General features: G+C 35.6%; 2 protein-coding genes across 11 annotated transcripts; one reads left to right on the forward strand and one right to left on the reverse strand.

Moving 5' to 3' along the window:
• The first annotated feature begins 6,856 nt into the window (after window positions 1-6,856).
• On the forward strand, window positions 6,857-40,912 carry LOC127842887 (histone-lysine N-methyltransferase PRDM16-like). 2 transcript variants are annotated; one of them, XM_052372661.1, is made up of 7 exons: window positions 6,857-7,000; window positions 20,912-21,007; window positions 27,617-27,728; window positions 31,858-31,996; window positions 35,077-35,295; window positions 36,162-36,282; window positions 36,990-40,912. In XM_052372661.1, the coding sequence occupies exons 1-7, from the start codon at window positions 6,875-6,877 to the stop codon at window positions 38,901-38,903; spliced, it is 2,727 nt and encodes a 908-aa protein (XP_052228621.1). In that variant the 5' UTR covers window positions 6,857-6,874; the 3' UTR covers window positions 38,904-40,912. The 2 variants fall into 2 exon arrangements, with proteins under 2 accessions (XP_052228621.1, XP_052228622.1); XM_052372662.1 differs by lacking the exon at window positions 6,857-7,000 and adding an exon at window positions 20,109-20,209.
• A 10,146-nt stretch (window positions 40,913-51,058) lies between these two features.
• LOC127841912 (G-protein coupled receptor 157-like) lies at window positions 51,059-64,008 on the reverse strand. Of its 9 annotated transcripts, none has more exons than XR_008031415.1 (11): window positions 61,602-62,028; window positions 61,335-61,490; window positions 60,736-60,953; window positions 60,292-60,463; window positions 58,546-60,147; window positions 55,215-55,626; window positions 55,020-55,101; window positions 54,355-54,566; window positions 53,815-53,987; window positions 52,030-53,273; window positions 51,059-51,966 (listed from the first exon to the last, which is right to left on the reverse strand). XR_008031415.1 is itself a non-coding variant. In XM_052371032.1 (11 exons), the coding sequence occupies exons 1-5, from the start codon at window positions 63,436-63,438 to the stop codon at window positions 59,927-59,929; spliced, it is 1,014 nt and encodes a 337-aa protein (XP_052226992.1). In that variant the 5' UTR covers window positions 63,439-64,008; the 3' UTR covers window positions 53,011-53,273; window positions 53,815-53,987; window positions 54,355-54,566; window positions 55,020-55,101; window positions 55,215-55,626; window positions 58,546-58,667; window positions 59,385-59,926. The 9 variants fall into 9 exon arrangements, 8 of the variants coding, with proteins under 8 accessions (XP_052226992.1, XP_052226991.1, XP_052226999.1 ...); XM_052371032.1 differs by lacking the exons at window positions 51,059-51,966; window positions 61,602-62,028 and adding an exon at window positions 63,118-64,008 and having other exon boundaries at window positions 53,011-53,273; window positions 58,546-58,667; window positions 59,385-60,147; window positions 61,335-61,416; XM_052371031.1 differs by lacking the exons at window positions 51,059-51,966; window positions 61,602-62,028 and adding an exon at window positions 63,118-64,008 and having other exon boundaries at window positions 53,011-53,273; window positions 61,335-61,416.
• Window positions 64,009-72,089: the final 8,081 nt, after the last annotated feature.

The raw sequence follows: 72,089 nt of genomic DNA on the forward strand, positions 1-72,089 counted from the left end.
TCTGGTTTTATGCTGTTTGCATATAGCCATTTCCACTTTGCCTCCAAGTGGGAAAGGGTCAAAACACAGCAAACTGTGGTAGCAGCTAAATAATTGTATTAATATGTAACACACCTATATTTCTATATACCTGCTTATTTTTTATCTAATAAAGTCAAAGCAGTAGGTTTAGTAAATGTCCCTAATCAATTAGATGTTGAGTGTACATTATAAATATGTATGCCACGCAATTGTCTGTCAGTTGATCTATTTGTACAATGACTCAAACAACTTGAATGCATATTTTTGGTGGATCTACTCTCAAAGATGAGTATGTTTTTCTTGCAAACCTTTCACAACTGGCCACCATTATTTGTACTTTGACACCTGTGCTAACTGCCTTATTATCTCATTAAATGACCACGGAGGCTTGGAGCGCTTTTATTCAGCTGTTTACTCAGTATCACACGGCACTTTGCAAATACTGTCTTGACCGATGCCTCGAGAGGATCTGCTGGTCATCCATTCAGTCTTGTTTGCGCAGGACTCGTACAATTATTTCTTTATAGTAGCCGAAGTATCAATGTTGGTAGAATATCTTTATCTTCCATTGAAAAAACAGTCTTTTGATGATTTGTAATTCCACGAGGATTGCTAATGCTCAGTAGATGTTTGGATATTGTCTGACCACTCAAAAGTGATCCATCAGCTTTTGGTGTGGTGTTCGCCAAAGGTCATCCAGTTTAGGGTAGCCTGACAAAAGGCCCTTTCTAATCCTTCAACTATTTCATGGTGTAACTTTTATTAAGCTGTACTGCTACCGCTAATTGCCAAGTTTTCGTGTAAATGAAAGACCTACAACAAGAATAGAGGGGTTAAGGGAGCTGTATTAATAAAACAAACTATAACTCTAAACCTAAAGAAAGCATGTATTAAAAAAGCATGTGAAATCAAAGTAAATGGGCACTGAAGGTAATGAAATAATTAACAATTAATTTTTATTTATATATACATGTAACTTAATTGGTATTTAAACATTTTCAATCAATGTTGCACATTCAAAGATATACATACCGGTACATACAAAAACAAACAGTCTAAATAACGTAATCCCACAAAACAAAGTAGGGGTGCTGAGTTTACATTTATGATGAATGACAAGGTCGCGATGATGCACTTTTGCCATGTGTGTACTTGTGCGTACAACCCTGTGAACGCCGTTGATCCTGCAACCTGTGCATTGGGAAAGCCCTTAAAGTCCTTATTGGTGGCAAGAGAGTTTTTGGCCATGAATGCTAGTCATTACTCTTGTTTATAAAATCTTAAGGTCATAAAACATCTCCAACTTTTATTGGAATTTGTCTTAAGGAGTATTCTCTTACCTTAAATCCAATTCTGGCAGATCGTGTTGTCCCTGATTAGAATATCATGGACTGCACAGACTAATCTGGGACGACACTTTACGCACATGCTTTAACCCTAGATTTCCCAGAATTGCGCTCAAATTGTATAACCCTTTGCATGCTGGGAAATTTGTTGTCTGCTAAAATGTTGTCTGCTGAATTTCTAAAATTAGCATTTTTCTTCGATTTTTTTTCAAAGAATACTATCAGAATAGCAAGCAGTTTGGATCCATATGAGACGCCACGTTCTGTGGCGTCTCATCTGGATCCAAACTGTTTGCAAAGGCCTTCAAAATTCGGTTCCCGCACTGAAAGAGTTAATTTAATTTTAAATTATTATACTTATAAACATTGATCAGTAATACTTTTTTATTGGAAACTGCGTGCAATTGCTATTTGAATACCAGTGAACATTTTAAGCGTTTGCAGCTAGTAAAAACCTCGTTCCTCTGTGAGAGAGGTGGACGCGCTCACGGCGCTGCTTAAGTTATGCATAATTTGAAATGCGTGTAATCCAGAAATTAAACTGATTGGTTAAGTCAGTTTTTCCCACGTCGTAACAAGGAGTTATAAAAATCTAGAAAGGATTTTTAAATGCTTTTGAAATCAAAAATAAAAGAATGCATAAGTATTGTTAAACCAGGGGACTTTGGAACTTTGGTAATGTGTGGACAAAATTATTTCAGGTAGTATGGTTATAAATATACAAGAAATATCTTTAAAAAAGATATAAGGCGTTAATTGTGGTCGATGTTAATGGACGATCAAAAGTTATATCTATGAGATAAAAAGTAGCGGATGCCTTTTTTCTGCGCAGTTTTTAGCTACATCACAAGCAAATCAATTACAGGGTGTTGCGCCAGATTTCGTGGCTTTTTTTGCTTTATTAGATATAATTACTCAGATATCTATATGTACAGAATAGCAAAACACAAGAACTATGAATATATATGAGTGCATATATGTCAGCCAGCAATACTCGAATCTTATTTAATTACATTATTAATAGTATCGTGAATTATTGTGCTCATGCTTAATAAATTGGTTTAAATGGATAAATATTTCTAATTAATTTTATCAAAATCGGTCCTTATCGCGCAAATGTTGAAAGGATATAAAACATTTATGATTAACAATAATAATATTGCCGAATATTTTTATTTAGTATCTTTCTGATCAAAACAGACTTCAAGTGCACAAAGTTTACGCGACAGCGTTTATATAAAGATTTCTGCAACTGACTGCAAACTGACCTTGATACCTTGCAGATTGGAATGCAATGCTTTAAAGTGAGGTAACAAATCCACTGCTGAAACGACAGCTTGTTTAAAGCTTTAAACATTTACGTGTTAAACGGTCAATTTCGAAAACAAATTTTAATGTTTTCGTCAAAGCGTATATCAGGTTACTTAACAACATTTCTTATATGATCTAAATAATTTGAGTGCACAGAATGCGATATCGTAGTAATTACCAAATATGAGAACACAGCCATTAAGCTCTGGCGCTGACATTCTTCTACATATAAAGGGGCTCACACTCAGTATGGATGTCGAAAATTGAGTGTGAAACTGCTCTATCTCTCAAACCTAATTATTAGAGATAGAGCTACAATTGTTGCATGCTGAATACGCAATTAACATCGTTGCTAAACGAACTGTAGTATCCCTTACCCTACACTTCCCAAAAATAGAAAGTCATTGGAATAACATATTAATGTTAATGTAAAAACTGTTTGTAGATTGACCGTTTTCAACTGCGAAAAGTTTCAAGCCTTTCGGCGGAAAATTTTATATTCAAATTGATTGGTTGTTTACAAAGGTCAGGCTAAGGTGAAAAGCTGGCGTATACAGCTTACGCCGAAAAATGATACAGTTTCTCAGTGAGAGTTTTTCAGAAATTATTGCTAAATCCAGATTAAGGTAACACTTTATGACTCAGAAGTAAAGTGAAAATGGCCATATGCAACCAGCAAGTAACTCGCAGTCTGTTCATGTTATAAGCTTTTTGGTGGTCATCAGTATCTACGGGTTGGAAACCAAGCCTTTAAAACTTGAATCTAGTAAGAAAGGTCTTTAAAGGGATCTTTTCACGGTTTGGTAAATTGACAAAATTGAAAAAAGTTGTTTCAGATTCGCAAATTTTCGTTTTAGTTATGATATTTGTGAGGAAACAGTATTACTGAACATTTACCATAGTCCAATATAGCCATATATGTATCTTTTGACGATTTGAAAACCTAAAATTTATAAAGCGTTGCAACGCGAAACGATTGAATAATTTGGAGAGTTCTGTTGTTGTCGTTTAAATTTTCGAAACTACGAAGATTGCTTATATAAGGTATAAAATACTTCAAATATGTATACCCGGCGGAATAGCCAAGAGGGCTAATGCGTTTTTACTTCAGACTAACTCCAGGACTCCGGGGTCACTGGTTCGAGCCCTGGTACCGGCCACTTTTTTTTTCCTTTTTTAAATTTTATTCTTGATTTTTTACTGGAGCTTTTAAGATCCAATGTTTACATTTATCAATATAAAGCATTTAATGATAAACTTCAAAATATGCCAAAATCTGTGAAAAGGCCACTTTTAAACTTGAATCTAGTAAGAAAGGTCTTGAATTTAATTTGATTTTGTAAAGATTGCAAACAGGTCAACATGGGCATCTGAGCTGAAAAGTGTTAAGCTTGTCCTCTTGCCATCTTAGCGATTATTGGGTGAAATCCATTTTGTCCTTGAATAATGTTCCTGTTTATGTCTAACCAAAGTATGTCAAAGTATGTCTCTTGAATCTTCCTATTTTGTTTATTCAGATCAAATATCAATTTGATACAATGAAAAGGTCTTCCTTTGAAAGGTAAGGATTAATTTCGGTGTATTCCTTATGGCTTAAGCAATGGGATGACCAGTAAAATAAATTTCTATAGCACAATATTTTAGAATGGACGTGTCAAAAGCATAAAATGTGATTGCATTGATGGAAGATAATCTGTTGAACATCTTAAGTATTTGTTAATACAAATGCTGTCCATTAAATCTCGTGATTTCCATTTTTATGACACGGTATTGTCATATGATTCAATACAACACAATCAAGGTATGAAAATAACATTTTAATTTGATCCCCTTCACCTTAATGTAGAATGTTACGAGGATTTGTCTAGAGTATAAATTCATGTTAAATGTTACGAAGATTTGTCTTGAGTATAAATGAATGTCCACCGTTTGTAGTCAGGATTTATTGAAGCATATTTACAGAGTGTTGGAAAAAAGGAAATCACTTCAGCTTCAATATTGCCAGAGTTATATTAAACATATTTTTATGCCCCCAGATCGAATGATTGAGGGTATATTGTATTTGGCCTGTCTGTCTGTCATTCAGTCTGTCTGTCATTCTGTCCCAAAACTTTAATCTAGAACTTTAACCTTGGTTAAAGTTTTGCGATAACTTTTGCAATATTGAAGATAGCAACTTGATACTTGGCATGCATGTGTATCTCATGGAGCTGCACATTTTGAGTGGTGACAGGTCAAGGTCATCCTTCAAGGTCAAAGGTTAAATATATGGCTTCAAAGCAGCGCAATAGGGGGCATTGTGTTTCTGACAAACACATCTCTTGTTTTAGAATGGAATTTTTATACCCCCACAAACGAAGTTTAGGGGAGTATATAGGAGTGAACTTGTCTGTCGGTCTGTCTGTCTGTCGGTTGGTCTGTATTAAGCTTCCACTCTCTAATTCAATTTGTTTTCATCCGATCTTCACCAAACTTGGTCAGAAGTTGTATCTGGATGATGCCTAGGTCAAGTTTGACTATGGAATATGCCAGGTCAAAAACTAGGTCACGGGGGCACTTAGTGCAGTTTAAAATTCAGCATGTTGTCCGCTCTCTAATTCAAGTAGTTTTCATCCAATCTTCACCAAACTTGGTCAGAAGTTTTATCTAGATGATCTTAAGGACAAGTTCGAACATGGGCCTTGCCGGGTCAAAAACTAGGTCACGGGGTCACTTAGTGCGTTTTACACCTTCAGTATGGTGTCCGCTCTCTATTTCAAGTACTTATCATCCGCTCTTCACCAAACTTGGTCAGAAGTTTTATCTAGAAGATCTCTAGGCCATGTTTGAACATAGGCCATGCCGGGCCAAAAACTAGGTCATGGGTTCACTTTAATAGTGTGTTTTACACATTCAGCATGGTGTTCCCTATTTCAAGTACTGTTCATCCGCTCTTCATGTTGGGGTATTCGTCACGTCTGTGACAAATCTCTAGTTTGTATAGACAATTTGAGTTTTATACTGATTTTTGTTAAATGAGTCAGTAACCTCATTAATCTGTTTAAACAAAATTCTATCTATGCAAAATCAGTGAATATTCTAAACAGAAAAATGACATTAACATTTTATACTTTCAGGAAGAGAAGATTCCTCCATCTTTGACCACATTACCTCCAACGACCAATCGGATGATTGCGATGATTCGGTTGCAGACGATGTAAATGATGGTAACCAAGCAACAGCGCAGATGCTGTTGCCAGTGGCAGCACCTATGGGTCTCCATAGCTACCAGGAGGCAAATACAAATGACAGTTTGGAGGTCACAAAACAGAACTCTTTGGATTCCTATCCATTACTAAGTGAAGAAATTGTAGCAGCAAAACCAGGTAAATACATTATCAATAAATATACATGTCCACTTAATGACTGGCGTATAAGACTACCTTATAATCTGTGTCAATGAAAGCACTTTCTTTTCAAATTTATTCCTTTAATATATATATCTAGTAAATGTCAAAATATATTCTAAAACATTATTAGTGGAATTTACCTTGTCATTTAATAACAAACTGAACTTGAAACAATAATTTAAAGGGGCCTTTTAACATTTTGGTAAATTGACAAAATAAAAAAATGTTGTTTCAGATTAGCAAATTTTCATTTTAGTTATGATATTTGTGAGGAAACAGTAAGTACTGAACATTTACCATGCTCTAAAATAGCTATTTTATGCATATTTTGACGATTTAAAAACCTGAAAATTCATTATTGTAAAGCGTTGTAACGCGAAACGAATAATTTGGAAGCGTTCGGTTGTTGTTGTTATATTTTGTGAAACTACAAGGAGTGCTTATATAAAGTATAAAATACATTCGTCATTGTATTAGCACGGATGGCCGAGTGGTCTAAATGGTAGACTTTTACTCCAGGACTCCTGTTCAGGGTTACTTTTTTTTTCTTTTTTAAAATCTTATTCTTGATTTTTTACTGGAACATTTTAGATCCAATGTTTACATTTTTCAATATAAAGCATAATGACAAACTTCAAAAACTGCCAAAATCTGTGAAAAGGCCCCTTAAGAGAATATATTTTTGAAATGCTTGAATTATATAACATTTTGTATTTAAGTTTGTTTTTTTCAGGTGGTAACCAAATACAGCCAGAAAGCACAGTTGACAGCACAGTTGACAAAGTACATTCTTCAACCAGCTCTATAATGCTCAATGAGCAGTTCAACAACGTTAGCATCTTTATGCGCCAAGTACAAGATCGGTCAGGGGTGATAACTCCTGTTGACATTCAAGCTGGCCAGCTCGTTGGACCCATACAAGAGGATTTCCAGGTAGGTTTTAGACAAGGTGTCTCCCCCAAGTTTTGACCTTTCTATAAGAAGAATAAAATGTTCCAAACGTTTTCTGCTAGTAAGCCCACATAAATACTGTAAAATATTAATTATTTGTGGGATATTAATTTTTCTTAATTATGTAGATTGACCGATCCACAAATTGAGCACAAACACATAAAAATAGACCGATAAAGATTACTCTTTTTTTCCCCAAATCAGACATCCATGTGGAGAACAAGTAATTTTTTGAAAAAACTCAAAATTTCATGCATAAATGAGTTAACAAAAGTTCTCAATCTCGGGGTTGTTTAAAAATTCAATTGATGCAGCTTTCAGTTTTGCAGTGATGTAAATCTTGAGTTTAGTGGGAAACTATTGTATTGAATTTAGAAATTATAAGCAGAAAGAAGGATTTCACACTTCTCTTTTAAAGAATACAACTTGTGTGTACCCCGATATATTGGTACAATATTTCTTGCCGCACATTGTTCTTTTGCATAGTCAACACGAGAGGATTTATACAAACATGTTGTTTTCACATTATTATTTGAACTATTATATAATTAAAGCTTTCTATCGAACAAATATTAACGATTTGGTAATAATTGATTGTTTAGTTTCTATAAACAAGATGGTATATATGACGCCTCTGGAGTTAATGAAATTAACTACATTCGCAAGAAGCGTATTGTAAAGTATATATCGAATTTTGGTTACCGGGTAAGTGCTTTGTAACATAAACACAAATTTAATACATTATTTTCTTACAAACGCAATAGTTATTTTTTTCATTATTTTTCATTAGAACCAATGTCATTTCAGCATACATTGAATTGTTTGTATTTGGACTGGGTCTTTAAAACTTAAATGTTTTAATCATGATACATTTGATAGCTATAGAAACAGCTCAATGAACATTAACCCTTTCAGTGCGGGAACTGAATTTTAAAGGCCTTTGCAAACAGTTTGGATCCTGATGCGACGCCACAGAACGTGGCGTCTCATCAGGATCCAAACTGTTTGCTATTCTGATAGTATTCTTTGAAAAAAATAGAAGAAAATGCTAATTTTAGAAATTCTGCAGACGACATTTAAGCAGGCGAAAAATTTCCCAGCATGCAAAGGGTTAATAACAAACTTTATGGCTATAAATCTGCAGCCTTCACATTTCTGCTCATTTTCATCTATTTCACATTAACATTAGGGAAAATGTCTTGCGATGTATCCAAGACATATTAATGTGTCCATATGTGACAAGATTGAATGTTTAAATCGTGGCGACATCTTGATAGGAATCTGTCTTGTGCTTTATTATCAACACTATGACACATCAGAGGAAAATCTGTTATCATATCTCAGAGAGGAATATCTGTTAATCCATTCTGATGATCCTGCTCCATGACTTCAATCGATCCTACAGTCCCATCTGCTACAGATTTCAGTGAAAATCTATATGAACGATTATGTTAATACTTCTCTCTTCGACAATTGAGACCTTTGACCAATGTGTAAGTCTTTTTATATTAATTTGAGAGAGAAAAATAAGCAACATTTTATTTGTTAGTCATTACACTCACCATAAATTTCTGCTGTTATAAGAAGTTACAATTCTTTGATTCCTGAAAACTCTTACTCAATACAAGAGTCATGTTGTGTAACACATTGTATATATTTACTTTTTTCTGAAAATGTGTCTGCATTAAATTAAAGTTCATATTCTGCAATACTTACCTTTAAACCCTGAAGAGATACAACAATTAACTGTCAGTAAGCGTAACAAGATCACTTAGAAATAAACACAAATTAGCTTATTATGGGCAGAGAATTGAGCACAGATCATCATGACTTGTATCAATCAAGCAGTGCCTGGCATTTGTGGCTCTACCGGTTTCACTCGGATGACACCTTGCAAGTTGTCAGAGCCTGGGAAAGTGGTTGTTCCAATGTATCCCAGAGATATTTCACAGCAGGGATTCCCATTTGCAGGAAATGGTTGTTGTCTTTTGATCTACAGGACTGTAAGTCATCCAAGAGCCACGCCTAAACTGCATAACAGCAGTACCAATATTACAAAAAACATTTGTAGTGTCAGTGGATGATATTTCAAAATATAAAGCGTTTTGTTTATGATAGTGTCACCCCTTTATGATCAAGGGCCTGCACATTTTGACTAATAGGACACCTTTACTGCTGTACATCTCTTTTCATGCTCCTTATGCTTTATGCTTGGAACTTGGCAGTTAACCCTTTCAGTGCGGGAACCGAATTTTGAAGGCCTTTGCAAACAGTTTGGATCCAGATGAGACGCCACAGAACGTGGCGTCTCATCAGGGTCTAAACTGTTTGCTATTCTGATAATATTCTTTGAAAAAAAATCGAAGAAAATTTTAGAAATTAAGCAGACGACATTTTAGAAGACGACAAATTCCCCAGCATGCAAAGGGTTAAGCCTCAGTTGCCAAGAACTGAAAATGAGACTTGCTCTGAAAAAACGGGGTTTCATGCATGTGCATACAGTATTGTCCCAGATAAGTTTGTGCAGCCTGCATGGTCTAGTCAGGAACAAAGCTTTATGCTTTGAAGGATTTTTCTGTTTAAAGGAAATCTGTTTTTTTAACAAAAAATCCAGTCTAGGCACAAAGTGTCTTCCCAGATTAGCCTGTGCGGACTGCACAGGCTAATCTGGGATGGCACTTAACTCACACGCATAACACCCAGTTTTCTCAGAACACGACTCAATTGTAACTAGTTCCAGCTGCCTTAGCTTCCTACTCTGGAATCTGACTGTATTTCCTGAGCAATATAATTACAGAGATAAGCAAAAAGGCGGGTAGAATTGCGGGGAAGAGCTGTCAACCAAAGATATATCTGTAGAAATGTTTATATTACGAGACATCCCATTAGGCCAAACAAGGGGCCATTGTTAGGTATAGTGGCAAAGGGGTCATGTTGCGTGGGATGCCAAGTTAGTTTATGAGACATAATTTTTCCGTTTATGACTAGTTAACTTTGTATGTGTCATGCGTGCATAATAATTTTCACTCTGCTGGGAATCATTAATAATCGTATTTCTTGGTTTTCTTGGTTTTGCGTCTATATGCTTCTCTTAAAATTGGTGTTGTTTTAAAATATTGTTTTCAAGTCTAGTAATATTTTTCATAGTTAATTATAATAAAATCTATTGTAACTTGCGTTACTTTCTTTTCTGAATATTGTTTAGATATGAGCATTGTGCAAAGGATTTGTTTAAATCACTTACTATATTTAAAATTATTATATAAAACTGGTACAAGTTGTAAAAAAAAAACATGTTTATTTTTTTGTTATTCCACACTGAACGGCTTAAGTCATGGGAAGAACCAATACTAGCTAAAGACTGCAAACCTTGAACTTAAAATGCTCTTGTAAATTAGATTTAATGATCTCATTTCATAAATGGTATGTTTGATTGGTACCCTATTCATTTGGTACAGCAAACGTCAAGATATCTTCTATCAAGACATAAAACAACATTAACGTGGCCTTCAAATTTGAAACCCATGGGGTTAAAAGTAGTGAAGATGATTTTTTGTATCACAAAACACATGTGTTTTTACTTATATCAATGAAACCTGTTTGTTTCTCACAGAGGTTGTCTACAGAAGTCCCGGAGATATGATATTACCGATATTCTGGTCCATGGGAAAGTTGGTTTAAGTTGGGTAGACCTCGAGACAGATGGGAGGCATAACAGATATGTTTTTTGTTAGAAATGTCATGTTCTGAGTTTATTTTTATCTTCTTTCTTAGAGAGCTTGCTTGCGTGCTTCTTTTCCCTTTTCACTCGTTGTCTGTGGCGGGCAAGAAGTGGCATCCTTGTTATGACTAAGAAAGAGTTGTCATGTCATTGTAGGGAGGGAACACGCGTGTAACGCTTGGAAATGAAAACTGTTGAAATTCATGAAAGCAGCCATAAAGAGTTCATTGGTGACTGATTCTGTTGACGCTTTTGACACTTTGAGGAAATAAAGTTAATTAAATTTCTGCAAGGTCAAAAATAGAATATGAATAATTTTTATTCATTTATTAAGTTATGGACAAGTTTTATTATTCTGATTCTTGGAATAAAAGATTACTATTTTATGGATGTTCTCCTTAAAATCAATACATGATAAAAAAAACTACATAAGACATGTTTAGCACTCTTATTCTAATCTTTTATTCAATTGACTTATTATTTCTTATAATTATTGTTTAGGAGTAAAGGTATATTCATTATCTTCTTACATTGGAGGCCAATAAATCTTTTTTTAAGAGGAAATTTATTAGAGCGGAAACAATGACAGAATTGATTTAAAATATTTAAAAAAATAAAGTACACAAATGTATAATTTTAATCCATCTAAATGCTAGTATATATTATAGTCATATCATAATAGTTTAGTGTGGACCTGATCAATGTTGTGCCTGCTTACATTTTTTTTACAGGAGATACAATAAATAATTTTACTTTTTCATCCCTCTATAATGTATTAATTATTTATTGTGTTTGACTGCAACTTGATGCATATTACTATAAACTATCTCAACACTCCTTTCTAGTTTTGTTTAAATGCATTATAGCAAATTCACTTCCAATCTAGTCAGACTTGCTCACAAACTAAGTCATCTTCAGATTCAATTTAAAACAAATTTACATCCATTATGCTCAGACAAGATGATATTTCACAGGCAATTTACGTTAATTTTCTGATAGAGGCACTGTTTAATTTACAACCATCGACCCTTGGTATCAATCCCCCATAATGTCAAGTGTCTGTGCCTCCCAAAGTCTATTGGCCGTTAAACTTATGGTATGCATTTTCATTAGGCTTTATCTGAAACAATAGGTAAATAAATTTCCTTGAGCCCAATTTGATGTCCATGAAAATGGCTGTGAAAGCTGTAGATAACAATGCAACACCATTTTTGTTTGATTTGATATCTTTGAGATGATATTCAAACAAAGATTATCAGGTGACAATTGATCAGGTGACAATTGATTATCAATCATGAGACAATACATAAAAAACTTAATTGTTTATACGTTAATATGCATTTCTTTCTTTCGTTTTTTTTTCTAAAAGATTTGTTCGGTGTAAACAAAGTGTTATATTTATTTCTTTAAATTGTCTTTTACAGATAAAAACAATAAAGACCTGCAATTTATACAAAATGGAGATTTAAATCAATAACAGATAGTTTTTTGAAGGTTTACACAAAACATATGCTTGAACTTGTTCAGACAAATTACTGGTATGTAACCATCCTAAATGGCTTTACTTTGCATGATTCAAACAAAAAAGACAACAACAAAAACACTCCAAAGTATATCATAGAGTCGGTAATGGTAATAATAGTTAATTACTAAGTTACCTGCCAAAATGAAGACCATATGTATTTTAATGTGAATATACATGATCACGAACATAAAAAGCAGTACAATAATATGAGAAATAGATAACTTGATTTTAATCATTAGCACTACACGTAATCTGTATTTTATGAACCTGTTGAATGTATTATTAATTGGACATATATATGTGAAGGTTTTATTACATATAAGGATTATATGGTATAATTAAACGCATATTTAACAAGATAACTCCAGGCAAAAGCTTAACATTCAATTATCATTGTAAACGAAGACCATATTAAACATGTGAGACAACTTATTGGCGCGAAACTTCCTTGGTTGCAAGAATTTCTCATTCACACGAAAAATGCTAAAGATTAAATACCTTGTTATAAAAAGTGATGCTTATATACTGAACAGGTGAGGGAGGGTTATAACCAAATTACTGCACTAAATTATCTAATAGTTAGGCAGCTACCATACGCTTTGTAAGCCCATTTCATCATTTTCTGACACATGCAAGGATGTTGGGATGCTTGCTAATGAGATTTACACTTACATTTGTATTCATAAGTATTTTTTACTACATAATAAAAGCCATTTTTAAGAGCTTTTTTTAATCAGGCTCACAGCACAATTTTTATAACATTGTTCAGGATATTATGTGTAATACCAAAACTTCTGATAGCAATTTTGTAGTGGATATTGTGCCTGCCAATAAATGGAACTTGGGTTTGATACCCGGGGGGAGAGCATTCTTAATTAACCAATTTTTGCCTAGCATCTAGAAAAAAAGGCCTTGGCAAACAGCGAAGACCCAGATGAGACGCTGCATATGTGGCGTCTCATCAGGGTCTGCATTGTTTGCTTAAGGAAATTTCTGTAAGAAATATTCTAAATATAAAAATAAATATTTACTCAAACCCGGTTTACTCGCGGGTCTGGTTGACTCGCGGTATTTTATTAGCGCCCTCTAGATTTGGTTTATAAACAAACCTGCGTGACTTACTTGTCAAATCTGACAGAAAACATCTCTTGCTTAAGGTTGGAATCGATTTTTGGTAATAAAATGTCGTAGATTTTACCAATATTTGAATTTTTATAGTCCAGTTAATTGTGGTTACGAAAAAATACGACAGTGCTTGAAAATAAATGTGCTATTTATTTTATTTGATGTCTTAAATTCCATATACAGTCCACTCTCGTTATCTCGAAGTCAGCGGGAATAAGAAAATATATCGAGATAACGAGAGTTCGAGATATCCGATTTGGCGTTTTTAAAGAAAAAATAAGACGAATATTTACCTTGTTTTTAACATAAATATATCTGCTAAGTGGTCTAACTAAAGCCGTCACCGTGTGGCAGAATACTCTCTACCTGATATACATGTATACGCGTTTTTACGAGGCATGATTAAATTTAAATGCTTAAAATGACGTTTTAAGTATTACATAATTGCATGAACACATGCGGTTATAATTTTTCTAAACTGTCGAGTAAACATCCGGTAATGTTGCTATTTATAGTTATGATGCAATTGACGTCCAATCAAGACGAGGGTTTTCCATCTGAACATGCGTAAATCACGTTCCAGAATACTGAACATTTTGTAGTTTGAAATGCAAAGTTCAATCGGTTATAAAATAAAAAATTAGTCTTTCGGCCTTTCGGCAGGCAGTGCATTAATTGCAGTTAATTGATGTTAAAGTGACAGTTAAATCGACAGGCCTTACTCAAGTTTTAATTGCTAACGACATTACACACGTGTGATCATTGATGCAATCAACGGATCGATTTCCTACCGCGCAGTATCGGGAGCAGCCGGGCGAAGCGGGGCGGTGAAGTATCAAAGAAAATTTTTCTCACCTTATGCCGACACTGGGACAGTTATTCGCACTTCGAGATAAACCACAGTAAATACATGTAAAATCGGGACTCGGGACAACATTTTATATCGACATATCGAATTATTCGACATAACGAAAATCGAGATATGCGATGTTTATTTATATAGATAAAGAAGGAAAAAAGTTGGGACATTGAGCTTACTTCGACATATCGAGAATATCGAGATATCCAATGTCGACATAACGAGAGTGGACTGTATTTAAATTGTTAAATACGTTATTGATTGTTACTTTGAATGATATGTCAGAGCTTTGATTATTCATGTTAAATTTAATATTGGTGCTGTTTAACATATTTACCGCGAATCTGCCAGGTGAAAAAATAAACAACACTGACGGACAGTGGTGTTGGATTTGGTTCTATGGCAGTTAATTTTGAAGGATTTTCGTCATAACAAAGCAATTTTCCAATAAAGTTAAGTTAAATATGATTGTCCTTTTAATCATTTATCTGATATATGAAGATGGTTATTAGAGGCAAGTGAATATTCCCCAAGTACCGCGAGTCAACCCTGTTGCAGTATACAAGACATCCCTAATTTTGGAAATAAATTGATCCAATTTAGAAGGATGGGAGAGTCCACTAGGCATAAATGGGTTAAAATACTGGTTCTACCCAGGAAACAGACTCAGGATATTCTTATAGGCCTACAGATCTTGATACATTAGGACCTGAAACTTACAGGCTGAAAAAAATAAACTTAAGTAACATCACAAGATGTTGTATTCTAAATTGTTGTCTAACTTAAAGAGGTCATCTTGATTCATTTGAATTCATAAAAAAGTACCCAGGTTTGTCTTCTAATTGTGTTTCAATTTCACCTTATGACAGTGAATGTCAAAATATGTACTGTATATTCCAGATGTCATGTTGAAAACACTGCTGCTTTCTCTCGAAGGCCTCTGTGACCCTGCTATTGCTGCTGCTTTCTCTCGAAGGCCTCTGTGACCCTGCTATTGCTGCTGCTTTCTCTCGAAGGCCTCTGTGACCCTGCTATTGCTGCTGCTTTCTCTCGAAGGCCTCTGTGACCCTGGTCTTGCTGCTGCTTTTTCTCGAAGGCCTCTGTGACCCTGCTATTGCTGCTGCTTTCTCTCGAAGGCCTCTGTGACCCTGCTATTGCTGCTGCTTTCTCTCGAAGGCCTCTGTGACCCTGGTCTTGCTGCTGCTTTTTCTCGAAGGCCTCTGTGACCCTGCTATTGCTGCTGCTTTCTCTCGAAGGCCTCTGTGACCCTGCTATTGCTGCTGCTTTCTCTCGAAGGCCTCTGTGACCCTGCTATTGCTGCTGCTTTCTCTCGAAGGCCTCTGTGACCCTGCTATTGCTGCTGCTTTCTCTCGAAGGCCTCTGTGACCCTGCTATTGCTGCTGCTTTCTCTCGAAGGCCTCTGTGACCCTGCTATTGCTGCTGCTTTCTCTCGAAGGCCTCTGTGACCCTGCTATTGCTGCTGCTTTCTCTCGAAGGCCTCTGTGACCCTGCTATTGCTGCTGCTTTCTCTCGAAGGCCTCTGTGACCCTGCTATTGCTGCTGCTTTCTCTCGAAGGCCTCTGTGACCCTGCTATTGCTGCTGCTTTCTCTCAAAGGCCTCTGTGACCCTGCTATTGCTGCTGCTTTCTCTCGAAGGCCTCTGTGACCCTGCTATCGCTGCTGCTTTCTCTCGAAGGCCTCTGTGACCCTGCTATTGCTGCTGCTTTCTCTCGAAGGCCTCTGTGACCCTGCTATCGCTGCTGCTTTCTCTCGAAGGCCTCTGTGACCCTGCTATTGCTGCTGCTTTCTCTCGAAGGCCTCTGTGACCCTGCTATTGCTGCTGCTTTCTCTCGAAGGCCTCTGTGACCCTGCTATTGCTGCTGCTTTCTCTCGAAGGCCTCTGTGACCCTGCTATTGCTGCTGCTTTCTCTCGAAGGCCTCTGTGACCCTGCTATTGCTGCTGCTTTCTCTCGAAGGCCTCTGTGACCCTGCTATTGCTGCTGCTTTCTCTTGAAGGCCTCTGTGACCCTGCTATTGCTGCTGCTTTCTCTCGAAGGCCTCTGTGACCCTGCTATTGCTGCTGCTTTCTCTCGAAGGCCTCTGTGACCCTGCTATTGCTGCTGCTTTCTCTCGAAGGCCTCTGTGACCCTGCTATTGCTGCTGCTTTCTCTCGAAGGCCTCTGTGACCCTGCTATTGCTGCTGCTTTCTCTCGAAGGCCTCTGTGACCCTGCTATTGCTGCTGCTTTCTCTCGAAGGCCTCTGTGACCCTGCTATTGCTGCTGCTTTCTCTCGAAGGCCTGTGTGACCCTGCTATTGCTGCTGCTTTCTCTCGAAGGCCTCTGTGACCCTGCTATTGCTGCTGCTTTCTCTCGAAGGCCTCTGTGACCCTGCTATTGCTGCTGCTTTCTCTCGAAGGCCTCTGTGACCCTGTTATTGCTGCTGCTTTCTCTCGAAGGCCTCTGTGACCCTGCTATTGCTGCTGCTTTCTCTCGAAGGCCTCTGTGACCCTGCTATTGCTGCTGCTTTCTCTCGAAGGCCTCTGTGACCCTGCTATTGCTGCTGCTTTCTCTTGAAGGCCTCTGTGACCCTGCTATTGCTGCTGCTTTCTCTCGAAGGCCTCTGTGACCCTGCTATCGCTGCTTCTTTCTCTCGAAGGCCTCTGTGACCCTGCTATTGCTGCTGCTTTCTCTCGAAGGCCTCTGTGACCCTGCTATTGCTGCTGCTTTCTTTCGAAGGCCTCTGTGACCCTGCTATTGCTGCTGCTTTCTCTCGAAGGCCTCTGTGATCCTGCTATTGCTGCTGCTTTCTCCCGAAGGCCTCTGTGACCCTGCTATTGCTGCTGCTTTCTCTCAAAGGCCTCTGTGACTCTGCTATTGCTTGAACATGATACGAGTCTCACTCTGGGATAATGGGGTCTAATGAATTAGCTTAAAGTATTGCCCCAGATAATCATATGGAGTCCGCACACTCCACCTAGACTGTTTTTTTTGTTAAGAAGAGATTACTTTAAACACAAAATTACATTCACGCTAAAATTATTGTCCCTGATTAGCCTGTGTATATTGCACAGGCTATTCTGGAATGACACTTAACGCAAGTTCATTAAGCCTGGTTTTCTCAGAACAAGGCTCTTTTAAGAACATAGTTCAGGGATTCTTATGAAAAGGGGGTTAAATAAATGTGCGTAAAATGTCGTCCCAGATGAGCCTGGTTAATCAGGGACAACACTTTCCAATTAAACTTGATTTATGCAAAGAAGATACTTTCTGTAAACAAAAAATATCATAAAAGTGGAAGATGTAGTCCCTGATTAGCCTGTGCAGACTGCACAGGCTAATCTGGGATGACACTGTAGGCACATTCATTTAACCCCCTTTTCGCAGAACACAAACATATTACATGGATTCTTATAATGAAACCCCCATATGCTGTTTTTATGGTATTTAATTGATTATTGATTCAAGAGCAACATGTTTTGGAATAGATCTTTTAATAACTGACTACTTTCTCTTAGTGAAAGAAAAATGTGATGTTTTGATTTGTGGAATATTTAGTAGTAATAACAAAGGTCATTGAATTTAAATAAAAGCAATGAAGCAATGGAATAAAATTTAGTGTAATACTTAAAAATTTTAATTATTTCTTATTTAATTCCTGGCATTTCCGGTACAAAAATCTGTATGATAGCCCCCTAATTAAACGATGTGTACCCAAATGTCTGATACCTTAAATAAACACTTAGTATGCAAAACAAAAACAGCGTTAATTTTGACCAAGCTGAGAAGTTGACGAAAATTTGCCAATTGTCTCAACCCTGAGTGGAAGAATTTGTTTCTTTTCATTAATCAAGTGACATCCTAATAAAAAGTCTGCAATCATCAAGTAATTAGGATACATAATCCATTCTAAAGCAAACATGCAGGAGGTGCCAACCATATTATCACCCTTAAGGATGCACACAGGGGGACATAATTGATTAATGCAATTAGGAGATGATGGGATTATTGTCACCTAATCAGCTGCATGGAGATATTGAAAAGGTGACATATTGGGGGTGTCGGGCATGATAGGCAGCCATACTTCATATATAATGGGATTATACTTTTAGGCATGTACTCAAATCAAAAGATAATTTTCTGAGAAATAGTTGTCTCTAGAGTACAAATGACAAGATAATTCTTTTGACTTGAAGTGTATTTCTTTACATTTGTTCATAATTTTGTGACATTGAACTACACAGTGTAATCTGGATTTGCAAATTTAGGTAAGCAAAGGTAATTATTCTTTTAATTTTTGTTAATAATATGCTGAATGTAAAAAAAATATAAAAATATACCAATGAGATAATAGCCTATGGTTATTTTCAGAATCTGTTTTTTATTAATATAAATCAATTGTAATTATAAATTGAACCGCAAAATCACATAAATATAAACATTTTCTGCTATCCATATTTAATAATAATTTTAAACATTCTTTTTAGTTTCGAAGTTACTTGAGCAGTGACATGTTAGGTTCACAGTATTATTTAAAAGATTTTTTTTTCTTTTGTCTAGCATAAAAATTATAATAATTAATACAAATCTAATATATTATGAATTTTCCTCTCTTCTCATTTCTAACACACATGATTAATAAAAGTAGCAATATTTGGATCATAATGCCACAGACTTCCTGCATAAAACCCTACATGTTTTTCTGATTATCACTGGCATTTAAGGAAGCGGCAATTAGCCCACGAAATGAACAAGGATCCAGTGCATGCAGCGATTATTTGTCCCAGAACCACTAAATACTCGTAATTTTGGTTCCTAATTGGTGTTTTATGTAAGTTAATTACTGTTTTTAAACTGATATGATTAATCTAGCTGAAATGTCATCAGTCAGATCAGCGTTTCCACCAAAGCTTTGGCATTTTACCATAATAATCTGGTTATTTCTAAAACTTCTCATTTTGGGCTCCAAGCTTTGATGCTGTTCTGGGTTAGATGTTTGCAAATTAGACTGTCCCTGCTTTTTTTAGTGGCAAAGTCACGTGTGTGATTAGGCTGTAAACAGGTGCATGGGCGGGTGACATTGGTCGCAAATGAATATTATTAGGCAATTCTAAGTTTTGTTAATTGCACATTTTTTCTGCTACATCGGGTAGTTTTGTGTATAATTCTACCATAATGGCCGTTTCAAAGAAACAGGCGTTCCAATGCAAGCTTTTTCATATTTTTGATAAAAACAAATTATCATCCTTTCATGAATATTTAATTTTGATAAACATGTTTTCTCACTCTTGGTTTGAGTTTTTAATTATGATTTTTTAAAATAAATTTGTCTGATTATGGACATTTTATAAGAGTTCACTTTGGACCCTTATTGTATTAGTTATATGAGAATATAAATATAATAAAACATATTGTCTGTGTGATGATTTTTATAAGTTTAAATCCCTACAAAGTTTATTCTTAAATGTTTACAAATAAATAATGATGCACATTTGTGTGGTTTGGTTTATTTATAATTAATGAATGATATTATTTTTCTCATTTGAAATAGCGAATATTCAGTTCACGTCTTCAATCTGTGTATGGAGACTTTCTCTGCTCACTTCCCTATGACACAAGTCAACTGTCATTCCCAACTGCTCATTTTCCACTCAGATAATCCACTGCACCATTGATTTCACACAATCTGGCTCTCAGCCATTCACAATTGATTTAACACTGCAGGCAGTAAGTAAGCCAGTTTCTGATTGGATGTTGGCTTTCTGCTCAGCTGTCACTCATTCAGTGATGCTATCAGACAGATAAGAGGGCGGGGTTATCAGATAATGATGGGAGTGGCTTAAATTTTAATATACTACACTGAAAACAAGTGGTCGCAGTGTTGATAAAGTTTACTGTTACAAGATTTTTGTTCAAATGCACTCATGTGTTACATCTGAATCTATTGGATAGTGTTTCATCTTTGTAAGTATGTTTTGTTTCTTTAATGTGATTTAAACCACGATTGGCCCTCTAATTATTTAGAGATGAAATTTGATCAATAATGGTTAAGGCTGACTTTTTAAATGGAGATTAAAATATAGTAAATTTGCGAGGTTGTAAAATGAGGACATGCAATGAATAATAAAACAAAATGTTAAATGCACAAGATCACTTATAATTTAACACATAAGTATTTTGCTTTTTGTTTGTTTATATTTCAACATCTTTACTTCTTTTTTATAAATAATATAAGAATTTTTCAGTCAGCTTTTTCTAATGTATTTTGGAAAATGCATTTTTGTACATTATATATCTTTAATGCAGTAAATTTGGTTTAACAATTGAATCATATGAACTATTTTGATAATTTATATAATGTTATTTCAAATAGTTTAATTGGTATGCTATTGACTTTAATTTTTGAAAATAATTAAACAACTAAATATTGGCTGCTGCTGATGCTGCTGTTGCTTCTCTTGTAATAATAATAGTGCTGATCATCGTCATTATCATCATCATCATCATCATCATCATCATCATCATCATCATCATCACCATCATCATCATCATCATCATCATTTGATTGGATGTCAGTGATTACACAAACTTTAGTCGGTGGAAGAGGAGGTAGAAGAATAGTAAAGCATCTTTATCAAGATCTAAAAAAATGATCCTTTAATTTAGGCTGACAAAGAAGACAAGGGGGCGCTGTGGAAAAGCCTCAAGAAATCAGACGACACAGAATCCTGCAATTTGATGGCAGTTCATATTCAGAACGAGGTAAGTGACTCTTTGTTACATTGTAATATTGTAAGCAGTGCAAGATCATGGTGTGATATTGTAGGCAGTGCAAGATGGTGTGATATTGTAGGCTGTGCAAGATGGTGTGATAAAAAATGGGCTTAGTTAGAGGCATTGTGATATTGTAGGTAGTGTATGACATTGTGATATTGTAGGTATTGTATGACATTGTGATATTGCAGGTATTGTATGATATTGTGATATTTTAGATATTGTATAACATTGTGATATTGTAGGTAGTGAAATACATTGTGATAGTGTAGGCCATGCAAGATAGTGATTTAATGTAGGCATTGCAATATAGCAATATATTGAAGGCATTATAAGAAAGTGGGATATTTTAGGCATCATGCAATTTAGGCATTGCAAGACAATTTGATATTTTAGACATTGCAAGACATTGTGAAATTGTAGGCATTGCAAGACAAGTTGATATTGCAGGTATTGCTAGACAATAAGATATTAGGCATTGCAGGACCCTTTGATTATAAGCAATATAAGACACTGTCTTACTGTAGATATTTTGCCAGATATAGTGGTCTGATTTTTACTGCTTTAAGTACTCTTCTTAAAAATATGTTAAAACAACTGACAGATAATAAGTAACCAGGGGTATATTTATGGCAGATGTTAATAACTGTAAAGGCAGTCATATTCACAATCGCAAAGAGGATACTTTTTTCCCAAATCAAGGTTCAAAATTCCCAATTCGTAGTTTTGCTTTCAGTATCAGATGATTCTGGGAATAGGAGTTTTGAGTAAAGAAATAAAGAGTTTCAAGTTGTATATCAATTCAACTGATATATTAATGTTAATTTTATCAATTATTACCGGTAATCACTTATAAATCAAGCAATAATAATTTATCGCAATTGAAAGTACAAGTGGCGCAAAATTCCTAATTTCTCTTGTATTGATCATATTCCCAAAATGGTTGGAAAATTAAGCCCTAAATACAGCAAAGTAATAATTATCTTCAATTATCATTTGTTTGGAATATAAGTACTTTGATTAATTTGTACTAGCTTTTTGATAGATACTATTTATTTGAAATATTTTCTAATATAATTTAAAGTATTTATGACATTTTATATTTGTATTTTAGTACCATAATAATGTTGAAAATTATGAAACAATTAAATGACCTAATGAACAACTTGTTTCAGTATTACATATTATAATGATTTTAATTAATATGTGTTAAATTAAAACATATGTGTTGATAAAATGTTGATTAAAATGGTTAAAATATTCTTTAATCAAAGCCTGCTTATAATATTTACTTGAAATATTTAACAAAAATTAAATCAGATTTTGATATGATAACATGTACTATAAAACATAATATAAGCTATACGAGGGTATATCTGGGCAGTATAATTTTTGTTCAACAAAGTCACTTAAGGCACAATCACCGATATTATATCAGACTAGAACAGAACAGAACAAATATTTTTTTCACTTACACATATTACAGTTCATAGTAATTCATATTATTATAAAATTCATACATGTGTAAAAAATTAGAAATATAAAGATATTCATACAGTTTGCATGAGAGTGTTGAGTGTTTATATCAAAAATATATTAGAGGTTGTTAAAACGCAATACTAACATATGAGCTGCACTCTGTGAAAAGGGGGTTTAATGCATGTGCAGAAAGTGTCGTCCCAGATTAGCCTGTGCCATCTGCACAGGGTAATCAGGGACGACACTTTCGACCTAAACTGATTTGTTTTCTAAAAAGAGACGTTCTTTTAACGAAAAATATCATAAAAGCAAAAAGTGTAGTCCCTGATTAGCCTGTGCAGACTGCACGACACTTTACGCACATGCATGAAACCCCCTTTTCAAAAAGCACTGCCCATATATTGGATGTTGAAATTTATTCAATTAAGTCACTTAATTCACAATCACCGATTTCCTATGAGAGCCTGTTAACTATCAATTAGATGGTGGACAGATGTTGGGCAGCCTCTCTGTCATCCTACATCAAACAGCCTTATCAGGGCCAGATAAGCCCTTGCATTGATTGCCCAGTGATATACTGCTCATCCATTGAGCACTCCCTGTTTCACTTTAATGTAAGGCCAAGCATTTTGTCACCTATGTTTCTTGTACACGGTGTGTGTTTTTCAAATGTGCGCTTTTGCCCAGGCTTACTCTAGACAAGCACTTTATGCACATGCATTAACTCTTTCAGTGCTGGAACCAAATTTTAAAGGCCTTTGCAAACAGTTTGGATCCAGATGAGACGCCACAGAACGTGGCGTCTCATCAGGATCCAAACTGTTTGCTATTCTTATAGTATTCTTTGAAAAAAAATGAAGAAAATGCAAATTTTAGAAATTCAGCAGATGACATTTTAGCAGACGACAATTTCCCAGCATGCAAAGGGTTAAGCCCAGTTTTCCCAGAGATAGGCTCAGTGAAATGATTGTTTCTATTATTCAACCAGTCGCATTTGGGTAATTTTTCTAAAAGCGGGCTGCTTCATTTAAGCCATTCACAATTTTACTGACTCCAATTGGACAAAAGCATCAACAGATTGTTCAAGGATACTTGTCATGTCTTGCAATTTTCCCTGTATTAATAAGGTGAGCAGTCAGTGCCGGATTAAGCACTTGGATGCCGATAGGCAGTAAAAGTTGTGTGGCCCATGCCCCAGGCCCTTAGTTGGCCTTGTGCCTACTAGAACAAAAGTGCCCAGTCAAATTCACTCGTTTCAATAAGCCTACCAGTAACAAAGTTGGCAAGACATAAAATGTTGCAATGTCTTTTTATACATGTAAAATGTCATTATAATATCACAATGCCAATATGACATTAAAGTTATTTAATCAGAACATAACAGTGATATAAAATTATAAGCTAGATAAGGCTAAGAAAGTAAAAAAAAATTTCGTCATGGTCTCATGAGGCCCCTTAATGTCGCGAGGCCCAAACGCAGTTGCCTACTCTGCCTTATGGGTAATCCGGGACTGTGAGCAGTGAAGACCCTTGTTAAAAGGAATCCCCTAATCCCTACAATAAATTGTCCTGGGCACATTTACACAGCCGCTTCTTGTTATCTGTGTCACCTGTCCCCTGAATTAATTACACAAGGCTGCTGTAAAATGGACACAAAGTGAAACAAAGAAAACACTGCTGCAAACTAGGGGGTTTATTGTTAACTTAATTTTGCTTATTTTAATTTAAAGGGGCCTTTTCACAGCTTTTGACATGTTTTGAAGTTTGTCATAAAATGCTTTATATTGATAAATGTAAACATTAGATTATAATTTAAAAAGCTCCAGTAAAAAATCAAGAATAAAATTTAAAAAAATAAAAAAAAAGGTAACCCTCAGCAGGGCTCGATCCACTGACCCCTGGTGTTCTGGAGTAAAAGTAGTACCCACTCGGCCATCCTTCTGGATACAATGACTGATGACTATTTTATACTTTATATAAGCAATCCTCGTAGTTTCACAGAATATAACAACAACAACAGAACTCTCCAAATTATTAATTCGTTTCGCATTGCAACGCTTTATAATTTTTAGGTTTTTAAATCGTCAAAAGATGACATCACGGATATTTTAGAGCAAGGTAAAATGTTCAGTATTACTGTTTCCTCACAAATATCATAACTTCAAGGAAAATTTGCGAATCTGAAACAATTTTTTTCAATTTTGTCAATTGACTCACTTTAAATTTAGCTTTTGTTTCTGGGGTTGATTAAAAAGTTAACATTACTACAGAATGAAATGGAAACTATTCACAGTAACAGTACAAAGGGAGTCCTAAGGAATTCGGTAAAAAAGTTTTTTATATATTGAATATGATCATTAAATCATTGTTTTTTAGAAATATCATAACATTAAAAACATTGTCAGCAATACCAGCATCTTGACTGATACCCAATCTGACAGACTCGGTCCGTTCCCACATTTGTCATCTTCCTATTGTTTGACATTAGGTATCAGATGAACAAAAATCAAGGACAGTCTAGTGAAAATTCCTGATTTTGTACAGGTGTTTGTAGCATTGATAAAACGCAAATGATCATTTCCACTTGCGTTAGAAATTCAAGAATGCTGGTGGCTAAGGAACGTTTTTTTAAAGACCCACGTGGTCGTTGACAGTTCAGTTGACTCTGATCCATTTAACCCTTTGCATGCTGGGAAATTTGTCGTCTGCTAAAATGTCTTCTGCTGAATTTCTAAAATAAGCATTTTCTTCGATTTTTTTTAAAAGAATACTATCAGAAGAGCAAACAGTTTGGATCCTGATGAGACGCCACGTTCTGTGGCGTCTCATCTGGATCCAAACTGTTTGCAAAGGCCTTTAAAATTCGGTTCCAGCACTGATCCATTTAATGATTAACACTTGATGTTGAAGCTTTCTGTCTTGCTCTTGTTTACTAAGTGACAGCTAAGTCTTAGAATTCTGTGTATTACATAGTGTCTAATATTTTTGCATACAAACTAAGTATTTTTTATACAACATGGTGATATTTTCATAACTAGAATATTTTTTAAATGTTTTACTTGAACTAATTGTATTCTGTTTAAACATTTTTTATAAGAATGTTTTGATTGAGGACTTTTGGTTAAAAGGTTCTTATTTTTCTAAATCATCGCAAACATAAAAGCCTAAATGTATTATTATTTGTTTGGTTCTAAACTTTACTTCAGAAGAAATCGTGACTCGATGATTAAAGTTTTGTTGAAGACCCCCTACCACTTTATTTGAAATTTTCCCTCCTCCAAATTAATGGATGTTATCTTTAATTTAAAAAATATGTTCATTTTTGTGTTCCACTTAAAATATAAAATTTTAAAAGGGAATCTTTAATAACTGTAATATTTCCCAGAATTCTCATGTAATATTTCCCAGAATTCTCATGCATCGTATTAGATCATGATCCTGTGTGGAAGATATTTTTTCTGGAAATCATGTTTTTTATGCCCCGCATGAACAATGCATTCATTGTTCGGTGAAAACTTGTTATCTCTAATATTATCATCCTCTTCCCATGCATGTTAGAAAATTACTTTTCCAGTCATGGCGTTTGCAAAATATTTGTCTACCAGAATAAAACCGAATTTATTTTTCATCTTTATCACTCACATTTGTTATCATTTGCGAAAGTGTTTCCTATGTAAAAGTACGTAACATAGGAAATGTCATGGCAATTTATAATTATCCCGGTTTGATTGTTGTGATAAATAGTCTAGGATTCTAGTCAGATATCATCCGAATGCTTGATAAAAAACAAGCAACCACTTGAGCGATACAGAATCATGACTTCCCCCAAGAGAAAAGGTGGTGATTTGCTGAAGGACAAAACATGCCGACAATGATAACTCAAAGACGTTTTCCCACAATCCTTAGCATTGCATGAAGTTTGAATGACAGCCCCGCTGAGTAAGGATTGCATATAGATGGGTCATGAAATTTATTAGGTGTCGTAAAATATTACTGATTCCCATGTTGTTTTTTACGCCAAACTGTGGTTTTCACACAGATTATCTGTGGACATTTGTATAAAAATACCCTGGGAAAAGAAATAGCGCTAATTGACACACTGTTTCTTGGCAATAATGTTTTAATATAAACTTTCTTGTATGAAATTAAATTGAAATTAAAATAATGTATTAAATATCAACAGGAGATTTAGAATGAGCATAAAATTAATTACCCATTACTATAAATTTACGTATTTGATGAGGAAAGTGAGATATAACCCTTTACCAGTTAGATACGCATTTGTTGTCCCTTAAAAAAATTAATTTAATTTAAGACCTTTCTTACTAAATTCAAGTTTTAAAGGCTGCATTTCAAACCCTTAGATACTGATGAGCAGCAAACAGCGTAAAACCTGAACATACTGCGGGTTACTCGCAGGCTGTTCTGGTTTTATGCTGTTTGCACATATCCCCTTTCACCTTGCTTGTGAGTGGGAAAGGGATAACTTAAAAAAAAGACAGTTTTGATTGAGAAAAACATTGATGTGTTTTTTAGCCCAAATTCTGATATTTATTTTGAAGAAAAAAAATCATCAAACAAGAGTACTAGTTAGTATATGTACCATTGAATGTTCAAAGCAAATACATTGATCAATCCTAACTGAATTGTATTTATCCCATTTATGCCTAGTGGATTCTCCCATCCTTCTAAATTGGATCAATTTATTTTCAAAATTAGGGATGTCTAGAATATTTATTTCTATATTTAGAACAATTTTTACAGAAATTCCTTTAAGCAAACAGCGTAGACCCAGATGAGACGCAGCATCATGCGGCGTCTCATCTGGGTTTACGCTGTTTGCAATGTCCTTTTTTCAGGACGCTAGGCATGAATGGGATTACACGTATTATTCAAACATTCTATTTGAGAACAAAGATATCCTGGGAACAACTTTTAACAAATCAGTACAGTTTGAAAACAAAAATAATTCTTCATAAACGCACAATCATAGGCATTTTTCTTTTTTGTACTGTCGTAATTGTACTTTTGATAGGTTGCAAGCATAGCCAAAACAATTTTCATTCATTATAGCAAAACCATAATCTTATGAATTTATTAGACTTTGCATTGTTTCAGTTGTACTATCGAGCGCTACGCGAGATACATGCGGGGGAAGAAATGTTGCTCTATGCCAAAGAACGCCTCTATCCAGACGCAGATTTCCCCATGTTCAAGAACAAAACAGAAGGTAAAAACTAAAGAATTTCTGAGGGCTGTACTTTTATTTCAAATGTGTTAAATGTTCAATAACTCTAAATGAAATGAAAATGTATTTATATTAGCTGGGATAAACACTTAGTGCATTAAAGAACCATCAGAAGGGGAGATGATTTTCATATTTTCATTAGTACAAGTGCTCATACAAATATAGATTATTGCCCTTTTGGATGATGATATTCTTTTACATATTGTCATAGAAAAACAACAACAACAAATATACATTATACATAGAACTTTTAAGTTGTCAATATGCATAAGCTGGTTTAAAACTCAATCTTTGATAGGAATTGAAGGTGTTTTCTTGTCATTTATTTCAAAATTAATATTGATAACTGGTGTTTTTTTTAAAGTTTAAGTGGAATGCAGTTCACACAAGTACAAAAAAAGTTTGTGTCATAAATCTGTTATCTTCATTTTCTCCTTTTGTGATATTGCTCTTCATTTTAATATAAAGAGTCACAAGGAAGGCGTTTTAAAATTTGTTCCCCCGATTTCTTTCTCTTCTTTAAATAAAATATTGCTACACATTTTTCTATTGAATTGGTGTGAATTATTAATTAATAATCTTTTAATAAAATAGGTGACAATTTTGTGCTTCATTTTTGTCAATTATCAATTTTGAGATCTTCATTCACGTTATTGGAATGAAAACTGTTCTGTAAACTTTGGGCGTGACTGAACTATTGTAGGTATAATTCTTGTTCGTACTTAACGTACTGGTAAACCATTGGGTTAGTTTGTATGATGGGGCGCTAACGGTGCAAAGATCCTCAGCATGATCTGTGACATACAATGGGATTATCACACAACTTGGTGGGGAACATGACTGTCAGGTTATTGGATGTGTTTTTTAGGACACTGGAATTCTCATTAAATTGTTAACAATGAGAAATACAAAATGAATTTTTTTATTAAAATTGTGTGAAGAGCTCATTGAATATTGTCTGTGAATTTTTTTTAACAAAAGGGTGACGATAACACTTTAAAAACGTCATACTTTATTTGGGGAATAAATATTTGGTGCATTCACTTGGGGTTCAATTAATTTGATAACAAAGCATATTCAATGCGTGGTGCCTGCAGATGTCTTTTGATTGTTATATTCCTCTGTTGACAACAGGTTTATGTCAAAGTGATATCATTGATAATCTCATCAATATTATGCATTTAATGCTAAAAAATATGACAAATCCTTATTCTTCTACAATATGTGCTAATTTTAACAAGAATTTTCACATAAAAATTTAATCTGTAATAAAATGGCGGGCACCACTTTCGCGTCAAGTGTGACCAATTTATGACTGGCAAGCATTATCAGTGAAGACCAGATCAGACTGTGAAAAAATTGTCCACTTGACCAATGGAGATGTATTTTGTGGAACAATACTCATAAAATACAGCCATTGAGAAGCTATCAAGTTTTAATTTTTCCCTCTTCAGTTTCGACTGTATATAGCTCATCATGGGCGAATCATCCATGACAGATAACGAACAGCAATTTTATGATTTTATTGAAGTATTAAATGCCTCTGCTGACAGAAGTAGAAGTACTTCCCATGTGCATTATCTGTTTGTAAAGGGACAATAAATCGAATGTATTTTAGCGGAACCTTATTGAATTTTTAGAGGTTGTTACTGGGTCAACCATGTTTGATCAAGTTTGAACTTTAAATGGCATCTGATCAGAGTGTCTTTGTATCATTATTGAAGCTATTGGTGATTTCTTGTTGTTTACTCAAAACAATATGTATTCTCCATTTATATTAAGTGACAAAAGTATATATTTAATTTTTTACCAAGCACACTTGAACATCATTGTAATTAAAAGCATTTCTGACAAATGAAATAGTTTTCAGTCAAATATTATTATGTCATTTTGTTATTAATGCATTTGTCAACAACAAGAATGAATGCCCTTTTGAAACACATGGACATATTTTCATCGCGCCAATTACCTTTGACTTCCTTCATGAAGATCTCTCTCAATTTACATGATATAGTGTTTTATTGAACTATCTTCATGTCAAATAAAAATTGAAAGTCATTTAGCAGATGGCGAATTATATTCCTTAAGCGCTTCTCAAAGACAATGCCGTGATGTTTATGGCACATTTAATAGAGTTGTCTAGAGTTTTTGCCATGGTACTTCACTTGACAATAAAGATAAGGGAATACACAACAAGATAGTACCCTGAGAGAGGAGAGAAGGTTGTAAATAATGATTTCATTGAATGGCGTTATTAAATACAAATTGATTCATATTTGCGCTGATCGATGGTTGAGGCCTGGTTGAAAAATGTTTCTATTCGTCAGGATTTCCTTCTAATTGAGTATCTTAAAATTGTGTTTCTTAATAAAGACCTTGGGTTTTTTAATCAGTGCAAAGCAATTTGTATGTTTTGTAATTGGTCCTGTGAAAAAGGGCTTATGAACTGTTAATTAAACATGATAGCAGTTCATGAACAGTTCGTGAAATAAAAAATTGTTCATGAAAAGTTTTTGATTTAAAAAAAGGTTCATATGCTCCAAACAGTTCATGAACTTCTTGTTTCAATTCATAATGAACTGTAGTTCATTAACTAAACTTTTGATTTAGTGTTGTGTGTTACTCACGAATTGTATCACATGTTCATGTACGTTTGGTTCATGAGCTTTCAGTTCATAAGAAATTTATTTACATGATGAGAAATCAAGAGTTGTGTATAAATTTGTTTTCGTCACTTTTGAAAGTTCCAGTTAGTTAGAATATTTGATTTATATAATTAGTTGAGCAGGATTGACATGAATATCAATGGTCCTCACAAAGTTGTGAATACAAGGTGTTTAACCCTTTCAGTGCGGGAACCGAATTTTGAAGGCCTTTGCAAACAGTATGGATCCAGATGAGACGCCACAGAACGTGGCGTCTCATCAGGATCCAAACTGTTTGCTATTCTGATAATATTCTTTGAAAAAAATCGAAGAAAATGCTAATTTTAGAAATTCAGCAGACGACATTTTAGCAGACGACAAATTTCCCAGCATGCAAAGAGTTAGTACACTGTTTCTGATTGGCAGTTCACATACGTGTTTTAGTTAATGTTGCGGAGGAGGGGGCACCTGGTATTGACATAATGCCAGGATTACGTGTTCTGTTTAGGGTATATAAGGGTATTGTTTGTTGTACATTTTCATTCACTGAATATTTTTTACTGTGTATAGTTCAGTTGTCAGTCTAAAATATTGAACAATGTTTTGCGAATTTGTGGAGAAACGTTGGATTTCAAATATACATATTTATTTGAGAGAGATAAAAGGTTATATGTATCTAGATGAATTCTGCAGAAGTTTACATTTATTTTGTGTGTGGAAAACTTTTTTTAATTTTATGTGAAAAAAATGTAGTGTTGTGTGATTAAACTTCTTGTAACACCATAATAAGTAATGTCAACAAAATAGGAAAACATTCTTTTTTTTCTAAGCAAAATAAAGACATGCAACAGTCTATTATTCACTGCATAAAGAGATGTGGAATAATAAAACAAATGAATGTACAAAATTGACTTTTGCTTGTCAATACCGGATTTGCAGTGGAATGGTTAGAACATTGTATAACACAAAATAGTCAACAATATAGCTAGAATATTGACCTGTTTGAGTGGTCGAAATCAGATGTCATACAAAGCTGGCACTGGGAAATAGGGGATCAAATGCATGTGTGTCCGCACAGGCTTATAAGGGACAACACTTTCTGGTTTTATTGTATTTTTTGTTTAACCCTTACAGCGCTGAAACCGAATTTTAAAGGCCTTTGCAAACAGTTTGGATCCAGATGAGACGCCACAGAACATGGCATCTCATCAGGATCCAAACTGTTTGCTATTCTGATCGTATTCTTTGAAAAAAATCTAAGAAAATGCTTATTTTAGAAATTCAGCAGACGACATTTTAGCAGACTACAAATTTCCCAGCATGCAAAGGGTTAAAGAAAGTCTCTTCTTAACAGAAATCCAGTTTAGGCAGAAAGTGTTGTCCCTGATTAGCCTGTGCAGACAGAGACTCTCATGTAAAAGTGGCCCCTCTCAGTTCTACATATGAGAGTGTTTGCTGTCTTTCAGATGCTGACATTATCAGCTGTCGAGACTGCGGTGAGGTGTTCAAGGATCGAACCTCGTACCACAAACACCAGCTGTTCTCGTGCAACAACACACGCTCTGAGTATGGTCACTACCAGCAAGGCTCCGACAGCTACAAAAGGTAACCAGGACTTGTCATGTGACTTATTGTGCCGCATTCTGGGAAAAAGTGGCTTAATGCATGTGCGTATGGTGTCATCCCAGATTAGTCTGTAGAGAGTTGAGTGAGCGCAGGCTAATCAGGGACATCGCTTTCTGCTTCAATGGAATTTTGTGTTTAACCCTTTGCATGCTGGGAAATTTGTCGTCTGCTAAAATGTCGTCTGCTGAATTTCTAAAATTAGAAGTTTCTTCGATTTTTTTTCAAAGAACACTATCAGAATAGCAAACAGTTTGGATCCTGATGAGACGCAAAACTGTTTGCAAAGGCCTTCAAAATTCGGTTCCAGCACTGGAAGAGTTAAAAAAGTCTGCTAAATGTAAATCTTGTGTAGGCAGAAAGTGTTGTCCCTGATTAGCCTGTGAAGACTGCACATGCATTAAGCTAAGTTTCCCCAGTATGTGGCTACATGCATTAAGCTAAGTTTCCCCAGTAAGTGGCTGCCATTGAATTGCCATTGGTCAATGACGGACCTTGTAGTGAAAATAAAAATGATCTGTTGACTCACTTTATTTTTAAACAATTCACATGTTTAAGTTGGACTGTTTATGATGGTGTGACCTGGTTCAAGTTGGACTGTTTATGATGGTGTGACCTGGTTCAAGTTGAACTGTTAATGATGGTGTGACCTGGTTCAAGTTGGACTGTTTATAATGGTGTGACCTGGTTCAAGTTGGACTGTTTATGATGGTGTGACCTGGTTCAAGTTAGACTGTTTATGATGGTGTGACCTGGTTCAAGTTGGACTTTTTATGATGGTGTGACCTGTTATTGGATCGCTTCTATTACCAAAGGTTAAGGGCACATGAAAATTTAGATTGCAAATTTAAATGCAGTTTTCTTATGTAGATATTTCATCTATTCATACAGATATTTAAAAAGTTATCCAACAGAAAAAAGTCAAATATAAATGATTAAGAAGAGTGTAAGTGAAAATGATGATATATAATAATGCAACAAACTTTTTTATTTGCTATATTTGAAACATATCATTTAATTATCCCCACGTTTTTCGGAGAAAGAGTGGGGATATTGTATTGATGTGCGTCTGTCCGTCGGTCTGTCCTTGCCACCTGCTCCTCCTACACTATTAGCACTAGAACCTTGAAACTTACATACATGGTAGCTTTTAGCATATGTGCGATGGTGACAGTGACGGAATTTGATCTGACCCCTGGGTCAAAAGTTATGGGGGTTGGGGCGGGCTGGGTCAGAGATTTTCACTCATTTTTTTATGTTATTTTACATTAACTTCTTCATTTCTGCACCAATTTACTTCAAATTGATACTGAGCCTCTCTTATGACACTTAGGTCAATCTCAACTATGCATGGCGCCATTACCAACCCTGGGGCGCCCCGCCCACATAGGCCACGCCCACCCAAAATTGACTTTTACTATAATTTCTTCATTTCTACACCGATTTACTTCAAATTGATACTGAACTTCTCTTATGACAATAAGGTCAATCTCAACTATGTATGGCCCCTTCACCAACCCTGGGGCGCCCCGCCCATAATAGGCCACACCCACCCAAAATTGTCTTTTACTATAATTTCTTCGTTTCTACACCGATTCACTTCTAATTGATACTGAACTTCTCTTATGACAATACGGTCAATCTCAACTATGCATGGACCCATTACCAACCATGGGGCGCCCCTGGGTCAAACATGCGGCGTGGGGATACGCGTCGGCCTCTGCCGGGCCATTTCTAGTTTCATTTAATGCAATTAATTTTTAATAATTATATTTTTGAGCTGAGAACTTTGTTTCATGTATAAGAACTATTGTTGATCATTCTTAATCAAATAAATACAAATCCATATTTAAACCTTAAATTTTAGTAAATTGAGCTTTTAATATAATAAAATATCATTTATGGAAAATAATATGAATATATTATTGGTGATGTTCATTTTTCAAATATAAATTGCTAATTCTGATCCCCTGTAGACATCAAGTACTATTTCTACCCAGCTAACAGACTCTATTATGTTTCAATAAGACTTCTGCTTTCAACGCATTCAAGCTAAAATAAATAAGTTTAAAACTATTAGTGGCAGCTTAATGGGACACTCTGAATTCATGATGAATCTTTCCTAAAGTTGCATGTGAAAGCTCATTTCATAGCCTTACATTGATAATTAAAATATTTGCACTTAGTACCTTTTAATGTGCGGAATATATTTAGATAAATGACTCAAAACACATAAAAAGATATTCCGCTATGAAATGATATGTTTTTTCAAACATCTGGGGTAAGGTAGCATGGGTGAAGCATAGAGAGTAGATTAAAGGACACATGAAGATAGAGGGTTTTGTGTTTCACGATTTGACACTTGGTTTTGTAGTGGAATCAATCTTGTTGCTCATGAATGAAAGCAAAGAATGTCATCTATTCATGCTTTATGACCCACGTGTGCATAATTCGGCTATCATATTTTCGTAAACAAATGTAGGAAAATGAGTAACCGTTGTGAGTACGAAAGGCTGGAAATTCGCAAGGCATAGGTCCATACTGACATCGGATGCCGATTTGGTCAGGCAAAAATAATCTGAAGTTAATGAATATGTTTAAGTCATAATAAAATGAAATTAAAAAGCACATAAATGACTTTTGTCATACAGGTTTTAATTTCATTGCCAGCATAATGTCACTTTGTTGGCGAGAGGTCCATGAGTGATAAATCGCCACTGTTGCTTTTTGCAACAATTGAATGTGTTTGTTTTTGTTGGTTAAGAAATCATTAAATTGTGGCAGTTCACAAATCACACTGGATGACAGCTGTTTATAAAGTCAATGTAACATCATGGTTGTAATACTGTTCTTTAATAAATTGAAAGGAAATATGTGTTTAATATATCTGTCTTATTGATGCAAAATATGATTTATTTTGTTTATAATACTGTTTTTAAGAAAATCCACAGGAAATTTGTGTTAATGTTTGCCTTATTTATGCAAAATTCAGCATACAGACAATTATTCATAAAATGAAAATCATATCGCACTTAAATTAACATGATTTTTCAACACCACAGCCCGCTGCACGAAATGCTGCTCTCCCCGACGACGTCTGAGCGTGACACGCCCGACCATGTTGATGACGGGGATTTCAAGTGTGAGGAGTGTCCGCGGAGTTTTGCACTTAAGTCAAACCTTGCTCGTCACCAGATTGTTCATGAATCTGGGCGGAGATTCTCGTGTGAACATTGTGAGCGCCACTTCACGGACCCTTCCAATCTTCAGCGGCACATAAGGTGAGTACACCAGCTTTTATATATATATTATATATTATGTATGCATGTTGTATTATGGGCTGGAGACCTTTCCTTACAATAAACTTACTACTACTTCTACCAGCACCTCTTTGTAAGGCAGATTAGTTTTTGTTTAACTTTTTCAGTGCAGGAACCGAATTTTGAAGGCCTTTGCAAACAGTTTGGATCCAGATGAGACGCCACAGAACGTGGCGTCTCATCTGGATCCAAACTGTTTGCTTTTCTGATAGTATTTTTTGATTATTTTTTTCGAAGAAATGCTAATTGTAGAAATTCAGCAGACGACATTTTAGCAGACGATAAATTTCCCATCATGCAAAGGGTTAACAAATGAATTTGGGCCGTGCTCTACGAAAAAGGGGGTTTAATGCATGTGCGTAAAGTGTCATCCCAGATAAGCCTGTGTAGCCAGCAGAGGTTATTCAGGGACAACACTGACAGAACTGGATTTTTGCTAAGAGAAGACTTTCTTCAAACAGAAAATATCATAAAAGTGGAAAGTGGCTTCCCTGATTAGCCTGTGCAGACTGCTGGACTAATCTGGGACGACACTTTACGCACATGCATTAAACCCCCTTTTCACAGAGCGTGGCTCATTTATTTTAAGTTTGATTGGAATTGAGATGCAAATTTGTCTTTTTTCAAATATGTTGAAAATTGTGTAATAATGGTAGGATTTTCACTCAGAAAAATTAAATAAATCAATATGCCTGCATGCCTTTTGTAGTTGGAAATATGTGATTCCAAAAATAACACACAAAAAAACTTACGTATAAAAAATGTCACAGTGCATGAAGAAATGATTTATTATTTAATATTTTTTGCTGTTTATCGCTAATTTGTAGGTCGCAGCACCATGGTGCACGATGCCACGCATGTTCTGAGTGCGGTAAAACATTCGCGACTTCATCTGGTTTGAAGCAACACCAGCACATCCACTCAAGCGTGAAACCGTTCCAGTGTGAGGTGAGACACATGCTTGGTTAACCCTTTCAGTGTGGGAACCGAAATTTAAAGGCCTTTGCAAACAGTTTGGATCCAGATAAGAGCCACACAACGTGGCGTCTCATCAGGATCCAAACTGTTTGCTTTTCTGATAGTATTCTTTGAAAAAAAAAAGAAGAAAATGCTAATTTTAGAAATTCAGCAGACAACATTTTAGCAGACGACAAATTTCACAGCATGCAAAGGGTTAATAGGAATATAATTCATCCTTGCTCTGGGAAAACAGGGTTTAAAACATGTGCATACACTGTATGGGAAAACAGGGCTTAATACACTGTATATACAAGATGAGCCTTTGAAATAAGCACAGGCTGTACAGGGACGGCACTTTCCACATAGAAAGTGTTGTCTCTGATTAGCCTGTGCAGACGGCACAGTCTTATCTGGGATGACACTACGCATTTGCATTAAGCCCCATTTTCCATGAGCATGGCTCAATTTTATTGCTGAATATTCTGGATGTTTATGTTTCTCTCCGAGAATTTTACATACTCTTGGTTTAGCAATTTATGTTTTAGTAAAAGTAATCTGATGTTATATATATTTAATTACTTTGTGTTGGTTAGATATCATATGTACTAAACAATTCCAAACTGTACTTATTAATTTAAAGATTTGTCTGACTGATTATGGCTGTGTACTAACTTGAGTTTTTTTCCTCATTTCAGGTCTGCCTAAAAGCATACACACAGTTCTCCAACTTGTGCAGACACAAGCGCATGCATGCTGATTGCAGGCAGCAGATCAAGTGCAATGACTGCGGACAGGCATTCTCCACGATTACCTCCCTTAGCAAGCACAAACGCTTCTGCGAAGGAGCGCTAAGGAACGGCATGAGAAGTTTTGCTGGTGAAGGAAAGCTCTCACCGTCTGGAAGCATTATTGGCATGGGTCAGTCGGCTGCATTCTCTCCAGCTCTAATGATGGGTTTCTATGGAAACCGGCCCTCCTATCCATACTTTCCCCCAGCTCTTGGAGGTTTAAATCTTCCGATGTTTGGTTCCAGTCACCCCCTGTCCGCATTGACAACGTTGTCTCCAACAAGTTTGCGATCATCCAGCTTGGCAAGTTTGACCCCCAAAAAATCCGACTTGAGCCCTGCGGAGAAGTATGAGAAACGGGCACCAGATGGAAGTGATGGCGGATCTGAACTTTTCTCTGGGAGTGATTTGGACAACATACCGTCTGATTCGGAGAGTGAAAAGAGCGATAATACACCACAGCAGTCTCTAAGTACAAACACTCACATAGTCTCTATCACTGGGTCAAGCCCAGTGGTACTGGTACCCAGCACTCAGTCCTCCAAGGTGACCTCTTTATCGCCACAATCTGTTGACACCTGTGTTCTGTCTCCTTTGAAAGTTGGCATTGAATCCAGTGAGAAAGCGTTTGATCTGTCAAAGTCAACAGCCGTTGATCTCTCTACACCACCAAAGACACACACGTCTGTTGCTGTGGTGAGGAAAGCAGAAGGAGAACAGCCTCTTGACTTGAGCCAAACAAAAGATTTCACCCCACCTGAAGCTCCTAGAAAAACCCACATATTTGGTGATGCAAAAACGCCCACAACACCAGAAGCCCCAAGACTCCACTGCGCATATCCGCAATTCTCCAAACAACTTATTATGGACCAAGCACTAAGAATGAATGAAACCAAAGAAAAAATGGCAGAGTCAGCAAAATTCATGCCATATCCTCGATTTCCATTTTCTGCAGTGGCGCATTACCCATTAGGAATCAACCCATTCAGTTTTGTGAGCCACGAATCTCCAAAATCAGTTTCATCAGCCCCTACAATGTCACCGCAAGAGAAGTCATTCGGGGAGTATGGAGTGACGTCCCCTCACATGCAACCGTTCTCGACTCCAAACAAAATGAAGGATCGTTACAGCTGTAAATTCTGTGGGAAGGTATTTCCACGCAGCGCAAACCTGACCAGACATCTTCGAACCCACACTGGCGAGCAGCCATATAAATGTAAGTACTGCGAGAGATCATTCTCCATATCTTCCAACCTTCAGAGGCACGTACGTAACATTCACAACAAAGAGAAACCATTCAGGTGTCCACTCTGTGACCGATGCTTTGGTCAGCAAACCAACCTTGATCGGCATTTGAAAAAGCACGAGACCGATGGCCCCAATATCATTGATTCTCCGGAACGAGACATGGAACTGGATGACAAAGACGAGTCATACTTCGCGGAAATCAGAAACTTCATCGGCAAAGCGACAACAAACTCAGTGCAAGGTGCAGATATAAACCAGAATATGCTGAGTGAGAAGATTGAGAAATTCAGAAAAAGCATGATGGACGTGAGCAAAAATGACGTCGAATTGGAAGAGGAAGATGATGAGGAAATTGACCCGGTCTCTGATGACATTGACAATTTGTCTGTAAAGTCAGAAAAATCACCAGATACTGTGCTAGAAGACATTAATGAGCCCCATGTTAAGAGGCAGAAACTTGAGTTAGCTACCATGGTCTCCATGGCAAACAATACTGTAGAGAAGCCAATAGCACTCTGTCAGAGTTCGAGCTTCCGACTTCAGCGTAGCCCGAGTCCAGTTTTGTGTTCATAAGAAAAACTTGGTGTCTGAGACCTTTTTGTGCTGATTGTTTTTGTTATTTACCATGGTACAGCTAAGATCATAATTCGTTCATTGTATATAGTTAAAGACTTGATCAGTTGGGGGAGTTGTGTGTTGTGTTCAATAATTTTGAAATTGCTTCGATATTGCTAGTTTTTGTATTGTTTTGTTACAAATATTTATGTTTGCTGGTTAACTTGGGAACAAAATGTTGTTGTTTTTTGTTGTTTGGATTCTTTACTGTTTACAAAGTTGGACCACCATTTGTTGCATTTGTGATATATATATATAATTACACCTATTTGCTGTCACATGCAACTTTGAGTGTAAAGGAGCACAGTGTGAAGAGAAGGCATTTCATATGAGACGCGTTCTGAGAAAACAGGGCTTAATGCATGTCCGTAAAGTGTCGTCCCAGATTAGCCAGTGCAGTCCGCACAGGCTGATCATGGTTGACACTTTCCACTTGTATGATATTTTCTGTTTAAAGAAAGTCTCTTCTTAGCACAAATCTAGTTAAGGCGGAAAGTGTTGTCCCTGATTAGACTGTGCAGACTGCACAGGCTTATCTGGGACGACACTTAACGCAAATGCATTAAACCCCTTTTTCACAGAGGGCTGCTCAAATGGTTCTTTTAGATATGAGCCGTGCTCTGGGGTCATGGAGGTTAACCCTTTGCATGCTGGGAAATTTGTTGTCTGATAAAATGTTGTCTGCTGAATTTCTAAAATCAGAATAGCAAACAGTTTGGATCCTGATGAGACGCCACTTTTTGTGGCGTCTCATCTGGATCCAAACTGTTTGCAAAGGCCTTCAAAATTCGGTTCCAGCACTGAAAGAGTTAATGCATAAAGTGTCATCCCTGTTTAGCCGCTGCAGTTGTGCAAGGCTAATCAAGTAAGGCTGCCTTTCCGCTAGTATGGAAGTTTTCATTTAAAAAAAAGAAATAGCGAAGTCCAATTAAGGCGCAAAGTGTAGTATCTGATAAGCCTGTGCGGACTGTGAGGCTAATTTGGGACGACACTTTACGTATGTGGGTTCGGAGTCGTTTTCCCAGAGCCAGTGTCTCAATTATGCTTACTTGTGAGAATCTCATTTTACATGCAGTTGGGCCAGAAATCTCGCATTTTAAGTATGTTTAATGCAAATTTAAATTGCATATGTTACTTTTAATGGAATGGTTAGTGTTTGGATATGTATTCAAATGGTAACCAACTCATGATAGAATATGTATGCATGTAAGAGGCATTCACAGTGTATTTTGTGTTTTTTATTAAAAGTGTGACAATATATGAAACATTTTTTAATCTTTTGTTAATACTTATTTATTTATTTGTATATTTTTGAACAGTGTAAATATATTGCACATAAGATTGACGTGTTTTAGATATATATTAGTTGTTGAACAGTTTGCTGTTTGTGTGAGAATTTAGAATTTATAAGTATGTATTTAAACTATGGGTCCAAATTTCACTGTTAAATATGAGTCACGTTCTGGGAAAACTGGGCATAATGCATGTGCGTAAAGTGTCGTCCCAGATTAGCCTGTGCAGTCAGCGACAACACTCTCCGTCTAAATTGGATTTTTGTTAAGAGACTTCATTTAAATGAAAAATGTCATAAAAGCGGAAAGTGTCGTCCCTGATTAGCCTGTGGGGACTACACAGGCTTATCTGGGACGACACTATACACACATGCATTATGCCCAGTTTTCTCAAAATACGACGCATTTTATTTACAAAGATTTACATACTTTTCACAGTAGGCCTATGACTACAGTTTGGGGCATTATAGATCCAATATAGTTTGCTACAAAAATAAAGTTATTATACTCTTGCAAAAAATGTAATTTGTACTTCGTTTTTGCAGTATTTGAAGCTTACGTTTTTATTGTTCTTGCTTTTCCTTCAGTTTTCCTGCTTTGCAAATATTTTATACGAGTGCAACATTTAGTTGTATATTGATCCTTTATATTTAGGTTTACTATATATTTTTATCAACCCATTTATGCCTAGCGTCCTGAAAAAAGGACATTGCAAACAGCGTAGACCCAGATGAGACGCCGCATAATGCGGCGTCTCATCTGGGTCTGCGCTGTTTGCTTAAAAGGAATTTCTTTATGAAATATTCTAAATATAGAAATAAATATACTTGACATCCCTAATTTTGGAAATAAATTGATCCAATTTAGAAGGATGGGCGAGTCAACAAGGCATAAATGGGTTAAGATCATATAAACACCTGATCGAAGTATCATACTGTTTCAATAAAATGAAACAATAAGTTTATTCGTTTCTTTTTTTACCAAACATACTTGTTAATTATTGATTGTGTTACTTCAGCATTAATGACTCAAATAAATGTGTAATGTAAGAACCGATAACGTAAAATTATTCAAAACAAAACCATAGAATACTCAGTCGACAAAATGCTGCGGAGTCCGTATACAAAAATGCATGAACAATAAGTTTTCATTTATTCAAACAATGCTAAGCTGTTGATTGTTTGAGTTTTACTTGATGCTCTTTTCACGTGAGTTTTTCTTATATTAAGATCTGTCTAAGGGATACGTGATTACCAGTCAAGCTATATACGTAAGCAGTTGGACGTACATGTGCTAAAATTCGTAATTGGTTATACACTAGTATTGCCCTTATAAAACACAAGCATGTAACAAGTAATTCCATACAATTTTGTCCTTTTTTGGCGAATAAACTGTACTTTTAGACTACGACTTTGTTATCTTATATCGTTGCTTGCCCTCTGTCATAGTAGGCTAGCTGAGCAATTAAACCGGTTCAGTTTTCAGTTATTCCAATAATTCTAAGATATCGATTGTTAGGGTTTTGCTTTGTGAACTTTAGCGCACGCGCTGCTCACCTTGAAGACCCGGGTTAACGTCCCACTTCCGGCGTATTTGAGTTTGTTTGGTAGTCGCCATTCTGGAGAGAGGGTGGTATTTGCTCCGGATACTCTCCACCCCACACCCCCGACACCTGTGCGTACAAGCTAAATATCCGGAAATGCATCCGATTTTGCCTAATGTAGTGCCTCTAATCAGTTAGCTAGTAAAGGAATTATTGGACACGCACCGATTCCTCACATAATGCAGCATAATTTGCAAGGGACCTCATTAACTTGGTAATAGAATTAAACATCAGTATTAGCGTTTTATATATGCGACAACGAACTTGCAGTTAATAATTAGATTGACTATTTGCATCAGACTTTCTATAACTATACATTGTCTGTTACCTGTAAACACCCATCATGCAGTTTTTCCTAAACTAGCGAAGGGCCATTTTAATCCTACATAGGAAGTATTAAAAAAATCAAAGTAGTTTAACCCATTAATGCCTAGCGTCTAGAAAAAAAGGCCTTGGCAAACAGCGTAGACCCAGATGAGACGCCGCATTATGCGGCGTCTTATCAGGTCTGCGCTTTTTGCATAAAGTAATTTCTGTAAGAAATTTTCTAAATATAGAAATAAATATACTAGACATCCCTAATTTTGGAAATAAATATGATCCAATTTAGAAGGATGGTAGAGTCCACTAGGCATAAATGGGTTAAGGCTCTTTGGTGTAAATGTATTACGAAACGAATGCAGTTAATTATTATTAATGTTGATGAATTTTCACATGGTATGTACTTTTTAATCTTAAATAGACGCGTTTGACAACTTTTTGTTTTTCGGCATTCACTCACAAGACAAGAGAAAACAACAAAAGCCAAACAGGCTTATCAAGAACAGCATATACCCGATAGAAAAGCTAGTATGGCTTTCACTGCACGACACACGTGTCAGCTAAAAGTCTCTGACGACGATGATTCGATTACTACCTTATCAGTATTGGTAACTTGAACTTATTTGGTCCTCCTCTTCGCTATGTCCATTGTCAACAGACAATTTCATGGCCCATTTCTGTCGATGGGTTATTAGACTGTCAATCAACTTCACTGAATATGGTGTCAAATTTAATGCCTAATTAAATTAAAACAATTAACAGAATGTACACCGTGATAATGCCTATTAATTGTCTAATCGATTGCAAGCGATTTGGGCTCGTGTTTCCGAATATTTGGACCTTCATTTGAATACATTCTTGACAGACCGTTGCTCGTAAATCAACGTCTATTTTTTTCCTATTACATAAGTCATTGATATTAAATTGAGTTGAAAGTGCATTAATTCCATTACTGTATTCACAAAAAATACATATATTTCTCCGATCGTCATAGGTTAATGTTATATTCATGTTTCGCTTGTAAATAATCTGAAATTGACCATTAATGAATAATCAAGCACATTTTAAAGCTGTGACAACTTACTTGTTTTATTTATATACAAGGTAGTATGTGCCGTGATGTTTTGAACTCCTGTGTCTCGTTATCAGAATCCCGATTTGTTCAACATATTTTGTTAGCTCACCCGAGCACGAGGTGCTGATTGTGAGTACCTCCTTAAAATTGCATAAGTTTGACTTTTTCAATCACTTGAACTCAATTTTAAGTAAGTTATTGGTTACCATATGTTTGTGTAGTACGCAACTTTGCCTAAATTGTTGGTGTGCTGGGCAACGCGTGTCTTCATTATCCACTAACTAATGACCACGGAATGAGGTCTGCACAATGTATTTCAGAGAAACGACAACAACAACACACGACAATTATATTCCTGCAACAGCACCTGGTGGTAACATTATATCAAAGCGCTGAAGGCACTGTAGGTGTTCGCTGTTGTATAAGTTTAGACGCAACTCAGTTAAAAAAATTATGTTATAGCTTTTAAAATTGCAAGTTTTAAATGAACACAACTCATTCAAATTTATAAAGAGTGTGTCTTAAAGCACATGTCCAGATGTTGTTTGTTTTAATCATTCATAAAAAATATAATTTAAGCTTCATTTTGGTAAAACAGGGCTTAATGCATATGCATAAATTGTCATCCCAGTACCAGAGACTCTCTTTAAACGAAACACATTATACAATCAGAAATGTCGTCCTTATGATAAGCTTGTGCGCATTGCACAGGCTTATCAGTATGCCCGGGCTAATCTTATTTGACATGCATTAAGCCCCGTTTTCCCTGAAAGCAGCCAATATGTACAGATTTCAATGATAAACACTAGACTGGACAATCTCGTCTTACAAGCTTTTAAACGCTATTAGTCATATACACGCACTGCAGTGTACCAGTGGTGAACTATAAACAGGCAAATGTGGTGTTTATCTTTCCTAGCAGACGCTCATAGCATTTGTCGTCTGCTGCAACAGGCAGTGGTTGTCTTTACATACCGTAGCTAAGGCTTCTAAGAACATACTGATTTGCAAAATATGCTCTGTAACTAATCAAAGCGCTGAAGGCATTGATGTTGTTCGCTGTTGTCGTCCTTGATTAGCCTCTGCGAATCAGTGTGCACAGGCTAATCTTATTTGACGCATGTACAGATTTCAATGATAAACGCTAGACTGGCCAATGTCGTCTTACAAGCTGGTATATACACTCACTGCTAGAGCAGAATCATGTGTCGTCTGCTGCAGACAGGCAGCGGTAATCGTCCCTAGCAGAGTGAGTTGCGGTTCTTACCCTAGCTAATGCTTCTAAGCACATACTGATTTGCAAATTATGCTCTGTAAATTTAGTCGGCCGCTAACGCGACCAACTAAAAACAACTCTATTGACGGCAAACATACAATGCTTATTGACATCGTACCACTATGAAATGAATAAGTTTTCATAATCAAACGAACTCCATGACACTGATGACGTAGATATTTACGAATAACAGCGATACACAAGGAGATTAGTTTTAAATGGATGACACATTGCGTGTCTAGAACTTGTCTAATACACCACCTCCGCGCGTGCGAACGTCCCCTGCCCAATCTGGAAGTGACATTGCGATCAACAGCATCCGTGGACAATGATGCACAAACAACGGGTACTAACGCCAATGGATGATAATTATACCGTTAGGTCATCATTCATACGTTGCTCAGAAATTACTATGCTCATTGTCCTATTTTATTTGTAGTAAATAAAGTCAGCTGGTACATGTGCGTGCAGGAGAGTTTACGGATATGTCAATAATACATCTGCTACGTTTTTTGATATTTCGTTTTGCAAACAAATATAAAAATTAACATGTTCATTATAATGTACAATACGGCCAAACGATTTGTTTGTTTAAGGTTACAAGAGCAAAGCATGTTGAGTGTTTAATAATAAATAATTGTGGATTTTAAACGACGTTTCTATGATCAAAACTAAAGGAAAATACGATACTGCATAATGTTACACTTAAAGCAATAGATGATCAAAGGGAGGCTATCCTTTGTAAAACTCGTGGATTGCGACAAACGACGTTCTAAGATACGTTTCCGTAGCAAATTTTAGAGAAGCATTTGAAGAATAAGTAAATACATTTAAGTACATCATGTACTGATATACAATTGTTACTTACACAAATAAAAATGACACGTCGTGAAATAATGGACATCATTTCACTTTAATGGTAAATTTAATAAATTATGTAAGAAAATATTAAGTTACATGTGTTCATTGTTGATCAAGCGTTATAATTCATCAGAGATTGATTGTACGCAATATTTAAATATTAAGTATTCAGCATGTTTGTAACACATACAAATAAATACTGTTTAGGTTCTGTTCAATGTTTACTTGTATTAAATGTAAAACTTAGCTATTCATTTTTTTGTAAACCAAGAAAACTAGTATTCGTTAAATACACACTTACCACTGTTTACGTTTTTTTCATCCCATACGTTACTAGCATTGTAAAAACGTAAAACAATTAACGTTTACTCGAAAAATTCAATACATATGGAAACGTGGAACAACAGTACAGAAAAGCAACTTTCCATTTCTATCCCGATAGATGGGCGAGTCAACTAGGCATAAATGGGTTAAACATGAATTTGAACACGTGCTCTAGTCACGTCTAGTTGTAGAAGTTGTTTAGAAGTTGCAGTAATAGTTGTTGTAGACGTTTACGTGGAAGGTGTTTTAGAATTTATTTAAATAGTTCTTGTAGAAGGTTTTGATGTCAATACTTGAGCCCTGTTCTGAGAAAACTGCACCTAATGCATGTGCGTAAGTGTCATCCCAGATTAGCCTGTGCAGTCCGCACAGGCTAATCAGGGACGACACTTTCCGCCTAAATTGGATTTTTGCTAAGAAGAGACTTCATTTTAACGAAAAATGTCATAAAAGCGGAAAGAGTCGTCCCAGATAAGCCTGTGCGGACACTTTACGCACATGCATTAAACCCCATGTTAACAGAGCACGGTCCAATTTTTGACATTGAGCCGCGCCATGGGAAAACCGGGTTAAATGCATGTGCAGTCCCCATAGGCTACGCAGGGACAACGCTTTCCGCTTTTCCCCCCCCCCCCAGATTAACCTGTGCGGACTTCACAGACTAATCTGTAATACAAATTTATGCACATGCTTTAAACTCCGTTTTTCCAGAGCGAGGCGCATTACTATTGCACTAAAATTGCTTCGCCATTTTAACGATAGCGACTACCGTGCTCTGTCAATGAAAGAGTAGTAATCCATCATTGAATACCCACGTGTATACGGGAGCAATATCTGTCAGATAGCATAATGTTTGTCATGATGAAGAGGAGATAGCGATCGCGCCGCCCAGGTTTCTCGCATCATCCCCGTGTCCCGACACCACGGACCATTGTGCTCGGCAATTTATTGACGGTAATGCGTCACAGGCACACTGTCATCGGGAGCAGGGACCACCAGCTATAGCTTACAAATGCCCGTATTGTGTGGTCGCTGATCCCACCAATTAGCCGCTTTTATCTGATCTGTTAAGACGGGGTCTGTGAAAGCGGAATCTATAGATCTGCGATTGACATGTCATGTAATTAATTTGTGATCGGTAAGGTTTCGTGCCTGTGAAGTGTTATGAAACTACTTAGATGGAGTCAAGAATGCCAGCTCAGTTGGCAGAGCTCTGCCCGTACATATCCGAGTACCGCGGGCTCGATCCCCTGGCCCGTCCACGCTATCCTTGTCAGATGTTGGATGAGTCAGGCAATTCTCTCTACGACTACACTCCATCTGCCTCTGTTTCAAGAAGGGCAGTTGGTATTTACTTGCACAACTTAGTAGTGGTAAACCACCTTTACCATTACCACCTAATAAATACGTATTTATACGCATTTGAAGTCGCTTAGAAAGTTAAATTTTATTTAAGACCTTTCTTACTAGATTCAAGTTTTAAAGGCTTCATATCCAACCTTTTGATATTGATGAGCAGCAAACAGCATAAAACCTGAACAGACTGCGAGTTACTGCATGCTGTTCTGGTTTTATGCTGTTTGCGCACAGCCATTTTCACTTTGCTTTTTATGGGGGAAAGGGCTAACACAGGAAAATTGCGTGTTGGAAAACTGACCGCCGTGATTCGACCGAAATATTGATGAAAAACGGCGAAAATCGCCATCTAGATCAATACTGTGTACCACATAATTAACCCTTTGCATGCTGGGAAATTTGTCGTCTGCTAAAATGTCGTCTGTTGAATTTCTAAAATTAGCATTTTCTTCGATTTTTTTTTCAAAGAATACTATCAGAATAGCAAACAGTTTGGATCCAGATGAGACGCCACGTTCTGTGGCGTCTCATCTGGATCCAAACTGTTTGCAAAGGCCTTTAAAATTCAGCTCCAGCGCTTTAAGGGTTAATAACATGGGCTTTGTTGTTTTAATGATTGGCCGACAAGTTATTTGTAGATGTAAGGAAAAGAAAATTTGAACGTTCTTTACTTGAGAGGCGAGTGAAAACCACAGATGAAATGAAAGTAATAATTGAACGTAAGTACCGCTAATTAAACATAATTGGTGCTTCTTCAAAATTCGTATCGTTATATAAATAGTTTTACTTTTTGCAGTTCGGCGTTTATTAAGATGGGTCTCTATTGAATATCGTTTTTTGAATATTAAGCGTGTTGTCGTGTCAGCGTGAAGACTAAATAAGACTGACAGACAAGGAAATTGCGATTCAGATGCGTCTGTCAACGGCAAAGCAGATGTTGTGTGAGAATAACTAACGCTCGATTGTTCATTGTCGGCTCGGGGTACATTTAAGCAGTACCCGAGCCGACAATAACCAATCGAGCCTGACTAACCAACTTACCTTATACCTTAAAATTATTAATTTACTTTTCATTAATGATACCACTGGAGAAACCGCCAAACCTCCTCCGTCCACGATGCTTCATAGATACCGCTAATTGGCATATCACGGACACGCCGTAACATCAGGTATGGGATGACAATGTTATCGGTCGCAATTTGTTACCCTACCGGAAGTACATAAAATACGATGTCCGCGATAAATCATGGCGACGTATTCAAGTGTCAAATGCTATATCCACGAACATCTACCGCCTAATAAGGATGAGCCATCGGTAGTAAATAGATTTCATTCATAAATCCATTCAGTTAGCAGTTGTCAATCATAGATCGCGTTGTGGAGCTTTATTCCACTTCTTTTGCTCGAATGAATGCGGGGACAATGGACCACCCTGGTTAATGCCACTATCAAATGATTATCAATCAATCTATGACACCGTGCTTGTCTGTTTACCATGAGCGATACCGCATAACCTGATACAAGGGTTAAACCATCTCCATAATGGACCGGGCCACCTCAGGTCAAAGCTATCTGGGCGAGTATTATATTCAGCCCATAAATCATGGGCTCATTTGTACAAAGTGCTCAACAGATATAACGATGACACGATAATTAGGTATTGTAGTGTCTTTTGCTTATAGGGAATATAATAGTTATAAACCATACGATTATATGTCCGTGTCTATCGTTTTGTCAATTATGAATAGGTAGATAATGTTTTGTGACACACAAATATCTGTTGTTATAAGTAAACTTTGTTTTGCCTGTTTAGCGATTATTAAAAAATATGTCACAATTCGGATGAAGAGATAACTGACAAGGCCGTTTGAAAACACATGACGATGCAGATCCAGGCGCAAGTATTGTTTCAAAAGAGTGCATATAAATGTGAATCAAAACTAAATATATTGTCATGATACGGATGTTGTAGAATTTTGAACTTTAGTTTTGAACATTTATTTTATTATGAGTGAAGTATTTCTTGTCACGAAAGAAATACTGGCAACTTTAAAAGGTCTCACTTAATAAAGAATGGGCAATATAAGAACTGCTGATATCCTAAGGAAACGTTAATTTGACAGATTTTGGGCGTTTTTTAGTTTTGTCGGTAAATGCATTTAACACGCATACGTAAAAATATACTTTTTAAGGAATTGCATCTATTTATATATTAAAGGGATCTTTTCACGCTTTGGTAAATTGACAAAATTGAAAAAAGTTGTTTCAGATTCGCAAATTTTCGTTTTAGTTATGATATTTGTGAGGAAACAGTAATACTGAACATTTACTATGGTCTAATAGAGCCATTATATGCATCTTTTGACGATTTTAAAACCTAAAAATTATAAAGCGTTGCAACGCGAAACGATTGAATAATTTGGAGAGTTCTGTTTTTGTCGTTAAATTTTGTGAAACAACGAAGATTGCTTATATAAGGTATAAAATACGTCAAGTGTGCGTACTTGGCGGAATAGCTCAGTAGGCTAAAGCGTTTTTACTTCAGGACTCTGGCAGGACTCCAGGGGTCACTGGTTCGAAACCTGATCCGGGCTATGTTCTTTTCCTTTTTTAAATTTTATTCTTGATTTTTTACTGGAGCTTTTACGATCCAATGTTTACATTTATCGATATAAAGCATTTAATGAATAAGTTAAAAAATGCCAAAATCTGTGAAAAGGCCCCTTTAAAGCAACGTTATAATAAGGAACGGCAAAGAAGAGCAAAATTGGTATAAGAATATTCTATCGTCCGATATTAAATATATGTCGACACGATCTGAAAGTTTATAATACTTTAATAGGAAAAAAGCAGCTACAAACGTATTCTGAAAATGTGCAAACATATAATTAATATGAATATACCGCATTATCTATCGAAATTCATCAAAGATATACACGTACATAGGCCCTACATGTGAAAAAGTTGGCATACATACAAAGTTAATTCATCATAGCTTAAACTTGAAAACCTTTATTACTGCAATAAAGATTTTCTCACATTACCATCATTATCCTTATTTTCATTCCTGATATTCACGTATTCAAATAACATAGCGACATTTACCAAGGGAAACAATCACAGTTACAAACGTGCTGCAACACGACAGAATTATCGACCATATCGAATCTGAAATCGCAGAAACCGTATGCAATTTGTATTAAGGAAATTATGTTGCTGTGGACTGTTAGGTAAAATGTTACTTTTTAACAAAACTTAAATTATCAATGTATTTTCTATGCTCTTTCATACCAAAGTTTCAAATGGCTTGTACCGTTCCGAACAATCTCCAGTTTTTATTAAAGAGGTCACATGTTCAAAATTTTACGATTTGACAATTTTCCAACTTTTTGTGACAGATGCAACAAAATAACAGGGTAAATGCCAGAGCAAAATAACACCACTGAAAAAGATGTATACTGCACAAATGTTTTCGTTTATGAGTGATCATCGTTTTAAATTTATAATAAAGCGTTACAAACGCGAAATGATTTATCAATGGGGATTCTTTCTGTTGTTTTCGTTCACGATTTGTGTTAATAGTTAATACGTTCATTAAAAGGTAAACTTTTAATGAGAACCCTCCGTTTCCAAACGCAATTTGACGTCAATTTTTAAATGTGTTTGAATGTGATTTACATGTTATACCTTAGCTCAATAATTCCGTTCAATCTATCAATGCAAAATATCCGTGAACAGTCCCCTAAGTGTAGCTTTAACCATGATGCTGATGTACACAAACAACGTTGTTAACCCATTTATGCCTAGTGGACTCTCCCATCCTTCTAAATTGGATCAATATATTTCCAAAATTAGGGATGTCAAGTATATTTATTTCTATATTTAGAATATTTCATAAAGAAATTCCTTTTAAGCAAACAGCTCAGACCCAGATGAGACGCCGCATTATGCGGCGTCTCATCTGGGTCTACGCTGTTTGCAATGTCCTTTTTTCAGGACGCTAGGCATAAATGGGTTAAATATTACCGTTTTGCACAGCGTTTTTAAGCCAATCTAAATGTTATACGGGTTGTTTGTATGCTTATGGTTTTAGAAATATAATACTACATTTCTATTTTCTGTTATTTTTCGCATATTTCCTATAGCCATGGTATTCTCCATCCAAAGTCGAAGTTTAAGAAAAAAAGGACTCTCAGACATTTTAAATCTCCAACCCTTAATCTTTTGCTTCCACACATTTTTAAAACTCAAAACAAGTTTTATTGCTTATTTTTTAATGGTAATGTCCAATAGCATATTTATTGTTTTTTTATAACCTTTATAAATAAAATTGGCAAAAAATATTTAAAAATCGGTAATAATTACGGATCGTCACCTTTTATTAGCCTTTAACTTAGTGACACATATCGTTTTATCAAGAACTAGCATACACTGCTTCCAAGTATGACTAGCATGTTGTATATCATTTGAACCGCGTTCTGAGAAAACTGGGCATAATACATGTGCGTAAAGTGTCGTCCCAGGGACGACACTTTCCGCTTTTATGGTATTTTTAGTTTCAAGGAAATCCCTCCTTACCGAAAATCAAGTTTAGGCGGAAAGTGCCGTCCCTGATTAGCCTGTGCGGACTGCATGGGCTAATCTGGGACGACACTTTGCGCACATGTATTATGCCCAGTTTTCTAAGAAAAACGCTCATTTGGTAACGAACGCAATAAAGTACGAAACATTTCATGCTGATCAGTTCATATTGCTCACATAAGCATAAGTATTCAGAAATACATTTCCATATAGAATAGATAAGTTATGCAAACGTATGTTTAAATATGTGAAATGAGGGATAGTTCATAATTAACCCGTATAGAACAATTTGCTAACATGGCACATTTACAGGCCAGGCACGAATTAATCACCTTTATCTTGGAATTAATCACCTTTATCTTGGAATTAATCACCTTTATCTTGGAATTAATCACCTTTATCTTGGAATTAAAAATACTGTTTTCTATCGTTTATAATAAAGGGGAAATATTGACTTTGGAAATTAATGGTATTGTTCTCACTATCTTTTGTATAGTTCATTTATTGTTATAATTAAAAACACACTAAACAACGACGAGACTCGGTCCATGGACCTTTCGATGTAAAAACGTTCGTCATTCCTCTACACCCAGGGAATTACATATATTTTGATGCGAATTAGAACCCATATTGTTTTTTGATTTCAACTGTAGTTGTACGCACATACTAGGAAGACCGTTTGGGAGGGAAGGGGGGGGGGGTGCAGACATGTTTAAAATGACATAGTTCATTATATTTTTAAATCCATACAAGGGAATTATATCTGCAAATGTATAAAACGTATGTTATAATTTAAGACTGTTCAAGCGGGCGCCATTAAACGTTTTATGTCCTCACCACTATAGTGGGGGACATATTGTTTTTGCCCTGTCTGTTGGTTGGTTGGTTTGTTTGTGTGTTTGTTTGTTTGCTCCAATTTTAACATTTTGCCATAACTTTTGCAATATTGAAGATAGCCAACTTCATATTTGGCATGCATGCGTATCTCATGGAGCTGCACATTTTGAGTGGTGAAAGGTCAAGGTCATCCTTCAAGGTCAAAGGTAAAAAAAATAATTTCAAATTGCCGCATAGTGTTTCCGACAAACACATTTCTTGTTTTGATAAGGAACTACACGGTATGACTCACAAAGTAAGTGATCTTTTTGTGTGTAATAAGTTGACATGTGTTAAATTAAAAAGAATGTGACGAAATTGCGTTAACTTGTCAATGATTCCTGTTTGATTAACACGCTTCAAGAAATTGTACCGTCATACAAATTCTTGAAAGTCGGAGAATCGCCGGGGGGGGGGGGGGGAGCGAACAGCGGGTGGGCCCATGGAGTTTTGGGATGCCCGAACAAACTTATTTGATTACGGTTAAGGAACACAATGCAGTAAGCAAAAACGTTTATTAATATGTATCTGCCACCAGTTCTTTATTTCTGCAGCATTCCTACTCTCTCTTCGTTTTCCCCGTCCTCCTCCTCCTCCACAACCTCCATAATGCGTCGTTCGCTCTTGCGTGAAAAGTGCGCCCTAACGTCCGTGTTGAAGACGCAGAAAAGCATGAAGTTCACGAACGCCTGTCCCGTGTCACACAGGGCCTGCAGTACCATCAAAGTTTTCTCTGCCAAGTTAGTCGCTGTGTTATGTTCGACTGGAAAATACATATCAGATACAAGTGCATATGATCCAAACGCTGTATAAACGTTTTGTTTTCATATATAAAGACAGAAGCTGTATCTATAAATGCCATTAAAGTTTTTACGTACGATATTACAGCATGCATGCTGGTATAAATGAAATAAATTAGATATGATTTCTAAACGTTTTAATTATTAGAACTCTCATTGCACAATAAGCTGGTTAAAAAACCCATATATTTCGTCCGAACATATTGAATGTCTTCTTTATATCTTCATACGTATTGTCTTTGTGAAAGATCTTAAGAACGCTCTCTAAAGGAGATCGAACACTTGACCTTCTGGTCGCTAAGCGGGCACCATATCTATTACGCCATGGCAACCTCCATTGAATTAGGTTAATGGCAGTTACAGACGATGTTATAATTCTGCAGTCATTTTGTATATGTTTTATCCATGATAACTTCTTTAATTTATAATGTTACTTTTTCTTTTTCGAAAATGATTTATATGAGAGACCATGCATGTCAACTTAAAACCGGCACAAGTTTTTACCCTGTGTTAAGTGCTTGAAGAAGCGTACAACACCCCAGACTCGCAGGCCGTAGAAAATGAGCCATGACCACAAAAATTTCCGGTCAGCGCACCTTAGGCGATTGGGCGCCTGCACTGACGTGTTCTTAAACACGTCCCCACACTTGAGATGGCCTTGTCCCTGGTTTCCATATCTAAATCATATAAAATAAATATGTTTTTTAAGGTTGTTGCAAGTAAGTACTTGAATTACAAAACAAAAAGAAAACGGCAAATATTGTATATTCATTTGAATGCATTGACTCATAGTTTAGGCATATGTCATATACGATTAACCAAACAACGAAATATACATGTATATCCAGTTTCCGTTTTCTATTGGTTGTTTTGCAAATGTCACCGACCGGTACATCACACAACGATTCATTGTAGAAAACGTGTACGAATGAAAATTAATCGAAGATGAAGCAAGATACATATACATGAGATATTGCCATATATTACTAGCTATACAAGTTATACTTATAAATAGACTCTAAGAATAGGAATAATAACTTGTACCGGAAGGATAAGCAGTTTCCACCCGGTAAACACCGCCACCTCAGTCACAACAAGAAAGGTGACGCATTCCAAGCCAATCTTGGTCAGCATCATCCACAAAATCTGATCGTTTTTACTCAGGTAGTCAGTGTCAATCCAGCAGCCTGGCGATATGAACAGGTCTCGTGTCTCTCCAAACACACCATAGTACAATCCAAAGGCACATACGATCGCTGAAACAAAGCTTCACACATAGTTTAATGTATAATATTATTTTTAGCTGGATTACATCGCAAGCCTTGTGTTTACGCATACTGGGTAAAAAACCAAGACTTGGCGCAATTTTAAAGTTAATTCGGGAATCTCTGTTGGGAATACAGGACCTTCTGGTCGTAAGGCGGACATCAAATCAAAATACCATGACCAATTGTTACGCAATGCGAATACGTATTAGTTACAAATCGAATTTATGATACGATCTTTCATAAGAACACATGTTCTCATATTCTTTCAAGCAATCATATCAACTGCCCTTAACGACAAATAATGGACACGTACGCAATACGTACTTATTTTAGCATGCAGCCTTCTACGTGTTTTGCCAACATTAAACAACAATAGCATCGCTAATTATAAACATGAGAGACAGCACTAGAAAACATATATTTGAGATAAATTAAACTTACCTGGAATAATCCAACAGCAGCAATGGCTGATAAGCTTGCTGCGTGTGGTCGCAAATTGTTGGTGCACAGATGTATGGAGTACCTGAACATAAATGTATTGCGAACATGAATAAACATTGTGTTTAATACGCGCATACATACATTTTTTATCTGAAGACACCATGCGTGTGATACCAAATCAATTGAGAGACTTACGTTTGCATGGAAATACACAGCAATCACAGTGGACCATAGAAACTCCACCATCGGCGCATAGGATGACATTAATCCTTGCGTGACGCACATTTCGTCAAAACGCGCGTAATATCGGTTGGTACTGTCGTTGTATGATCTCATAGACACGTACATGAACATGCCTGTCATGTCCGCGCAGACGTGAATGAAGTTTGCCAGTGTGAGGAACATCAGTAGCTGTCTGATGTAGTTACGTATGATACTGACTCTGATGTAAGTCGCGAGCAAACCCATGCAGCCAATGAGAGAAAGTCCACAACTAATGAACGTGCAGATGATGACGTAATCAGGTATTACATATGTGTTATTCACGGATGAAGAAGGCATTGTTGTTTGTTGTTTAGTATCGTCTACTTGAATCAATGCCGGTTAGCTGAATAAATATAAGCACCAAATTAAACAAATAATATAAAGAAAGTTACTACTATGTTAACGTATAATTTACTTACTATCAGTATGCATTCAAAAGTCTGTACCTGTTTTATACACACCATTAATAGTTATTGAGTAAAGGAAAGACTATTCATAGGAAAATACAGTCGATTGGTGTATAACGGATAGCTAAGGACTTCGAGTCTCATTTCAACGTAAACACCATGCATTCAGTAATTAAACCATTAAACCTAGATAGACACATGTCTTTCCTATTGAAACATGCCAGCGGTTTTAAATTTCCAAAAAAAGATATTTGTTTACAGCGCGAATTTTATGGTACACTGATTCAGCCATTACCGGATCGCTTAGGTCTTTATCGGATTACATGTGTATCGTGTTATTTCTTGAAATTTGACACAGCATTTGTAAAAAATAATTGCAATATATGTACATTTTCAGAAAGGAAATTCATTTCTGCGTTTAATAAGACCAAGTTCATGGAAATCGCTGCACAATTGATGAAGTAATGGCTGTTCAAAGCGATGCACCCTATATTCGGGTCATTTTGAGTTAAATCTATATATAGATTTGATTGTGGAAAATATGTTTCCAGAGAAATCAATTTTTCGTTATAATTTGATTATTTTTCATTAAAAATGATGTTCTCACGTATTAATATCATAGCCACATGCTAACCACATGTGTATTGGACAACTTCAATTGAGTTTATATTTATTTTGAGACAATCCCCACATTCCTGAATATGGGTCACCACATGTCCGTTATTCACTAAATCCCGAGTTGCAGCTTTCATGATTATTTTATATGGTACGCATCAATCTGGTTTCTGAGCATTCTTACTTTTGTTAAGGACACATAATACTAAAATATTACATCAATGACCATTATGTTTACCAAACAAAATCTGCAAAATTCAAGAAACCATTCGTCTGCACTTTTCCTGTCGTCACAAAAACGGTGCGTACATAACGTGACCTTGTTTTGCTTTCGAAAAAAGAAACAGTTGTAAACATTGACACACATCAACAAAAACATGAATCGACTTAACAATGAAAGGCTTTTTGTATTCAATTCATAGAAAACTATAAATCTTAACATAAATAAAAGTATTTTGCAAAAAAACGTTAAAGCTATCCGTTACTCACTAAAATCCGCTATACACCAATCGACTGTAGCTGATATGGTGGCTGAGGTATAACACATAAAAACGTCTTTACACGAATACAAAAGTAAATGACACTTGAGATGCATTAAGCTTTGTTAAAATGATACCGTGTTAACCCATTTATGCCTAGCGTCTAGAAAAAAGGCCTTTGCAAACAGCGTAGACCCAGATGAGACTCCGCACGATGCGGCGTCTCATCAGGGTCTGCGCTGATTGCTTAAAGGAATTTATGTAAGAAGTATTCCAAATATAGAAATAAATTTAATAGACATCCCTATTTTGGAAATAAATTGTCCAATTTAGAAGGATGGGAGAGTCCACAAGGCATAAATGGGTTAATATGTACAGTTACCTGTACGAGAGACAATGCATGCTGAAATGTATTGTTCAATTAAATCAACTAAAGAGTTGGACATTTATCCCTTTCAGTGCGGGAACCGAATTTTAAAGGCCTTTGCAAACAGTTTGGATCCAGATGAGACGCCACAGAACGTGGCGTCTCCTCAGGATCCAAACTGTTTGCTATTCTGATAATATTCTCTGAAAAATCGAAGAAAATGCTAATTTTAGAAATTCAGCAGACGACATTTTAGATGACGACAAATTTCCCAGCATGCAAAGGGTTAATAGTGTGACCACCTACATGGTATTTTCCTGTATTTATTATCACTTTGCTGTACATTTATATCCAATGTATTGCACACACTAATATCTACGAGTTAATTTTTTTGCAGAATCCAAATTGCAACTGTATTATTTATCTGTCGTGCAAATATTATCAATTAAATACACCGATAATAACCTGTCAGCCATGCTGTCTGATGTATGCGATAACGAAATAGTTTGCTTCCCGTTTACATTTGTGAGATTTGTTATCAGACTTACTAGTTGTTTGTTTCTTCTCATGCTAACACACTGATTGTATAATAAAACATTACTTATATGTAATGTTGCGGTTGTTGTTGTAAATTGCGAGACATTGATACAGATACTTTCTTCATTCGGTACCCCTCGCAGATTATCATAATAATAGTACTTATCCGATGTTTGACGGAAAGGGCCGAGAATGTGCGATTGATACTTTCTTCTGTTAGCTCACTTGTGTATAATCCATCATTTTCATTCACATGTAAACCAGTAAAACCACCACGTTTAGTGTTCTCGGACCTCAAGCTCATTACACATACGTAAGTTATCAAATACGAAACATTAAAGGGGCCTTTTCACAGGTTTTGGCATGCATTGAAGTTTGTCATTAAATGCTTTTTATTGATAAATGTAAACATTGGATCTAAAAATCTCCAGTAAAAAAATAATAATAAAATGTAAAAAGAAAAAAAATGTAGCCCTCAACAGGTCTCGAACCACTGACCCCTGCAGTCGTGGAGTAAAAATCAACCATTTAGACCACTCGGCCATCCGTGCTCATACAATAACGATTGCATTTTATTTTTTATATAAGCAATCCTCGTAGTTTCACAAAATATAACGACAGCAACAGAACTCTGCAAATTATTTAATCGTTTCGCGTTGCAACGCTTTTTAATATTCAGGTTTTTAAATCGTCAAATAATGCATATAATGGCTTTTTTAGAGCATGGTAAATGTTCAGTATTACTGTTTCCTCACAAATATAATAACTATAACGAATATTTGTGAATCTGAAACAACTTTTTTTAAATTTTGTTCATTTACTAAAACGTGAAAATGCCCCTTTAAAGCATACCATACCTGTTAGAGAAGCTCCCTGATTAAAGGCGGGATAACTCAGATGACAATCTAGTATGTTTCTGTAGTTTTCGATATTCCCTCGCTGATTTGTCCTTATATACTTGTCATCACATGCGTCACACCTTCAATATATTCGAATTTAATTAGGCAGGACTCAGCCTTGCCGGAAACTTTGTTCTGTAGACTCTCTCTCAGGCAGGTGGGCTTTTAATTTTACGTCGGAATACATGTTTTAGTTGAAAACGTTTGCAGTAACCAATCAGCATATTCTAGCTCATCGGAGTACAGATGACGTATAAACAGTTCAAGCGACACAGCATCTAAAGCTCGCTGTGTATCAGGAGTCGTTAGTTACATCTTTTCTCGAAAACGCATGAAAAATACCAGTCTAACATGGCTATTTAAAACGAACGTAAACAATAATTGGAAAGAACACGGCTTCCCAGAAGTCGTGCAAGGCGACTGATCGTCCATATTGGACATACCTTTAATTAATCTTCCGAAAATGGAACAATTGTGTATAACAACGATTGGTGTACAACGTAAAAGTAATATGGCGCTTCGATTTTCACACCAAGTTATGTACTTTCAGCAAGTGTACATGTTTATATTCTTAATATAGTGGGTCGTCAACGTACAATTCATTTATCGTTAACTATTGTGTGCAAAATATATAAACCCATGCTTATATTGCAAACTACATGCTCACAAAATGTTTACTCCATCTGTGCAGTTTATCTAGACATTATTATATATAGATATAGTACATGATAGCGGCGATATGGGCGATTGTATGAAAGTTGGTATTGATTGCTACATAATGATAGATTGTTACATACCGAATCAAAGTTGCTTCTTCTTTCGTTTTACATACCTTTCTCACATATTATTAGATTATATGTGCATACACAACTGGCCCAAGGTCATATAAACCGTACGTTGTTATCTTTTTCAAGTATTATAAACAACACCAAAGTTTTGAATACGCTACAAAGAAGCTTTCATATTATATGTTATCATACACACACAATTAGCTAATGCATTAAATCCATTTTAAACTAAATACCACTTAACCTGTTTCAAAAAGTTTGTTTTAATCGATTATCAAAATTAATTTTATTACTGTAGTCAATTAAAGCGTTCATGATCATAAAGAACAATGATATATTTAGCCTTTAATATACGCAAGATATGCATGGGAAGAGGAAGATGAAGAAGAAGAAGCAGAAGAAAAAGAAGAAGACAAAGTTAATGAAAATTATGAAGCAAAAAAACGATCAAGAAACACAACGGCAATGAAGTGAAAGAAGAAGAAGAATGAGAAGGAGGAATAAGAGAATATGAAGAACTAGAAGTAATAGAGAAAATCCAATTAAAATAGCTATAGAAATGATTGAGGTAATGATGTGGATCTTCTCAGTATCGGGTGCGTCTCGGCGAGCTCGTTTACTCTTTGACGTCGCGAATTGTGGCCACAGAAATGTCCGCGCACGTCTTTGTCAAAAACACAAAACAAGAGGAAGTCGATAAACGCCTGTCCGGGATCGCAGATGGCCTGAACAATCACCAGTATATCCGCTTCTTCACATACATTTTGGGACTCTGCCAAAAAATACAGCGTTAGTAAATATGGTGTCCATGCTGTTATTAAAGGCAAAACTTCTTTAAATTATTTAAATGGTTATACTCAAATTGTTATTGCATTTTCATACAATTTGTTTATAGAAACATTATAGCAACTTATACCAGAAGCCCAGAGAAGAAAGAAGCGCACAACGCCCCATACACGTAGGCCGTAGAATATTAGCCACGCCCAAAGGAAGTTCCGGTCCGCGTGCCTGAGACCGTTATGTATCTGCAAGCGAGTATCCCGGAACACGGCGGAACAGTTGGGGTGATTATTTCTCGGGTGCAACAGCTGAATGTAAAACATGAGTCGTTCCAGACATCTAGTGTATGTCTTTATAATAGATAAGAGAAATTGTTTATTAAATTGTTGGATTCATTTATTTTATGTTGTAAATAGCTGATAGTATAACGATGATATTGGTGAACAGTAAGAAATATTATGTATACTGAAAACAAACAATAAAATATACACTAACAAGGCAAAATATACAAAATCAAAGACATATATGCACGGTGCCGAAGTAATGTACTTCTCGAAGTAAAGCTCATTTATTGAAATACCGGCAAAACTACGAGCCTCCACGCCGTATAGACCGCAACCTCCGCAACGACAAGAAAAGTGACGCATTCCCATCCGATCTTCGTCAGCATCATCCATAGCACCTGTTGTTTGTGACTCAACCGCGTGTCATCCGTGTCAATCCAACATCCCAGGGGCATGTAGAGCTTCGTTGTCTCTCCATACACATCATAGTGCAAACCAACAAAGCACACGATCGCTGAAAGAATGAAATATTCAAGAATATCACCCACATGAACCAATGCAAACACCGCAAAATACGAACCGATCAGAAATATCGCTGAAAGAAACACCAAGCCATAAAAAAGATACGAAGCATCAATGTATAATTATATTAACCACACTTTCCAATACATGCATATTGAACGGTCAACATGATTGGCGAAAGAAGCTTCAAGGTTACTAAATTAAAACAAACATTCTAACTACAGTAGTTCACCGCAATAATTGGTGATTGATCTTTTGAAATTGTTTTCTGGCGTGCCAAAATCTAACTTGAGGAAAGTTTACACAAAACGCATAAACATTGTATATTCAAATAATTTCAATACACTTTAATAAAGAAGAAAACTCGACGTACCAGGGACTATCCAGCAAATGCAATGACACACAATACTGCTCGGTACGGAAGCCAATGTCTCGCGGCAGGAAGTTTGAAGTACCTAGAATATAGAGATCCTCATTAGTCGTTTGAAGTACCTAGAATATAGAGATACTCATTAGTCGTTTGAAATACCTAGTATATGGGGATCCTCATTAGTTGTTTGAAATACCTAGTACATAGAGATCCTCATTAGTCGTTTGAAGTACCTAGTACATAGAGATCCTCATTAGTCGTTTGAAATACCTAGTATATGGAGATCCTCATTAGTCGTTTGAAGTACCTAGTACATAGAGATCCTCATAAGTCGTTTGAAGTACCTAGTACATAGAAATCCTCATAAGTATTTGAAATACCTAGAACATACAGATCCTCATTAGTCGTTTGAAGTATCTACGTAGTACATAGATATCTTCATACGTATTTGAAGTACGTAATACACATTGATCCACCTAAGTCGTTTATACTATATCAAGCTTTCGAACATGAACAATAACGATAAATGCATACGCGTCAGGGTCATATTATTGTTGGTCTGCGACCAGTTACTACTTAGAAAACTTGAAAAGCGATGCGCTAAAATTAAGCTTTAACAGAAAACATCAAATGATAAATCAATGTTTATTTTATGATTTCCCGTGGTTAAAAGGAAGTGTCAATCATTTATTTTTTTAACAAGTCAATATTTATAACAATGAAAAATAGATGAAAAAATATCGATATTTTTTACTCTTTTTTCATGTGAAATGACATCGTTATTTTGACGTCATGTCATAACATAGCCGCGAAATTAAGCATGTTTACCATTTGTAAATGGCGCATAAGCATTAGTTCAACAGAAAATTTGATAGTTTCGATAGTTTATCGATTTGAATCTAATCGCGAGCATAGGAAATAAATATTTAAACTCGTGCATGCGCCAATCGTCAAAAATATTATTGTTCTGATCGTTCTTGAATTTAAATCGATTATCTACCAAAACCAACACATAGTGTTTAAATAGTAAGACATGCGGGTTTTTATTATAATCAGAATAAAGATGATCATTTTATTTAAGCTTTACCAGATTTGTTAAACTTAAACATAACGAGCATAGCCCTATTAATTTATTTTCCAATTTGTTGGATGCAAAAGTTAGTTTAACTACCAATAGGGTGTTCAACAAAAGTTATATCGCATCAAATGTAGATGTTCCAATTCGTACGCTCCAAATGGAATCTATTATTAATTGTGATATTTCCTTTGTTTATTTAAATATAAGTTTGCAATATGATATATGATTTGTTCTATGAAACCTGTCTCTGTTAAAACTACGATTTTAAGAAAATACCAATGATAAAAATCGTGATAAAACATGTAAATTCCCAATTGCTCATCATAATAAATCACAGTTTTTGGTGATTCCATTATTTTGCATAGTGCATTTATAGCTTGGCTAACGGAATCACTACTTGCAATAAAAATGATACAGTTATGGACATTATAACATATGTGTCGCGTTCTGAAAAAACATAGCATAATGCATGTGCGTAAAGTGTCATCCCAGATTAGCCTGTGCAGTCCGCACAGGCTAATCAGGGACGACACTTTCCGCATAAATTGGATTTTTGCTAAGAACGGACTTTATTTAAACGACAAATGTCATAAAAGCGGAATGTGTCGTACCTGATTAGCCTGTGCGGATTGCACAGACTAATCTGGGACGACACTTTACGCACATGCATTAAGCCCAGTTTTCTCAGAACGCGACACATAATCTTACATGTGAGTGAAAGTAAATGGCAATGACGGTCGACCAGAGAAACATCGCCATTGGGGCATAAGCGGAAATAACTCCCTGTGCCTTGCATAGTGTGGTTGTATTCGTGGTCACGCTTGTGTCATTACTTGAGGACATTTTCGCAATGACACCCGTCAGTTTTGCGGAGACATGAACGAAGTTCGCCAATGTGAGGAACATCAGAAGCTTCCTGATGTAGTTGCGAACTACGATGACCTTAATGTAGGTCAGGAGAAGTCCGATACATCCAAAGATGGAACACAAGCAGCTGATAAGCGTGCAGGTTAGAACGGCCGTCTGCATATCGGGGTGAGTGGCGTTATTTCAAAAAGCGGATACAATATACATTGTAGACATTATTTCATGAACGTGTTACATTCCGTCATGTTACTGCTTTGAAATGAATATTTTCTATCTCTTCCCACTGTCTTTTCCTTGGTCTTTCAACCTAAACATAATAGTTCTATAACACTACAATGACGGCTTTCGTCCAGTCGGACTTAGTTATTGTGTGAGATCCTTTTCGAATACAAAGTAGCTTGTCATTTGTTCGTTGTTTATTTTTAGTAATTTTTCACATTTCCGATGAATATCCGGAAATTTTTAATTGCTTCAGCCATATCATTTCTCTGTATAAATAACGTGTACACTATAAACAAATATTCATATAAATAAAAAACACACTTATTCAAAGAAGAATATCGTTTTGTTCGTATTAAAAAGTATTCAAATATGACAAAACAATATAGATCTAATCCTATTTAATGACTAGATGTTGTGAAATTCGTTATCACATCTACACTCTAATTAAAACTGGAAAGCAATATTATCTAACTTATCTACCCATTAATTACGAACTAGTAATTCAGATGGTTGACTTCATTATGCTAGATATGAACTTCTGCTTCATCACGTTTCAGATAAAGGTTCATATTGTTATGAATAATATAGAACACGTCTATTTATAACCTTATTCGGATACCAAATTTCTAACCGAAAAATAACATAATGTCCAAATTTAGGATATTCATCAACATCCGAAGTATTTATATGAGCGGTGCTCTGTAAAAAGGGGGTTTAATGCATGTGCGTAAAGTGTCGTCCCAGATTAGACTGTTAAGTCTGCACAGGCTAGTCAGGGACGACATTTTCCGATCTTATGGAATTTTTCGTTTAAAGTAGTAGTAGTAGTAGTAGTAGTAGTAGTAGTAGTAGTAGTAGTAGTAGTAGTAGTAGAAGTAGTAGTAGTAGTAGTAGTAGTAGTAGTAGTAGTAGTAGTAGTAGTAGTGGTAGTAGTAGTGGTAGTAGTAGTAGTAGTAGTAGTAGTAGTAGTAGTAGTAGTAGTAGTAGTAGTAGTAGTAGTAGTAGTAGTAGTAGTAGTAGTAGTAGTAGTAGTAGTAGTAGTAGTAGTAGTAGTAGTAGTAGTAGTAGTAGTAGTAGTAGTAGTAGTAGTAGTAGTAGTAGTAGTAGTAGTAGTAGTAGTAGTAGTAGTAGTAGTAGTAGTAGTAGTAGTAGTAGTAGTAGTAGTAGTAGTAGAAGTAGTAATAGCAGTAGTAGTAGTAGTAGTAGTAGTAGTAGTAGTAGTAGTAGTAGTAGTAGTAGCAGTAGAAGTAGTAGTAGTAGTAGTAGTAGTAGTAGTAGTAGTAGTAGTAGTAGTAGTAGTAGTAGAAGTAGTAGTAGTAGTAGAAGTAATAGTAGTAGTAGTAGTAGTAGTAGTAGTAGTAGTAGTAGTAGTAGTAGTAGTAGTAGTAGTAGTAGTAGTAGTAGTAATGGTAGTAGTAGTAGTAGTAGTAGCAGTAGAAGTAGTAGTAGTAGTAGTAGTAGTAGTAGTAGTAGTAGTAGTAGTAGAAGTAGTAGTAGTAGTAGTAGAAGTAGTAGTAGCAGTAGTAGTAGTAGTAGTAGTAGTAGTAGTAGTAGTAGTAGTAGTAGTAGTAGTAGTAGTAGTAGTAGTAGCAGTAGAAGTAGTAGTAGTAGTACAATTAAACCAAAAATTATATTTAAATGAATAAAGGAAGTACTCCTTTTGATTTTTTTTAAGTTTTAGCCTTAATCACTTCGATCGCATTTCAATATGCTTAATGCGTAGTTCTTTAAATAATGTACATAATTTGGTATTTTATGATACTTTTTAAATAATGTTAAGGATTATTTTATGGAAAAATACATTAATTGCACTCTATCTTACATACTATCTCTTAAACAAACCTTCACTATTTCTAGAATATTTTATAATCATTAAATGGCCATTAATTGAACATAAAATGTGGCGTACATAATTCTATAATAAATACATGATACTAGTACGTGAACGGAACGAAACCCTTTCGCCATTTTCGATTATATACAGGCAGGTCACCAATGTTTCTGCGGCAATTATTCTTTTGTACTGATTCATTCATATCCATGGTCCTTATAAGGTAATTATCAATTAATTTATCAATCAAATGAGTATATCAGGTTTGTGTCTTTGTGTATTTGAATTTATCCGACGACTGAAGAAAGCTTTATACGGCGAGATTTGCCGAGTAGTGTAAGCTATTGTAAGGCAAGTCGGATAAATTCACGAACATAAAATTAACTTATCTATTTTTTTTTATCCTAACATAGCGAATTTAATTATGCTTAAAAAATAATAATTCGTACACATAACAGCGTTGCTACCAAAGCGCATTCTGTTAAATGATTTTTCTTTGCGTAGTAATATCGAATATATTAGTGATCTAGACTGGTTCCTCCACTCGAAATAGTCCTTTAGGTCACATAACCCCAAACCGGATCTCCTGTTGGCAGGGTTACATGCAGTCAAATTGATACTTAGCACACATTGTTCAGTGCATGCTGCATAGGATTTGTAAAATACATTGCAACTTGTTGTTTTTGGTATCAATGTAACGGTATATGTGTAAGCAATAAGAAAAAAAGCCATTGTTGTGCTCTACTTTTTCTTTTAATGGTTCCCGGCTTTGAAAGTAGGTCATACTATTTGAGCTCAAGATGGTTGCCTGCACAGCTGTCAAAACCGGTGTGCCTATTCTAAGGTGAATATTTTGAGTTACAACCTATAGAATTTAATGACATTCATTTTTTTTCAAAAGATTATGCATTTATCTTTCTAATGATGTATGATGATATAGTGGGTCAGTGCTTGATCATGGTAAAAATTGATATTGAACTTTAACTATTTATATGTAATAATGAAATTAATTGCGCATGCGTAACCTTAACAATTCCATACAAAAGCAGTACAACAAGACACATATTGCTGCACTGATCAAAATTTAGTCAGCATGCTAAATATTTCGCAGTGAAATAAAAAAAACAAAATAGTTTGTTCAAATGTGAATTATTTTATCAAAACGAAATTAACAGCCGCAACGGTTAGTAGATATGATGAATACGATTCTACTCGAAAAGCTGTATGGATAGGTGGTGGCTGTCCAAAAAAACACCCGTTTCTCCGGACTCCAAGTATAGCGGTGATCGATGATATGAAGAACTGTTAACAGAAGAAGAAAGCTATGCACAAGTTCAAAACGAACAAAAGGTTATCACGGACTTAATCTCAATATAAAGCCTTCAACCTCATGAGTATGACATAACGATTTCGTTTTAATATACACCAAAATTTGCTGCATCAACACATTAGATATGTCCTAATTGTGGTTGAAGGCCATTGTTGGGTTGGATAAGACCCTAAAGCATCTTTTTGTTGTTGTTTTTAAACTGAGATTTATAGCTGTTCAAAAGTAAACGTTATTGTCGGGATAAATAGCGCAACCATTGCGCTTAGTGACCGTCGTACGGACGACCATAATAGTCGCTTTTAAAAGCAAACGCGGCGCTACAGTAGAGAAAACGCCTTAGGATATCCAGAATGGACTTAGTTCACCTTGGAATTCCGAGCGGTCCGTCAGGCATGTATTTGCCATTCGACGGAAGCCCTAGCGCGCCGGTTTACTATCGGCGTTTTTTCTGTGCAGCTTCGGAAACGATGACAACTTTATGGCATCCTATTGCGTACTAGCCAACTTGAAGCTAGGAAAAGGAACATCGGAGAATGATTAAAAGTAAAGGCCATCGGGAGTAATTGTGCTCCCCAGGGGTGTTTCTGATTCCTCTGTACGACTCCCGAAACCAGTCGCATTCATTGATGCAGGTGGAACCACATAATGGTTTGATAACGTGTACACAGTAGATTGATGTATTAAATAAATGACACTTTAATCAAACGTAAAAAGTAAATATGGTTACAAGTTGGACGTATGTAAAATGTCTACACAGTTAAGTCACTCAAACGTTATCAGGTTTCTCGATCGTTACTTGTTATTTTGTTCTCTTACATTACATTATAATATAATATTAATCAACAAAGGATTTTCAAACAAATTTTATATAAAAACTGTCATGTACTATCAACATATCATGTAATTTTTGGGCAACTTGTTTTATTATGAGCAACATATAATAAGTGATTACATTATGCAGCACTAGTGACATTCATCTATTGGAACAATGAAAATATAAAAGCATCTTAACACACGTATTCATGATTCTTTGTGTCCAGGAAATCGCTCGCAAACTTGTTTCCCGGTAGTTGAAACTTGTTTAAGAGTGTTATCGACCTAAGTATTTCTTTACAAATGTATTCGCTGTCAATATCGTTCTGCTTGCTAAGCGTTTACATAAAACATGCTTAGTACGCAAAATGCTACAAATTACTACAAAAAAACACACAAATATTTCAATCAGTTAATTGAGATCAGATAAAACAACGTATTGACTGTGTACATTATTATGCTATTCACATTATATACACATAAATGAATTTAAATAAGATTTTACAGTATAACATTTAACAAGAACGAACACAATTGATAAAGGACACTGATAGCATTCCGTGTAAATATTTAACAGAAAAGCAATATACACAACAAAAAGAACTTCCATACAAACAGCAATTAACACTAGTTAAAACTGCATGTTGGTCAAGTGAATATAATGAATTCTCATATTAATTTGAAATTTGTTTTTTGGAAAGGAAATTTTCGAGCATTTTGTTTTTTGTTATGTAGTTAAATGCATCCTTTCCAAAATGTTGGCAGTTTCTTTCAATTAAATGATAAGGTTTATTCAGCTGGTCTGTGGTATATAACCATTGAATCAGGTCAAAAATGCTTTTCTGTCCCCTTTCGCTGTCAATCTCCACAACTCTTTTCTGTTTTCTGTCCCTTTGTCTGTAATGAAACTTTACTGCGTCCTGATCCCGGCTTCGCTGTAGAGTAATTCCATCATGGTGTTTTTCTATGGTCCACCACCAATTTTCTGTTGCAAACATAACCACAATATGGTAGAACAACAAATTCCCCGTATTTTGCTTGCCTGTAAGTGGTTCTTTATACAATACTACAGTGTTAATATCCTCATCAACGCCTACAAGAATTTTCAGGTTATAAATAAGATCAGAATCTCTGATATTATCTACAGCATTGCCTGCTTTGTCGGCTTCTGGATCAAAGTAGATTTTGGACTTCCATTTGCCACCATACTGCTCTGACCGCGAGTTAGACGATCCGGAAGCTCCCTAAAAACGAAATGTAATTTATAGTTTGATGCATTGGCGTTATATCAATATTGAAAATAAAGGCTGTGAAGGACTAATGTTGTTGATGTTCAGTAGTCCTTCGTTATTTTTTTCCATTTTTATTAACGTTTGTTTAAAAGTTGTGTGGTATCAGTATGCTAGATTTAAGGCATTATTAAATTATAAAGATAAAACAAATATTTCATTAATGCTTTGCACGATATGAAATATAAGAAAATAGTTTGTTATTTTTCAATAAAAATAAATTATATGTATTAGAAATCTTTATAGGAGGTTTCTGACTTGGCGCGGACAAGACCTAGCGGGTGGTTTGAATAAAATCAAATCTCAAGGTTTCATGAAATATATAACGTGCGCGATTTCCTTGCAATCGAGCATAGAAATAAAATTATAAAATAACACATTGATGACAATTTTTGTTAATAAAAATATGTCGATTAACTGGTACATTCACATTATTTTGTATATTTTTACCCGCATTTGATATGGTGGATGACCAAGTTATATACATATAATAAGTGAGTGTTGGGACAAACATAACGTTTACCATGCGAGGTACAGAAGCGGTGTGGAACAAAAACGTCTGCCCAAGAGTATTCCATATTCCATGAAAAGACATGTCATGACGAATTTACTTGTCACAAATCAGAAACATTGACATTAAGTTGCAATTATTCGATATATCATGTGATATATGTTCCATAGTATTAAGTATGTTTTCAAATTTAAGACAGAACTCGATGGGAACACTATGATGCGTTGAATATGATATGCTTGCTCGGCTGGGAATCTGGGAAACCTAAGTCAAATGCGTTCGATTTTCACAGCATCATTATATTTATATCTTTTATTTAAAACATTGATGAATTCATCCATGCGTCATTGTTTTATAAAGTATCGAAGATACTAAACATGTTGTGGAGTGCATTACGAGCTTTATAATTACTAGTATATACTTTTCACAGTATCAAAGAATACGTTATTAAAAGCACATATAAAAAGGTCAGAACTTTATCAATGATTCAGATATGCAGCCTCTTTCATTATAATAAGAAAATAAGCGTTCGTCTTGAAATAACGTAACGTGTAAGTCCAGAAATATTACTTTCACTTTAATTGTGTGACTTCCGATATGGGGTTTTGTCCATCCGCCCTTCCGTTACTTCGTTCTTAAAAATTCTAAGACACTTATGATTCGATGATATATCAAGGCCTTAATTGACCTTTGAAACATATAAAATATGATATTACTCATAGAAATATAATTTATGCTTTATTATACGCAGTTTTCTTATTAGGTAAATAAATATTCATGCCGTTCCGCTCCAAAGAATTTAAGTGCTATTTGATTTTTATTGCTAGCATAAATTATTTATTTTTCGCGCTGGATCTCAGGGAATTATGCAAACTTTAAGTATAGCATGCTTATAGGATGGACATGCACATATTGTCACTTTATTTTGCTACATTGACCGTAAGTGGGATAATTGTCCTTGATTAATTGCTTTCTCATATGGCATTTGCTATCTTTTTTTGTTTCCGAGCGCGACATTTAATAAACAAATTCACACAGTTTCATGAAATTTTTATATGCATGATCCATATAGAGTTGACATGTGAATATAGTCGTTTTGATCCAATGATTTTTGGGACGTAATTGTTATTGTATTAGTAATATGACATATTCTTTAAATACAATTTTAAGTTCTCACCAGTAGCTATACAATGCTTATACAATGAGTGATGTATTGCGTACTTTATATAAGCAATCCTCGTAGTATCATAAAATATAACGACAACAACCGATCTCTCCAAATTATTCAATCGTTTCGCGTTGCAACGCTTTAAAGTTTGAACTTTGATAAAGTAGACCCATTTTGATACAAGATTTTTTTTTAAGGCAGACCCATTTGTACACGATACCATTGAGAAAGTGGACCCATTTCAATACAATAATTTTGATAAACTGGACCCATTTAAAGACTAGAATTTGATAAAGTGGACACATTTCATACTAGAATTTTAATCTCTATCATATCAATACAGTATAGTTATTGAATTTGCTATCATATGTTTATTTGTAAATTTATATACAAGAATTAAATTTATTATACCCATTTTGATACTGATACTTTCAAATCTATATGCATTTATATACAAGCAATTTTCTGATTTCACTACCCATATCCATACTTAGATGCTAAAAACCATACCCATATCTATAATTTTAGTCGAAAAACACACCCCATATTTTCGGCACACCTCTATATACCCGTATATAGGAAGTTACCCCCCCCCCCCCGTGCTAATCATTATTTTAAAAACCAGAATGTTAAAAATTATTTTGCAAACGGAAAATGTATCGACATGAGAGTATCATCACCATACTCTATTTTCAATTCATTATGCATAGAAATATGTTTTGCACTATTTTCTGTGGATCAAACCTCTACGTTCCGCTGTTACAAAATAATTAAATGTAATCGCTACGACGATGGATTTTTTTTATCATTAATAAGTGTGTTGTATGACGAATTAATCATGACGACATAAGCACTTGTGCTTAATATATGTTGAACATTTTTTGCTGTTTTGTGTTTATTTTGTTATGATTGCAATACATATTGGTATCAAATTGTTTTTTTTTTGTTGAATCTTATTTTATTATATCAAAAGTGATAACTTTATAATTGATTCCGAGTAGTATGACCTACCGGTACTACAAACATTGACTGAAATAAATCGTGTTGACGTGATAAACAAAATTTTATCAGGCACCTTTATATCAGGCATATATCAATGTAACGGTATGATAAATATTTCTTGCGTAAATGTGTTTGAGGAATGTCCCATTTAAGCGAAGAAAGCATATTTCAATGACAATTGTAAGTGTTCAATAATGATTTTGCCAATTTGGGTTATTGGAAATTTTCTGGTTAAGAATACATATTTTCTGATAGTACTAGTACATAAGTTTGGCTTCACATTATGGTTGAAGTTATGTATTGTATTGCATATGAAACTATGGCGATATAATGCCGAATAAAAAATATATATCGAATGTCAATACGGCCAGCTTTTGTCTACAACAAAGAAAACAATTATTATAATTGCGGGACTGTAAAGGCATTTCCCTGATATTAAAGGAGTAGGGCGTTGCTAAATAATAATATAGTGTTGATGTTTTTTCATAAATAAAACATGTTCTTAACCCTTTACCACTTAGATACGTAATTTGACGCATGTGTAGTCCCTTTGTAAGTTAATTTTAATTGAAGACCTGTCTTACTAGATTTAAGTTGTAAATGCTTCATTTCCAAGCCTTAGTTACTCATGCGCAGCAAACAGCATA

Source organism: Dreissena polymorpha, chromosome 8, assembly GCF_020536995.1.
Source record: "Dreissena polymorpha isolate Duluth1 chromosome 8, UMN_Dpol_1.0, whole genome shotgun sequence".
NCBI classification, from domain to species: domain Eukaryota; kingdom Metazoa; phylum Mollusca; class Bivalvia; order Myida; family Dreissenidae; genus Dreissena; species Dreissena polymorpha.

Excerpts from the sequence above, each read along its gene's own strand:
- LOC127842887 (XM_052372661.1), top strand. The coding sequence starts at position 6,875 with ATGCTCAATGAGCAGTTCAACAACGTTAGCATCTTTATGCGCCAAGTA. Across the intron at positions 7,001-20,911 it reads CCATACAAGAGGATTTCCAG|GCTGACAAAGAAGACAAGGG; the intron begins GTAGGTTTTAGA and ends CCTTTAATTTAG. Across the intron at positions 21,008-27,616 it reads CAGTTCATATTCAGAACGAG|TTGTACTATCGAGCGCTACG; the intron begins GTAAGTGACTCT and ends GCATTGTTTCAG.
- LOC127841912 (XM_052371032.1), bottom strand. The coding sequence starts at position 63,438 with ATGCAGACGGCCGTTCTAACCTGCACGCTTATCAGCTGCTTGTGTTCC. Across the intron at positions 60,954-61,334 it reads CATTTGCTGGATAGTCCCTG|CGATCGTGTGCTTTGTTGGT; the intron begins GTACGTCGAGTT and ends TCATTCTTTCAG. Across the intron at positions 60,148-60,291 it reads CTTTCTTCTCTGGGCTTCTG|AGTCCCAAAATGTATGTGAA; the intron begins GTATAAGTTGCT and ends ATTTTTTGGCAG.